General features: G+C 39.5%; 4 protein-coding genes and 1 long non-coding RNA gene across 9 annotated transcripts; 1 reads left to right on the top strand and 4 right to left on the bottom strand.

Annotated features, from left to right (window-relative positions):
- Positions 1-2,807: 2,807 nt before the first annotated feature.
- On the bottom strand, positions 2,808-12,887 carry LOC148357780 (uncharacterized). The gene is made up of 6 exons (XM_088345505.1): positions 12,552-12,887; positions 8,144-10,797; positions 7,018-7,190; positions 6,192-6,307; positions 5,134-5,242; positions 2,808-5,022 (listed from the first exon to the last, which is right to left on the bottom strand). The coding sequence occupies exons 2-6, from the start codon at positions 10,611-10,613 to the stop codon at positions 4,891-4,893; spliced, it is 3,000 nt and encodes a 999-aa protein (XP_088201631.1). The 5' UTR covers positions 10,614-10,797; positions 12,552-12,887; the 3' UTR covers positions 2,808-4,890.
- Positions 8,846-13,427, top strand: LOC148357779 (uncharacterized). Its single transcript, XR_015851509.1, has 3 exons — positions 8,846-9,798; positions 10,206-10,465; positions 12,596-13,427. It is a non-coding gene; the product is annotated as an uncharacterized LOC148357779 (long non-coding RNA).
- A 3,367-nt stretch (positions 13,428-16,794) lies between these two features.
- prx (periaxin) lies at positions 16,795-50,379 on the bottom strand. Its single transcript, XM_088345630.1, has 13 exons — positions 50,258-50,379; positions 43,254-43,309; positions 41,062-41,169; positions 40,187-40,312; positions 39,097-39,265; positions 37,537-37,730; positions 35,374-35,603; positions 33,097-34,271; positions 26,897-31,389; positions 25,732-26,857; positions 25,339-25,557; positions 22,711-24,987; positions 16,795-19,764 (listed from the first exon to the last, which is right to left on the bottom strand). The coding sequence occupies exons 1-13, from the start codon at positions 50,313-50,315 to the stop codon at positions 19,514-19,516; spliced, it is 10,482 nt and encodes a 3,493-aa protein (XP_088201756.1). The 5' UTR covers positions 50,316-50,379; the 3' UTR covers positions 16,795-19,513.
- On the bottom strand, positions 31,432-32,932 carry LOC148357778 (neuroblast differentiation-associated protein AHNAK-like). The gene is made up of 3 exons (XM_088346055.1): positions 32,581-32,932; positions 31,535-32,259; positions 31,432-31,449 (listed from the first exon to the last, which is right to left on the bottom strand). Exons 1-3 carry the CDS (start codon positions 32,930-32,932, stop codon positions 31,432-31,434), a joined length of 1,095 nt encoding a protein of 364 aa, XP_088202181.1.
- Positions 50,380-55,304: 4,925 nt separating the features above from the next.
- pld3 (phospholipase D family member 3) lies at positions 55,305-66,480 on the bottom strand. 5 transcript variants are annotated; one of them, XM_088346305.1, is made up of 12 exons: positions 66,398-66,480; positions 65,435-65,516; positions 65,034-65,084; positions 64,799-64,953; positions 63,307-63,490; positions 63,123-63,240; positions 61,842-61,969; positions 60,022-60,219; positions 59,812-59,951; positions 58,139-58,304; positions 57,960-58,059; positions 55,305-55,745 (listed from the first exon to the last, which is right to left on the bottom strand). In XM_088346305.1, the coding sequence occupies exons 2-12, from the start codon at positions 65,459-65,461 to the stop codon at positions 55,558-55,560; spliced, it is 1,455 nt and encodes a 484-aa protein (XP_088202431.1). In that variant the 5' UTR covers positions 65,462-65,516; positions 66,398-66,480; the 3' UTR covers positions 55,305-55,557. The 5 variants fall into 5 exon arrangements, with proteins under 5 accessions (XP_088202431.1, XP_088202430.1, XP_088202433.1 ...); XM_088346304.1 differs by having other exon boundaries at positions 66,307-66,474; XM_088346307.1 differs by lacking the exon at positions 65,034-65,084.
- Between the last annotated feature and the right edge of the window lie 4,725 nt (positions 66,481-71,205).

The raw sequence follows: 71,205 nt of genomic DNA, 5'->3' as shown, positions 1-71,205 counted from the left end.
TTAGTGAGAGAGCGTGTTCGTGTGTGTTCTTTATGCAATCTTGTTTTGCTTCCTCTGTAGCTTAAAGTGCTTCTCTTTATCCTGCTGATGCACTGACTCAGCAAATTATGTGTTTAACTCTTTGCTTTCAGCTTAAGCAAAGGCAAAAGTAAAAACACTTTGACTAGAATTGATAAGCATCTATTTGTTGGAAGAAAATTTTGGAAATTGGAAGTTGTTACTTATGGACTTTCATTTTTATAACACTATCAACAGTATATTAAATCAATATCTGTCTGTCAATCCATCTATCCGTCCATCCATCCAGAGTGAAAACTTAAAATGTAATCACATCTCCATAATCCCTACTACTTATCCACCCATCCATTATCTGCACCGCTTATCGTCAGTAGGGTCGCGGGGTACTGGAGTCCATCCCAGCCATATCCGCATTGGGCAGGGGACACCCTGAACTGGTTGCCAGCCAGTCACAGGGCACACAGAGACAGACGACTCACTTGCTCATTCACACCTAGGGACAATTAACCTGTCATGCAAGTTTTTTGGAATGTGGGTGGAAACCGGAGTCCCTAGAGGAAACCCACGCAAGCACGGAGAGAACATGCAAACTCTACAAAGGAAGGTTTGATCTCATGACCTCAGAACTGTGCCACACATGCGATAACCACTGTTCCGCCGTGCTGCCCCCTACTACGTAGTTTGTGCCAATTTTTAAGTTGAGTGTGATAGGAATGCTTGATAAATCAATGCATTGCTTTGTGTCAAAAATTATACCTCCAAAATTGTCACTGTTCAGGATGCCCCCGAAATGGCCAATCAATGAAATGTGTTTATCAACAGAAAACTTTCAACAATTTTGATATGTGAATGGTTGTTTGGTTGGTTGGTTGGACCCCTTAAACACTAGGGTCGTGGTGGCACCATTCCCTGTGGTGTGTCTTGGGCAAGTACATCCTGGTGGTGCCCAACTCTCTCCAGGCCAACAAATGTTTCCACCCAGTCTTAAACTGGAGAATATGCTAACCACTGCACTACAACAGCAGAACTCACGTTTCAGCTTGAAACCAACTTAAAGAGTTATATGGTTTGACATGGTATGTACAAATAAACAGATGCACAGATTGATGATTGTATAGATGGCGGTCATATTTTGTAAGGAACCTGCCATACATTTATGAGTATGTCAAAAATACACAAGTCTCTAGGTCCAGAGGCTCCAACGTGGTGCCCGCAGCCACAAGGTCAAGTCAAGTCATGTTTATTTGTATAGCCCTTAATCACAAGGAGTCTCAAAGGGCTGCACAGACCAAAGATTATTGCAAACTACAAAGGGTTATTACACAATCCCCTCATCTAAAACCTACACGAGGGCAAGGAAAAATTCAAAAACCTGAAGAAACTTAGGGAAAGGACCGCAAATGAGGTAATCCCTCTTCCAAGATAACTAGGCTGCAAAGGATATGCAATAACTAATAATACACAGATATTGTCAACATGAAATATAGGTCATTCATAAGCTATAGGATAGAAGCTGGTCTTAAGCCTAGATTTAAACAGTTCCACTGCGGTTGCAGATCGAATCTCAGGGGGAAGAGCATTCCACAACAACGGGGCCCGAATGGAGAATGCTCTCAAACCTGCGGTTCTCTTCTTGGCTCTTGGTAAATATTGTATGCATTTCCAATCATATCCCCCTAAGGACAGCTGAGAAGCCCGCAGACCTGTTCTGAAAAAAGCGCACCAGTGCTATGATGTTGTGATTTTTTTGAATAAAAAAATTTTTTTAGTGGTTGACCCAGTCTATTTAAAACTACTTTCAATAATTCACCTGGTAATAACATAGTAATAACATGATTTTGTTTTAGAAATACAAATCAAACTGGATGCCCATTGCGCTAATTTATGACAAAAGGTAGCTCTCAGCTTAAAAAAGGTTTGAGACCCCTGCTCTTGGTCATTTCTATCAAAAGTTATATATTTAAAAAAAAAATGCAAACCAAGTGCTTTCTCCGGACACTTGAGAGCAGTGTTGAGTTTCTTTAGCAAGTGAGTCTATTCAGGTGTTAAATTGCATCCAGTCAATTGTTAAAATACACCAGTTAACACATTCAATGCAATATACATGTAAATGTTCTGCATTTATATAGCGCTTTACGAACCAATGAAGACCTCCCAAAGCGCTTTACAATGCGCTTCACAATTTTCCTAACCGATAGGCAACTACCTACTATCGGGGGCATTAGAGATTCATTGTCTTTCCCTAGGAAACTTCGACATATAACTCAGAGGAGCCGGGAATTGAACCTGCGACCACTTGATCCCAAGACGAGCACTTTACCTCCTGAGCCAATGCCGCCCCAAATGCAAAATATGAACACCTTTTCTCCACCATTGTTTGTGAATGTGTTGTGTTTAGAAAAGATCCTTTCACATCTGTGATTATAATATGTGGGGAAGGTTACTTTGCAGGCTGAATGATAAAGAATAATACTGAAAAACAAAGAACAGAAACTCTGGATCAAGTGCCAGAGCCAAACTGTGTTTGACATCCAGGTTGGAAGGTACGTGATTTCGAACTACCCCTAAAAGTGTTTGCAGTTGATTTATTACACATAATTTGACTGTGTTTTTCTTGGCTGACCCTCTACACTGACTCTGGCAATCCTCAGGTCATTCCCTAGTAGTTTTGCGAGTCAATGCTAGAGCTCTGTTTGCCACTTTAAAACATATACTGTATTCCTCATTAAACAAGTCCAAATTATATTGGATTTTTAATGGCATCAGATCAATAGACTCAAAGCATGTGGTGAGGAAGCAGGTTTAATTTATTGATTATCTTGCCAAGACTTTCCTCATTGCATTGAAAAACACAACCGGACAACACAAACAAACGTGTGAAGTAAAAAGCTCGTTTTCATAGAAATACACTGATTGAAGGCATGGAAATGAAAGTAAATGTTACAAAGCCAGCGGAGATTAGACACTACATTGAAAATCAGGCTTACTTTCAAATGTGAGAGGAGCAAATAAACGTATGTCAGACTCATCTTTAGCGTCTTCTTCTGCACAAAGTGCGAAATGACCTTTCAAACTGGCATACCATTTTGATTGACTAACTTGTGTTCCAATGATTTCTTTTTTTTTCTTTTAAGAATAGCTCATGATATCCATCCATCCATCCATTATCCGCAACGCTTATCCTTAGTAGGGTCAGAGGGTTGCTGGAGTCCATCTCAACTATCTTCGGGCAATGGGCACCCTGAACCGGTTGCCAACCAGTCGCAGGGCACATAGAGATGGGCAACTCACTCACTCAATTCACACCTTGGGACAATTTGGACCGGCCAATTAACCTGACATGCATGTTTTTGGAATGTAGAAAAAAACAGCTTTGCCCAAGGAAACTCACACAGGCACGGGGAGAACATGCAAACCCCGCACAGGAAGGTTGGTAGCTGGAAGTGAACCCATGACCTCAGAACGGTGCCATGGACGCACTAACCACTCAGCTGTCGTGCCGCCGTAGATCATATTTGTAGTCTTAAAAATGTCACTATAGTTGGTTGGTTGATCCTTTAAGCACTAGAGTCGTAGGGGTACCATTTCCTGTGCTGTGTCTTGGGCAAGTACAGCCTGATGGCACGCATCCCTCTCCGGGCCAACATATTTTTCCATCCGGTTTTAAACCGCAGACCTTTCACATGTTAGGCAAATGTGCTAACCACTGCAGTACAGGAATATCTGTATAGTACTTGGAAAAAAAGAGCTTTCTGGCCCAGTCTTTTATGTGACAACAATCTGCTATTTTCGTCGAATGACTGAGGCTGGGCTTCAACAAACCACATAAAGACAAAATAATTGCCATAATATATAAGCTAAAGAAAGGAATAATAGAGTTTCTGGTAACTACATGTAACAACAAACGTTTTTGATCTGCTATCTGGGTTTTGTTTCGTCTTTAGATTCCTCTGTTTACAAAATGGACAAACCAAATGAAAGAAAAATAAATGGAGGAGAAGAACAAATTCATTAAAGACCATACTACTGCTGTACACATGACAGGAAGCTGCAATATTAAATCTCAGCTCTGGCCTTTGATAAATTGGTTTCAGTGTTTTTTCTGTAACACAGATTTGTGGCTGTGGCCCATAAATAGCATTAAATAAAAACGGACTGTACAAAGAAAGCCCTGAACATCAGAACGACCAAGATAGGGTCTTCGGCAAAATTAAGCAGTAGAATTTTTGGGCATTTGATGGCTGTGTCTTATAAGTAATAACAAGCTCCTTAATTCCATCCATCGACTTTTAAAAAAACAGTTAAAGTTTGAAAAAAATCCTCTTGTAAAGTCGCTGCAGAAATTTCTGCCCGTGTTTCACAGATAATGAAAATGTGCTAACAAAATCATTCATACCAATAGTTAACAGAAAAAAAGAAATATCAAACAAAGCTTTTAGTAATTTCTAGGAAGTAGTGGCTGTGTCCTATGTGTGACAAAAATATCCTGGGTAGATTTTAAAAACAAACTGGTGTTGGAGGATTGAACATATTGGGGAAAAAACAACAAGAACAATAAAAGAACAGGAATTTCTGTCTGTGTCCTACACGTGATAACAATCTGCCATAGTCCCCATTCAACTTGGCTATTGAGGAGTTTGGCTTGAAATTTGACTGCAAATTCTGAAATGTTGCTGAAAAGTTGGATAGAAATTCTTTGTGACACAGATCTCCTGTATTTTTCACACATCTTGTGGAGAACTTTGTGTTCCATGTATGTTAAACATGTACTTTGTTTTTACGTACCAGTAAATGTATTGAATTGAAAAATGAGGGTGAAAATGGGAACAAGATCTGACCATCAATAGGTTAAAAAAGACATCTAAAGTCCGGTCACTCTGAGCCACTTTTGCTGTAGTCGTATGACAACCGCCGTCTGGCTGCTGCGTTGTTGGCGTGCTGAATGGGTGAATGTAAACCTGGGCACGGGCGACGGTTTGACCACCAATTTGTGGTTTGGCTCTCCTGTAATCAGAGCATCAATGCTAATACAATTGATTTTTCATTATTAGGCTGTATAGGCTGATTATAATATCAATGTTGTGCATCTTGGATTAGATTAAAACGTTAACTTACTTTCTTGGGCTGCTGTACGTGTAACGAGCTCAGGAGAAGCCTCCGGGACACGCTTTGCTTGTATTTGTGGGCAGAAATTTTGCTGACGTCGTGAAAATTGCCCAACAGCCTGAAGAGTAAAAGGGAATATTATGACCCAATAAAAATCTGATTATTTTACGAAAATATATTATTTGATTATGATTAAGTAAAATAAAACGTACCCAATTAAAATTAAAAATAATACTGAAATTACTTTGACCTACTTTCACATTTTTTATTCTAATGTTGCAGTTCTTTTTGATTACCACACGAGGGTGTAATTTACACCAATGCAAGATATTCTAAATTCCACTAGATCACTGTTTTTCAACCAGTGCTGAGTTGTCTAGCGTGCCTAAGGAAATTTTCCGATATTATCTATCCATAAAAAAGGCATGCCATTTTTCAGTATATTTTCTTTTATTCCAGTGGTCAGACAAAAATCCTTTAACATTCATCTACCGGGCAGCAGTTTCCTATTCTTTTACCCTTTATTCTATAATTGGGGACATTTGTGAGATTATTAGAGTACTTTGGAGATGACAAAATCCTCTGAGACTTTTCAGAGGAACTAAAGAGTAATTAGAGCCTTCGATAACCCAAAACAAATCTCACAGATTTTTCAAACCAACTCAAAGGTATTGGGGTCTCCAACATGGTGCCCCTAAGAGCACTTAAATAGCGTGCGGACTGGTTCTGAAAATAGCTCTTCAGTGAGGGATCATGGTGATTTTTTTAGACATTTGATTTCTAACTGGCATAAAAACTCACTGCCATCATCAGTGTTTTTTAAAACAATGCTTTAGCGGTTGACCGTGCTTATTTTAACCCTACTTCTAAGAATTACAACCAGGTACTGACATAATAATGACATTCTAACAACAGTAATAACATAAGTTGCTATTTTAGAAATAATTTCTAACTGGAAGCCATTTGCGCTAATCGCTAACAAAAGAGTAGCTCTCAGCTTCAAAAAGGTTGTCAACCCCTGCACCATAGTGTAAATGGTATTGTGTCAACAAGTGCGTTTGGCTGACCGCTGCTCCTGATCGCTGCTTTCTTCAAGGAGTTTTGTCAATGTGTGAATGCCGTCTTCAGGATTACGAACCATCGAAGAGGGCAGCAAGGGGAAAGCCGTGGCAAAGAGGAGACCCTGGAAGATGTACAGGAGCAGATTGGGATTGTCAATTCAAGTCATGTTCTTTTGTATAGGCCTTAATCACAAGAAGTCCTACATGATTGTAATACCCTAAAAACACTGGGCCTGAAATAAATTATGAATGGGAATTGGCTCAGTAGTGTTGTGGCAGTTGCCTGCCAAAGATGTTTTGGAAATGTTTCTCATAGTTTTATGTATCATTGGAGTGGCAAGTATCATTGAAGCTATCATGAGTGTCCTGAAAATCTCATCAGGGTGATATAGAAATGTCACTGAATGGCATGATATGTGATGAAGTTGACTGGGAATGTCAATAGTGAAATCATTAGTTCAAGACTGGAAGGTGACTGGAAAAATGTTTGGTAATCCCACTGAAGTATTATGAGCATTACGTGAAATTCAATCTGCGTAAAAATACTGCCAAAGTGTCAATGTAACCATCTGGATTGTACTAGTAACAAGGTTGGTTGTGACTGATGAACTGTCCAGTCTGACAATGGTGAACATGATAACCTTCCCAAGTTGAACTAGTAAAAAGCTTGGTTCTGCCCAATGAATTGTCCAGGATGTTCCACGGAGGATGGTCCACTTGTTAACTACCTGGGATTGTACTAGTAACAAGCCTGGTTGTAACGGATGAATTGTCAAGTCTGAGAATGGTCGGATAATTGGTTCGCACTTTCATAACAAGAAGAGCTCCCTACCAGTTTGTGATCAACCATGTCTGTCCTTTCTTCTTCAGTCCACCACTGCCCTGCCATATCCTGGCATTCATCCCGGACGTCCTGAGGAAAGGCTGTCCATGCGTCCGGACTTCCCGTTGAGGTGTAATCACCTTTAGGCGACTCTCCTGCGATCGTACTCTTTCCGAATGATACTTAAAGCACACAAACATTCCAATGATAATAAAAGCTTTGAAACAAAGTTTATTCATTCAAGAACTCCATGTCTCTTTTTCGACACTCTCTCAGGGCTGACCAAAGGTTTACTAACGGGCACTTGGTAGCTCCCAAAAGCCCCATGTGGACTAGTTCTATAAATAGCTCACCGGTGATTGGTTATTGTGATTTTCCCTGAAATTTCAGAAGAAAAAAAAAAGAAAAAAATATTTACAAAGTTAGAAAATGGTACTATCAGTTTTGTAACACAGACCAAAGCATCAACATCATAGTTTTTTTTAAACTTCATGATCAATTCTTAATAACTCTTAATATAATCTATTTGCCTATCAATTACATATGCAATCTACCGGTATCCCTTTTAGAAAACAATGATTTCATGGTTGTTTGATCTTAATGAATTCAGCTCCACTTCTAAAAACAATCTAGTAATAATGTATTAGCAACAGAATAATAACATGGTAATGCTTTTCTTTTTTCAGAAAAGCATATCAAACTAGAGGATCTTTGCACTAATTAGTAACAGAGAAATAGTTCTCAGCTTCAAAAATGTTGGTGACCCGTGCAACAGTCTTAAAACGAAAGCATATCCCTTTGGTTAAACCTCCCCTAATCCTGAGCAATAATTCCAAAAATGTTGTAGGGTGGATGAAAGTAGAGGAAGTAAACAAAGAGTTCAGCCTCCTGTCATGACCTTGCTTGGAATCTTGTTGAATTTGTCAAGCATACAAGAAGCACTAATGCAAATATAGGGAATGTAAAGTAGGCACAAAAAAATGTGTAGATGACCGGAAAAAAATAACATTTTCATTTGACTTAAATTTCGTGTTGTTGTTTTCTCTTAATCTTATTTTGTTAAATCAAGTCTTGCTCTTGTCATTAATGAAATGTCTGTTGCGTTAACATGCAGGTGAAAGTTTAGTAAACTTACCCGCTGGACCCTCACATGGCAACGGGGCAGGTATGGCGACACCCTGGCTCCACTCTTCTCCTTCCTCCGCTTGCACGAACCCACCAAACTCATCTTCCTCGTCCTCCTTCTTTGCGTCCTGGAACTCCAGTTCTATCCTTTCTTTTTTAACTTCTGCTCCGGTGCAGCGCTGACAGGTTGCCTTGGTTCCCAAGGTGGGCAGGGCCAAGGTGGGATTATGTCGGAGGGGACCAGCAGGAGTTCCCATGCATCCACAGGCAAACTGTTTTGGCGTCCAATCAGGTTCTTCAGCCTCCAAACAGTCCAGTCTGATCTTAACTCTCAAAGAAGAGGAGGAGGGGTTCTTCTTTGTGTTTGACACATTGCCCTCCAAGTCCGGGGGCACCGAAACCTGGCAAAACTCTACTTCGGCTTGACCATTGCTGCCCTCTATGGGGAAGATGTCCTTGGTGCATATGCTCGAGGCTGTGTTGTCAATAAAAAGTCGTGTGTGATTTGTGTCTCCGGGATCTTTTATGGCCTTACGTTCTAAGGGATCGTGGGAAGATTCCAAGACCGGGCATGGCTTGCCAAAAGTAGATGTATTATTGCGAAATTCCTTCCTCTCCTTGTCCTCCTCCGCATTCTCTTCCCACTCCACCTTCATTTCCCCAGTCCAAGTGATTTCGTTTCTCGCAATTTTAGCCTCGGCAACATCCTGAAGGTGTCCGTGACTTGCTCCTCGGTTTTCCTGACAGAGTCCCTGTTCTGGACTTTTGAGGTGTTTTGCGTTGACTTTGTCAGGCACTTCCTGTTTCTCAGTAACTTCCCCATTAGCAAGTCTTACATTACAGCAGGCTACATGATTTACCTTCCTCTTACTTTCCTCATTGAAAGAAATCTGAAAGCCGAGACTTGCGCACAGTTCTTCGTTTTTGCAACAAGCTCCCTCATCGGGATTGGCCAGGCAAACCTGTTCCTGTCTGTTTATTCTTCCTTGGTTTTCTACGACATCATCATAAGGAAGTCTCTTATATTTGCTGGTCACAAGACTGGGCTGTATTAGACTTTCCCCGGTGTAAGCATTCCCAATGCAGCCGAGATTCCCACCTGGTCCACAGCTTTTCTGATCGGCTTCCTCCTCAGGAGTTGTGACCCACAGCAACCCTGCTTTGTGGGGTTCTCGCTGTTTTCCAGCAACATCTTTCTCGGAAAGTTTTTTGTCTGTGTCGGCTACAAGACTGGATGTTCTCTGGCTTTCATCCCTTAAAGGATTTTGACCGAATTCAGGATTCTCCTTGGATTGCCCTTCAGGACTGACATGGCAGTCCAGACACACTTCTGGCCTCTCCTGTTTCAATTTCACTTCCGCATCGGGAAATCTATTATCTTGGCTGGCCACATAACTGGGTGTTCTCTGGCTTTCCTTATTTGAAGAATTTTGAAAGAATACTGGATTCCCGTTGGATTCTTCTACAGGTCTGAGAAGGAAGTCCAGACACACTTCCTGTTGCAAATTGACTTCCTCATAATAAAGTGTTTTGCTGCCAACTCTGGAGATTTGACTGGACTTCCTTATAGTTTTTTCTCTTGACAAACTCTGAAGGTAATCAGAAGACCCATGTTTGTGTTCTGGATAGGCTTCCCCTTTAGGACTGACGAGGCGCTGTAGACAGGTATTGCTTTGTTTTTCCTGTTTTTCATCAGCTTCCTCTTGGTTGGCAGTTTGACTGAATTTTCTTGTGCTTTTCTCAATGGACAAATGCTGAAGAAATTCCGACCCTTGAGGTTCTTTGTCTTCCGGACAGGCTTCTGCTTTGGGACTGTTGAGGTTCTGCAGATTGGTGTTGCTTTGTGTTTCTTGTTTCTTGCTAACTTCTTCAATTGGAAGTCTTTTCTCTCGGCCAACCGAATGAGTGGACTTTCTCCATCTGCGGGCTGAACGTACTCTAACTCGGCTTCCTACAGTCTGTGTCTGAACGGCGGAAACTTCCCGCCTAGGACCAGTACTAGACTTTCCTCTGAGCCATCCTGTTGCTCCGCTGGCTGTGGAGTACAAACTACTACCTTTGTCGTTCTGCAGAAAGAGGCATTGCGTCTGCGTCTTGCCGTTGCCTTCGGTTGTCTTCAGAGTGGCTACTGTCACCAGGGCGCCCACCCCCGCATGAGGGAGGCCATACCCCGAAGCCCATACCCCGCTCAGGTGCACATCCGCCGGCCGAAGACAGGAACTCCTTTGACAGGTTGGGGGCGTTACTGGTGCTTGTCCGCAGTTCAATGGTGTGCTGCCTTTCTGCCGGTTCTTGGAGCACAGCGCCCATGCCCGCAAGCCCCGAATGAGTGGTAGGTCTGCCAGGCCCAGTTCCAGCTTGCTGGGGTGTGGCTGAGATTCCGGGGAGCAATTTAGGGGTGCTTCCTGGGAAGCCCCCTTTAGACATGGGTAGTTGTTATTGTTGTTGTGCTGCAACATGATGCCCCACTTGAGCCTCATCTAGAAAGGTGTTTGCGTCCCTAAACTAATGGCGATTCAGATAGTGTCGCAGCATTGCCTATGAATATTCAAAACAATGATGCCTCCATGTGGACGACTGACGACAGCCAGGATATAATGGGACATTTATGTTGATGATGGGTTCAAGTTCTACAGTCGTACTTGTTCACTTTTATAGAACAACCTAGAAAGAAAAAACACACTTTTTAGGATTTAAAGTTGAATTACAGTATGTTGAAGCAACAGTGAATATATTAAATGATGTTTAGGTTATAGGAAATGTAAAAATCAGCTGTATTTTCTTTTAAAGCAAAAGTTCAAGATTTTTCTGGCATTTTACTAAGTCACATTCTATCAGGTTAACAGTAAACAAAAGAAAAAAACGTTATTCCATTCAGGTTTTAAATTTTACATTGTTTGAAAAAAAATAACATTATAATACTTGAACATATCCGATTTTTCCGTCCAACCGTCCCTCACTTATATATTAAAGAATTGTATAAAGAGCAATTACAAACCCTGTTCTGTCAATAATAAATGTATTGATTTTTCATGTTAATAAAATCTGAAATTCGGTTTTTGTCAAATAATAGTGAGTTTTTCATCCTTTTGAAAAAACAAACTATTTTTTCACATGCAATCAACAATGATAAATATATTGAAGAACATTTTCCCAAAAACAGATTTTAGATAAAAATACATTTGATCAAAAAACAAAACAAAACATTGGGCAGAGTTTAAAGCCATAACTCCTATGATTTTACAGAGTAACTTAATTTTACTGATGCAATGATAAATGAAACAGTTTGCTATCACGATATCAAAATCGCCACATTATATCTTCCTAATACCTAGATATTTCAAATCATTTAACGTAGACATCGCACCCATTAAAATGCAAGTTTGTATTCCCTTTGTAGAGTCCTAGCCTCCTCTAGTGGCTAGTTCAATAGTGCAGTTTTTGCTAGCTTCAGACCCCCCAAAAATGTGAACGACATAAACCAGTATGCTGTTCTTGTTAAAGGGACTGTGTGTATTTTTTGTGCCCCATAGTGGAAAATGCATTAAAACAACTATACTGATGTACAAATAAACAAAAATACGCGAACTATTATATGAACGTGCATTTTTAAAAACACTCATAGGTCGTGATTTTTTGTTGACATAACATAAGGCTTACGTAAAAGAAGCTCACATAATTGTCTGTCATCTTGCTGGAATTGCCCTCTAAAACAGAGAGGGCTGATTTACAGTAATTTAGGCCACTTTGCTATTAATATGAAATATTTGAAAAACCTTTGGGGACTTTACCACAATATCTCGATATTTGCTGGTCACAAGACTGGGCGATGATTATAGTATCTTATGGGAAGGTTTTGATAGGTACCCTACTGTGAAATTTGGATATCCTTACTCATTTGGACCATCTAATAATAAAAATGTAAATTGTATAATGGGATGGACCAGGTGACTCATAGGTCAACATGAGTGCATATGCGCCAACTAATTTTGTACGGGATTTTTTAAACTCCTTTTTTGTTAGATCGAACTCATCTTGCCCATTTGGGCTGGAATTGGTAACAGAAGAACACGTCAGATTGGTTGCTATTACTGTCGTGGTTTTCTACATTCTTGCTGTGAGTAAATAGGTGCCACGTTGGGTTTATTATCGCTTTATAATGAGGATTTTCAATCATTAATAAACAATTGGCAAAGGTTGACAGGTTTTTGAGAACTAATTGTTACAGATATATGGTGTTTTTGTAATATAAGGGTGTAGTGATCGTAGTTCATCCACATGTGAGGCACAAAAAAGGCCTTGTGTGCATGAAGGTGACAAAGTGACGCAATGATCGGTCGTGGGCCGTCACGCTCATCCTTATACAGGGCACTGACGTCACTGAGACAGAAATATCAATGTATACGTATACTCCTTACCCATTTCGATGCATTAAATGTCCCTCAATCCTCTGCGTCCTCAGGCGGAGGATGCACGTCCTTCTTTAGCTGAACAGCATCTCTGTCGACCCTCCGTGACTCGACGAACCACGGAAAGTCCAAGCTGGTTTAAAATAGACGCAATAGCACCGGAAAAGTGTCCATCTTTTTCTCTTCCGTAGCTCCCTCAAGCACCGTCAGCTTCTGCCTCCCACTGGCACCAGCATCAGCATCACTGCAGCCATTGCGCGTCATCTGTGACACGCAGTGCACGCGAGCAGCTGCATCATCACCGCAGCTCGCTTCCACGCACTCGCAAACACAAGCCAGACTCGTTCTGCCCACTTGCCACTCGTGGCTGGGGCTGTGGGCGGAGCCTATCCCTCCATCACTCAAGAGGAGATAGCATACCTGTCAACCTGCCCTTACAAACTGTTGTATTTTCCCTTACAAAATGCAAAATAATCTTACACCATATTTTTTTTCAAACGTGTTTATTGATGTAGTTTAACATGTTATATTGTACATGTGTTTCGTTATATCATATATATTGTTAATTAACATTTTGTTGTGAGATACCGAGTTGCACGTCACACTGGGTATTTGTATATTGTATTCTTTTGGCTTTATTATTGTACTGTTCTCAGCTCAGGGATGCTGCTGGAAATGTGAATTTCCCTTAGGGGATGAATAAAGTATCTATCTATCTATCTATCTATCTATCTATCTATCTATCTATCTATCTATCTATCTATCTATCTATCTATCTATCTATCTATCTATCTATCTATCTATCTATCTATCTATCTATCTATCTATGAATGAGGTTTACTATAAAAAAAGTTCAAAAATGAAGTAGCTTGGACGTTCACTGTAGAAGGAAAAAATACATGCAAATATAATTAAGTAGAATTTTCTTATTCAAATGATTAATTCATTTTCAGCATTATATTATTGTCTGTAATATACTGATTAAAGGGATAACCACAAACCTGTCTTTTTTCATTTTCTCCTTTTATACATCCCTTTTTTCTTAACTTCTTTTATACAACATAATAATTCGTAATATAATGCATCAAAGCAAGTGAGCCGTTTGAGAGCCGGCTCTCTTTAATAGGTTGAGCCGAAAAAGCCGGCTCTCTAAAAAGAGACGGACTTCCTTTCACTACACAACTACCACAGAATGATGCATGATGAGAAATCCCCAGGCGGCAGACGCATGCGCACAGTAGCATCAAACCGCTTTTTTCGTTTGCAACAAAAAAAACGATACCGAAATAGAGGCTACCGCGGCGAACTCGTTTGACTTGATTGATTTGCCGTTTCGTGATAGTCGGTGTATACCAGATGGTACCCATAATTTAAAAATTTGCGTTTTTGTATAGCCCCTCTGTTTCACATACTGGGGTCTGCCTGTCAGGTAGTCCGTAATCCATGCTACAAGGTCTGAGTTTACTTCCATCTCTGTCAGTTTACCACTAAGTAGCGGCAGTAGCTCAGGAGGTAGAGCGATCGTTTTAGGATTAAGGGATCCCAGTTCGAATCCCGGCTTGTCCGTGTTACATGCCGAAGTGTCCTTGGGTAAGACACTGAAACCCCAATACCCCCAATAAGCAGGTTAGCAGCCTTACATGGCTGCACAGATCACGGCCGCTATTGGGAAATGTGAAGCACAATGTAAAGCGCTTTGGGAAGTCATTGACTTGAAAAGCGCTATATAAATGCAGATCATTTCATTTCATTTTTTCATTTCAAGTAGCAGAGGCTGTATGGTGTTGAAGGCACTGGAGAAGTCCAAAAATGTAATCCTCACAGCACCCTTGCCCCTGTCCAGGTGAGAGAGGGATCGGTGTAGCATGCAGACTATAGAATCCTCCACTCCCACCTTCTCCTGGTAGGCAAATTGCAGAGGTTCGATGGCGTGGCGGACCTGTGGCCTCAGGTGGTGCAGCAGCAACCGCTCTATGGTTTTCATCACATGTGATGTCAGGGCGACCGGCCTGAAGTCGTTGAGTTCCTCAGGTCTTGATTTCTTTGGGACTGGGATGATGCAGGATGTTTTCCACAGCTGGGGGACCCTCCCATGTTCCAGGCTTAGGTTGAAGATGCGCTGTAGAGGGTTTCCCAGCTACAACGCCCAGGCCTTCAGCAGTCGGGGGGATACTCCATCTGGACCGGCTGCCTTGCTGGTTCGCAACTGAGCCAACAACATTAAGGGTTGGACTGGTGCCAACTCTGTCAAGAATTGCGTCCTCATTGGTGCCCCGACGACCCATGCCGTTAAAGGATCCGTGAATCTTACTGTAAATGTTAACATGGTTGAAAACGAAACAGAATTTACACAGTATAGCTGCAGTGTGTCGTCATGGGGCTAGGAACCTTTGCGAGCTATCTGTTCACTGGCTTGCTTTACAGCGTGAGACACTTCCACCCAAATCAGATCACTGAATGGATTCAAGAAGAGTGGTTCACACAGCCTCATTCCAACACAGAATCTTTTTATTTTACAGAAATCTAGTGAATGAGGCCTAGACCACTTTTAAATCAATATTGTTGTGTGGTAAAGGTAAAAAAGACTCAATTATCCAGAAAACCAATATTGGTTTAAGCAAAAATTCATGAATTTTCACGGAAACGTGCATTTTTAAAAATACTTGTATGTCGAGAAAATTCAGTTTATTTACATAACGTGTGCTTTACCTAGAGGGAAATGACATACATAAATGGCCACTATCTTGCTGCTACAGGTAACCATAAAAAAACAAAAATCTCACGGAAGAATAAATGAGAAGTAAGTAATATGATGCGTTTTGGTTACTTCGAGTGTATGAATTCTGTAATCTTTTTTTGGGCTTTTTAGCACTTGTTTTCGGTTGCATGACTCAATACAGTGACATATAGTGGTCAAATGAAAGACCCTGTCCCTTCAATGTGCACATTTTGAGACAAGAGCCTAGAAGGAATTATAATTATTGTTTTTACTAAAGGTATTTTGCATTGTAAAACAGAGTCATGATGACAATATTTAAAAACACATATTGTATATTATAACAATAAGAAGACCTATATCTACATTATTTTTTAATTAAGCATAGTTGTTAGTCTGGCAACAAACTGTGCCCTATGGAAAAAGGGGCAAAATGTGATGCAAAATAATGTTTATCATCAATGAAATACGGGGTCTAAATCAGCTCTACCCACCAAAAAGAAAGGAGTATCAATCATCATATTTAATGCACCATCATGACAAACATATCCACCCATAATCATATATTTCCCTTGTAATTTGATTTTGTGGCCCCTGAGACACATCACTTATTAATGTTATAACCATGAAACTGGTCAACTGGAGGCCCTAACACAACATAGGGGATAAGAGTTCCTGTAGACTCCAGGGCAAATTAACTGTACGTTGCGTTATAAGGTAGAGCTAATACTGTCAGGACCAGAACAGGAAGAGGACCCAGATATGTAACGTTTACTCACAAGTTTATTGAGATATGGAGGAAAAAACAAACGCCAGCGATCGCTGGACGAGGGAAGCAAGCCGCTCACGGGATCGGAGCGTGTTCGGAATGCGGAAATGGATCTCTTGGAGCGGGAGATCGCAACGTGGACAAACGGGAAAAAACGCGTCAATAGCCAGAGCGGGAGATCAAAACGTTGTTGAGGTCAAAAACGGGTCGTAGCAGGAGAAAAATTGGGAAATCGGGAACGGATGAGTGGAAAACGAGGGACAAAACGGGACCGACGGGAGTCAGAGTCAAAAATGCTTGCCTTGTGAAAACAGAGGTCCGCTGACGGACTGACAACAGGCGAGTGAAAGAACTGAGCTTAAGTAGGACGGGGAACCACTCAGGTAACCAGCAGCAGCTGTCGCCAAACGAGCCGACACGGGTGAGTGCAATGAGTAATCATGACAAATACATTCAGGAGTCTATCTCAAATTCAAATCAAGTTTGAATTGTTCAATTAGTCAGGACGCTTTATTTGTATTTGCCTCACATCATGCAATTTTAATTGCTGTAATAATGTGTCCAAACCTTGGCTATTCTGTTCATGCGACCATTTATATTCAAACAGATATATTTCGGCTAATGTGATCGGCTAGATCATTTTAGGTGCGTTGAATTTGGCATAGCAACAAGAGCCAGAGGAATTCTGTTGAAATCCATCTACTTGCTTTAGTAACATTTTTTATCCGTTCTTCTGTAGCACTTTGTCATAAGTATTCCCATTGACATAGGATGTGTGATGTATCTTTTTATTTTTCAAATATCTTCACAAACAATTTTGCGACAGCACATTTTCTGTAACACTACACAAATAGAAACACTTTCAAACCAGAAAGTCAGCATTTCTTCACCAACACAAAGATTTCAGTGTGCATTGAGTGAAACTGTTCATCCAGCATTTGAAAAAAATATATAAAACAAATTTTTAATTATACCTGCAAAACAGGCACAGCAACCAAATTCAAAAATAAAAATACACATTCTCAAATGCCTCTCATAAGAAAATAGATGAGTATTTTGTGCTGTTAGATATTTTGAGTCATTTTATATTTTTTACAGGAACTATTTCCTTATAGCTTATATTTATGTTTCATGTTGATGATATCTGTGTGTTGTTTGTTGATGCCCTTGCAACATTCATAGCAGCCTGGTCATCCTGGAAGGGGGATTACCTCATGTGCGGCCCATTCTCAAGATTCATTTATTTTCCTCATGCTGAGAATTTTGAGTTTATCCTTGCCTTCATGTAGGTTTTAGATCAGGGGGATGGTGTAATAATAGTCTGAATTAATTGAAGTAATTGTCTGTAACTGTTTAAACGTATTGTGATTAGGGGTTTTCCAAAAGAACATGACTTGAACTTACTTAAAAACAGGCTTTTTTTCACTAAAAAAGCTCATAATTTATATTAAAAAAGAGGAATGAACCAGTTAGGCCAATACTATTTTGTCTTTTTGGACAACCAGTTATTGATTTGTATTCTCTGCTTATCAAACTAAAAGACTGAATTGATGCTGTAGTGAATATGTGAAATATTGTTTAAATGTACTCAAATATTCGTAACTCAGGATGCATGAAAAAAAAAATCCACAGTAGCAGCATTTTATTCTAAATGACTGACTAATGCCTGAAAATTACCGGTTTCAGGTAATGTATGCTCCGAATCCACACGCACACACAATACATAATAGCCACTCGTACAAAATGCCCCAATCTCAAAATCGACAAAAACATCCGTTACTACTCTTGGAGCTTATAACTTAAATACCAATGAATGAATGACTTCCAAAAGGAATAAACTTGTATTTACACTGTTCTGTTGCAGTACTGTCAAATGTAACGACGATCAAATAGCTTCAACAACAACAAAAAAAACCTCTTTGACAAAGCGTGTAAATTCTTGAAAACAACTCAAACTACACTAACACTGTTTGAGATGCAGTAACAAAAAAGGCACAAGATTAAAAACAAATATTACTCTGCTAGTAATTCTCCTCGATTGATAATTCATTAAATGAAATCAGGTGACCCCCATATTGACGAACATTGAACTCACTTGCATTAGACGAACATTTATGTTGAAAAAAAACCAAATCATCCTTTCCAGTTGCATTCTTTCAGTTTACAGTAAATCCCCACTACATGAAGGTTCATACTTGAGACCTTGATATATTACAGACTATAAGCTCTTGTTAGACATATTTGTTAATGTAATTGTACACATGCTAAGCCAATCAAAATGTTGTTAAATTCAATAGTAAGTTGTATCTTTTTGGGAAGGATGTGTCAAGGCATTTCTGTGTTCGTTTAAAGTTTACTTTCGATTACTCATTATTTATGTTAGCGTCTGTTAATATTAACCCAGTAGACCTTTGATGTACTAAATACTTAATGTATTCAAAAAGTTTTTGGTCGGCTAATCATAAAATACTTTACAGTTTTGTTATGGGTCAGTTTTATGTTTCAGTTTCAGACTGCGATATAAATAGGTAAAATTAAGCACAATTGACATCTTAATTGGTTAACAGTACAGTGCCAAAGAAGGATTTCATGCTTGTCCCTGTGTTTTTTTGTTAGTGTAGCATGAAAATGATGAAAGTAAGAAAATGCCTGTTTCAAATACAGTCCAAACACCAATCCAAACCCCAAAAAGATGAAAAATTGAGTGTTTTCTTTGAGTGTGTCTAAAAAATGCATACGCTATATAAAGAGCTTGACAGAGGCTGCAACGATGACACAAGCCAGGAGTTGGCGGCAGGGAGAAAAGTTCCAATTTCAGCACAGCACCTTTAAAGAGAGCCAATATGATTTTCTTAAAAGACGCTAATGACTATATGTTTCATGATAATGGGGGTTCACCGTATTATATTACAGTATATTTTATTAATATATGTTCTAGTAAGGACTGTGCTGAACTGAGATTGTAAAGATAATGTTTCAAACGTCCAGCTATGTGCAAGAGAAAACTGACAGTAGTGATGCATCATGAAAATAGAAAAATTGCAACCATTTTTAAACAATTAAAGCTACAAACAGCCCTCTGAAACATTCATACCTGACAACGTATAAATTTTCTCCATATTGTATACGTTTTTTTGATCACTTCAAACAATTTTTGTACGGGATTTTTTTTCTGTTTTTCTTTGTTGGACAAATCTCGTTTTACCCATTTCGCTCTAATATGGATCGTTTCAGTCACTAGTAGCAGACGACAAGGTCATTGTAGATAGCTAATATTGTCACAGAATGCTAGATAGTCTACCTCGCTGTGAGTTAATAACCTCCGTGTTGTGTTTGTAAGATTTATTATAGTTTAATATGGGCAATGCAATCATTAATAAGGGTAGCAATTGGCTGAGGTTTACTGGCATGTTGTTTCGAAGTTAGGGTATGTCTCGCAATAAATCTACCAAGTTAAAATCTGTTTTTGCAGGCATGTCCAATTTCTTATAGGTCCGATGGTGGGTGAGTCTTTACAATTGCCCCACTCCTTGATGTCCCGGCTGGCGTGGACTGTTGCGTTGTCCTGGTGGTCTTGGTCACCGTGGTAACTGATCCTCTTCCCCCCTGGTAGGAGACTTCCCTAGTGGAGACGTCAGACGTTTGCTGGCAAAAGGAGCCAGAGACTTTGGTCTCGCCACCAATCTCCCCTCGCCGCTGTGCCTGTGGGGACCCTTCTGGGGTGATTTGGAGGAAGCCTGCCAGGAGGCAAGGCCAAAAAGGAAAGAGGTGAGAAGGGAAAACAGCCAGAGGAATTTGTAGGACAGAAGGAAAGATTAGTCTTTGTTGTAGAGGGACAAAACACAATTGGAGAGTTAAAAACCCCCCAAAACAATCCATTCCAAATGTATGTACAGTAAAACCATGCTAGCTAGACCAGTGACATGCGGTCAGAGATAGGTGAGCCTGACTTTAAATGTTGAAGATCTTTCTCATTTAACTTCACAGTAGTGGGATTTTATTTTTCAAAATAGCTGAATTTTCACATTTTATTATGAATATTATGAATAAAATTAGTATGTAATGTATTACTGTGCTAAGCGCCTGCAGATGCAGAGTGAGGCAAGCAATTCCCTTGCCTACAATATAATTAGTGATAGTATTAGCAAGCTAACAGCAAGTCAAGCCATCCACTAATTTATTTCTCATCGAATGGACTTTTTTTCATAATGGAAGATTACTTATCTATTGGCGCATTCATTCAAAAGGGGCAGTATGTAACAAATTACTTTGCTATGCTCAGTAGCCTAGATGGTAAGGCGCCCGCTTTGAGACTGGGAGGTCGGTGGTTCGCGCCCCGGCCGAGTCATTCCTAAGACTTAAAAAGTGGTCGGCGGCGCCTTCTGTTGGCTGCGGCTGCATCGGCTCGCTACAACGGGTCAGGTGCGATCGACATTTCGTTCTGTGTACATTGTTACACAGAATGACAATACAAGGAAATTATAATTATTATTATATTATATTATGCGTCTGCAGATGTAGAGTGAGGCACGCAATTAGCTTGCCTTATGGCAGAGGGCAATAGTGAGACCAAGAATTCTGGTGTTGCGCACACCTCAGCCCTAAGTAATAGAATTAGTTATAGTATAAGCAGTAATTTATTTCTCGCTGTATGGACTTTTTTCATAATGGAGGATGTACTGTCTTTTGACCCAGAGGTGGGTAGAGTAGCCAAAAATTTTACTCAAGTAAAAGTACTGACACTTCAGAATAATATTATTCAAGTAAAAAGTAGTCATCCCAATAATTACTTGAGTAAAAGTGAAAAAGTACTTGGTGAAAAATTCATTTAAATACTGAGTGACTGTCTCATTTCAGATCGTAAAATCATCCAAATTCATCCAAATTCATCCAAATTCATCCAATCAACATTAAATGACATTTAATTAAGAAATAAGGTAAACTAATCAAGGTAAATTTAAGTACTTCAATAAACAATAAAATTATAACAGTATAAATCAAAGAGATACATTAAGCACAATTAGCACATTTAAAGCCCTAGTATTATTTTTAACAACCTCTGCAGGCAGTTCAACAATCTAGCCCAGGGGTCGGCAACCCAAAATGTTGAAAGTGCTATAATGGACCAAAAAAAAAAAACATTCAGGAGCCGCAAAAAAGAAATAAATAAAAGCCTTACATAAGCCCCTAAATGAACACATCACATGCTGTGTGTTTCAATATTAGCCTATTGTCAATATAACTAGTTGGATGAAGCACATCCAGTGAAGAATTACGTTACTACTACGTTGTCTGATACTTCCTCAAGTTTATTAATGAATTACCGAATCTTGGGATGTTTTGAAAAAATTGAAGAAATGCAATTAAGAAATCCAAATTTTGACTACAGTTTTATTTTGAGGATTGGATAAAAACAACAACAAAGTTGCCTAATGTGCCCCTTATCCAGCCAACAAAACGAGTGCAATAAAACTTGCATTTAACTAAAATAGCAACCCTTTGAAAAGGTTTAGTACATAGAATCACATTACAGTAATACAGCTTAAGTTTCATTTCTGTGGAGTGATTTCAAAACAGCCACCTGCTTGGCATGTGACACTGCCCCTTTAAAAGGGTCGGGGCTTGGGCTGCACAGTGTCTCTCACCGGAGAGATAAAAAGCAACCGAAGGACTCGAAAAAAATAAGCCCTTGCTTACGTTGCCAAGTAACGGCGTAAATGTAGCCTAATGTAGCGGAGTAAGAGTACCATTTCTTCTTCACAAACTTACTCAAGGAAAAGTAAAAGTATAGTGATTTAGAATACCCCCAGAAGTACAAAATGTCCCAAAACGTACTCAAGTAAATATAATGGAGTAAATGTAACTTGTTACTACCCCCCCAGAGCAACGCATTAACAACTCACACTTGTCAACCTCCACGGCTCCATGCCCGTACAAACTGTCATATTTTTCCTTATAAAATACAAAATAATATTACACCATATTTTTTTTTTCAGAATGATGCATGTTGGTAAATCTCCAGGTGGCAGTCGCATGCGCACAGTAGCATCAAACCGCTCGCTTTGTTTGCAACGAAAAAAAAACCGATACAGAGATAGAGGCTACCGCGGCGAACTCGTTAGACTTGATTGGTTTGCCGTTTCGTGATAGTCGGTGTATACCGGATGGTACCCATAATTGACAAATTTGAGTTTTTCTGTACAGATGTTCTTGTACGTCGTACACGTCTTAAAATGCATAATAAACGTACTTTGTACGGCAAAAACGTACAGGTTGACAGGTATGTCAACTCTAAGTTAAGATAAGACATTAAAATTATTTTTTCCTATGCTACCGTTTATACATTGCTTTCTTGGTCTGTCAATCAAATGATGAATAAGATTTAGGTTAATTTATATGTAAATCCGACCATACAAGAACCTCACTGCAAGTCACTTTGCCAGACCATAACCACTTTACCAGCGGAAAAGATACTTTTATAATTAGGTGTTGAGTAAAAACTAGCGACAACAATTTCATCCAACATTTTCACTCATGAAACTGAACAACACAACATACGTTGAACCAAACGATAAAAAAATCAAAACAACACTCATTAGAACATAAAAAAAGCTAAAAGTCCAAAGCATTTTAACACATCAAAAAGTATTTGAAATATTAATCTTTTTTTAGAAAAGTCCTACCTGTGGAGTGAGGTTTCAGGGTGAATTTGGGCACTTTGAACCAAGGTCCTGTCTCTATCCCTTGTGAGTCTTCTTTGGTGTCTCCCTCCCTCCAGGTTTGGACTTTGGTTGAACTGTACTCCATGGTAAAATTAGCTAGGGACCCTGGACTGTCCTGATGCAGGTTTTCCGTTCGGGAGTGGTGAGAACCAGCGTCTTTTGGGAGATCTTCAACAAATCCTTCAAATGAAACCTTACAGGGTTTTATCTGAACCCCTTTTGGAGTTCCCTCAAACAATGAAGGCTTGCCCAGTCTAGTTGCCATTTCCAAGTTTTCATCACCTGCAGGTTGTTTTCCATACGGATTTGTGAATTCCACCTTTGGAAGTTTGACTTTTCCACTAGCTGCCACTTCTTTGTCTTTAAGGGCCTTGTAAGAACCTGAAGGTTTTTCAGAGTGCAACCTTGCACCCACACCTTCTGTCTCAAATGAGGCGTCAGCAGACCTTAATGAGCTAGTGCACAGCGACATTCCAGGTGTGTTAAGAGATGTTTGAATGGACGTCTGAACCTTGGGAATTGTCACTTTGGCATCGCCTCTATTGAAAGCGATATTGTCTGTTTGAGGTGGATTCACTAAAACAAAAACGGCTTTCTTTACTTTGGGCCCCTCGCATTTGAACTCTTGCCCAGAAATCTCCATTCTCCCTTCCGGAGTGGACAGAGAAGGTAGCGGGACACCAAATTTGGGGACTTTTATCTTCTTGGCTAATTTGTCCGTGTCTTCGTCCTGCGTCGTGCCAATGTCAAAGTCAATGTCTGGAATACTCGGGATTCCATGAAATACAAACGGTGGGCCACTTTCTGCCGAAGTTTGTGTTTGGATGCTAATATTTCCCTCTTTGTGTCCATTGCGATTTGTGTGTGTCAGATCAGAGACTACAGGAGTAATCCCAGGATTTGTACCACTACCATTTTTTTTCTTGGGCATTCCGATATTAAATTTTGTTCCCTTAATTTTGGGCCCTTTTACTTTGCTCTTGGTTTCTACATCATATATTGCCTTTTTGGTATCGCCTTTCTGAAGACGCAAGTCTAGCTCCAAGTCATCTTTAGGACCTGTGATATCCAGTTCTACTTCTGGTGTTACAGTTTTTAAAAAATTGCCTTTTGACATGCTCCCAACATTTCCTTTCGGTAGTGATAAGTCTAAATCTGGAATTTTAAATTTCTTTCCTTCGCTATCATAATTGGACTCAAGTTTTAATTTTGGGAGTGGCACAGATATGTCTACTTTTGGCACAGACATTTTGGGGATTTTCAGATCTCCCTCATAAATTTGGGTGTCACCGTCTGATACTTCCACTCCTGCTTTGGGAAGAAGAACCTCCATTTCAGGTGATTTAGAGGCTGGGAGTGACAGTTCAACTGATGGCATCTTGGCCTTTGCCTTGCCTTCAAGGTCACCATGTGTTTTTTCAAAATTTTCATCTTTTGAAGCAAATCCTGGAACAGGGAACTTTGGGAGTTTTATAGTGACATCGGGTGTATGGAAGCGACCCTTCCCTTCTACATCAACACTAGAATCTTGTTTAGGAATTTTAACTACTCCCTTTTTTAAATCAACATCTAATTCAGGAACAGAGACAGAAACGCCTGCATCTGTTTTGAATTTTTCGGAGGAAGCTTTTTTATGTTTCACCTTTTTGCCCTTGACTTTGCTGTCAAAACCCAACTCAACAGATGGTGCCTTGAAGGATAAGTTACGGTCAGAGCTTTGTCCTGACACCTCCAAATGGCCACTATTGGTCTTTCCACCAAGCCCAGAAACATCGGATAAATTAAAACTTTCCCCAGAAGAAGGCCGACTTCCATCCGCTTTTAGAAGCGCCACTTTTACATCATCACGTTTTGGTTTATTAAGGCCAAAGTCTAGATCAACCTTTGGAGCCAAAATGTCAAGTGTTGGAAGTTTGACAGTTTTCCCAATACTGATCTCAGGGGGCTCTAAATCCAGTTCACCTTCAACAGTTGGAAGGGAAACATCTAGAGCTGGGGCTGTTCCCTTTACTTTAAAATCATGAACTTCGGTTTTCATCTCTGGACCTTTTGTTTTCATCTCTGCACCTTTTGTTTTCATTTTGGGAAGAGAAAGATCAACAGAGGGCAGAATAAACTTTCCTCCTTTGTCAGTTTGCATCTTTGCTTCTGTTTTTCCTTTAGGAAATGAAACATCAACATCCGGCATATCCATTTTCCGTACCACAAATTCTGGACCCTGTAGTTTGACAGCACCCTCTTGAAAACTGCCCTTTGTCAAAGAAACATCAATTGATGGTGTTTTGAATTCCCCTCCTTTGAATTCAGGGTCTTCAAATTTAAAGTCAGCATCAAATTTTCCTTTGGGATGGGAGACATCAACATCTACTGTTTCATTCTTTCCTTTGAATCGTGGACCTTTTATTTTAACCCCACCCTCTAGTAGATTGATTTTAGGTAAAGAAATATCACATTTTGGCATTTTGAATTTCTGTTCTTTGACATCAGGGTCTTCAGTTTCAAAATTTCTTTGAACTATTGGAAGAGGTACATCTGTTTCTGAAAATTTCATCTGTCCTTCCAGTTCAGAACTTTTTAGTTTGATGCCACCCCCAGGAAGATTGACTTTTGGCACAGAAACATCTATTGTTGGCATTTTGAGCTTCCCTTCTTTGACTTCAGGGCCTTCCAACTCAATATCACATTCTATTTTAACTTTGGGAGTTAAAACATCTGTCTTTGGTATTTCAAAGTCCTTTCCTTTGAACTCTGTACTTTTCAGTTTAATTCCACTTTCTGGAAAATTAACTTTCGGTAAAGAAACATCTACTGATGGCATTTTGAAATTTCCACTCTTGACTTCAAGAACTTCAAGCTCAACGTCACCATCAAATTTGGGAAGAGAGGCATCAACATTTGGAGTTTCCATCTTCTCTTTCAAATTTGAACTTTTTAGTTTAAGACCAGCCTCAGGTAAATTAACTTTAGGTAAAGAGATATCACATTTTGGCATTTTAAACTTTCCTCCCTTTATATCAGGGCTTTCATTGTAAACATTTCCTTCAACTTTTGGAAGAGAGTTGTCGACATCTGGAACTTGTATCTCTCCTCTGAGTTCTGCGTCTTTTAGCTTTACACCACTTGTTGGTAGGTTGAGTTTTGGTAAAGAAACATCGACTGTTGGCATTTTAAACTTTTCTCCTTTGACATCAGGGCTAGCCAAATCAACCACACCTTCAATTTTCCCTTTTGGAAGTGAGACATCAACGTCAGGCATTTCTATTTTCCTTCCTTTGATTTCCGGACCTTTTAGTTGAACACCACCTTCTGAAAGATTGACTTTTGGTAAGGAAACATCCAATGTTGGCATTTTAAACTTTCCTCCTTTGACTTCAGGGCCTTCAAACTCAACCTCTCCTGCAATTTTCCCTTTCGGAAGGGAGACATCAATGTCTGGCATTTCTATTTTCTTTCCTTTGAGGTCTGGTCCTTTTAGTTTAACACTGCCTTCTAGAATACTGACTTTTGGTAAAGAAACATCCAATGTTGGCATTTTGAACTTTCCTCCTTTAACATTAGAGCTTTCCAACTCAACATCACCTTCAATTTTTCCTTTGGGAAGTTGGACATTGATATCTGATATTTCCATCTTCTTTCCCTCAATATCTGGACCTTTGAGTTTGATTCTACTCTCTGGAAGGTTGACTTTTGGTAGAGAAACATCAATCAATGGCATTTTGAACTTTCCCCCTCTGACGTTAGGGCCTTCAATATCAAAATTTCCATCACCCTCTGGTAGAGAGAGATCTATATCTGGAATATTCATCTCTCCTTTGAGTTTTGGACTCTTGAGTTTGACACCACCCGTAGGTAAATTGACTTTTGGCAAAGAAACATCGACCGTAGGGATTTTGAACTTTTCTCCTTTGACTTCAGGGCCTTCAAACTCAACCTCTCCTTCAATTTCCCCTTTCGGAAGTGAGACATCAATGTCTGGCATTTCTGTTTTCTTTCCTTTGAGGTCTGGTCCTTTTAGTTTAACATTGCCTTCTGGAATACTGACTTTTGGTAAAGAAACATCCAATGTTGGCATTTTAAACCTTCCTCCTTTAACTTTAGAGCTTTCAAACTCAACATCACCTTCAATTTTTCCTTTGGGAAGTTGGACATTGATATCTGATATTTCCATCTTCTTTCCCTCAATATCTGGACCTTTGAGTTTGATTCCACTCTCTGGAAGGTTGACCTTTGGTAGAGAAACATCAATCGATGGCATTTTGAACTTTCCGCCTTTGACGTTAGGACCTTCAATATCAAAATTTCCATCACCCTCTGGTAGAGAGAGATCTATATCTGGAATATTCATCTCTCCTTTGAGTTCTGGACTCTTGAGTTTGACACCACCCGTAGGTAAATTGACTTTTGGCAAAGAAACATCGACCGTAGGGATTTTGAACTTTTCTCCTTTGACTTCAGGGCCTTCAAACTCAACCTCTCCTTCAATTTCCCCTTTCGGAAGTGAGACATCAATGTCTGGCATTTCTATTTTCTTTCCTTTGAGGTCTGGTCCTTTTAGTTTAACATTGCCTTCTGGAATACTGACTTCTGGTAAAGAAACATCCAATGTTGGCATTTTAAACCTTCCTCCTTTAACTTTAGAGCTTTCAAACTCAACATCACCTTCAATTTTTCCTTTGGGAAGTTGGACATTGATATCTGATATTTCCATCTCCTTTCCCTCAATATCTGGACCTTTGAGTTTGATCCCACTCTCTGGAAGGTTGACTTTTGGTAGAGAAACATCAATCGATGGCATTTTGAACTTTCCGCCTTTGACGTTAGGACCTTCAATATCAAAATTTCCATCACCCTCTGGTAGAGAGAGATCTATATCTGGAATATTCATCTCTCCTTTGAGTTCTGGACTCTTGAGCTTTACACCACCCGTAGGTAAATTGACTTTTGGTAAAGAAACATCGACCGTTGGGATTTTGAACTTTTCTCCTTTGACTTCAGGGCCTTCAAACTCAACATCTCCTGCAATTTTCCCTTTCGGAAGGGAGACATTAATGTCTGGCATTTCTATTTTCTTTCCTTTGAGGTCTGGTCCTTTTAGTTTAACACTGCCTTCTGGAATACTGACTTTTGGTAAAGAAACATCCAATGTTGGCATTTTAAACCTTCCTCCTTTAACTTTAGAGCTTTCAAACTCAACATCACCTTCAATTTTTCCTTTGGGAAGTTGGACATTGATATCTGATATTTCCATCTTCTTTCCCTCAATATCTGGACCTTTGAGTTTGATTCCACTCTCTGGAAGGTTGACTTTTGGTAGAGAAACATCAATCAATGGCATTTTGAACTTTCCCCCTCTGACGTTAGGGCCTTCAATATCAAAATTTCCATCACCCTTTGGTAGAGAGAGATCTATATCTGGAATATTCATCTCTCCTTTGAGTTCTGGACTCTTGAGCTTTACACCACCCGAAGGTAAATTGACTTTTGGTAAAGAAACATCGACCGTTGGGATTTTGAACTTTTCTCCTTTGACTTCAGGGCCTTTAAACTCAACTTCACCTGGAATTTTCCCTTTCGGAAGTGAGACATCAATGTCGGGCATTTCTATTTTCTTTCCTTTGAGGTCTGGTCCTTTTAGTTTAACATTGCCTTCTGGAATACTGACTTTTGGTAAAGAAACATCCAATGTTGGCATTTTAAACCTTCCTCCTTTAACTTTAGAGCTTTCAAACTCAACATCACCTTCAATTTTTCCTTTGGGAAGTTGGACATTGATATCTGATATTTCCATCTTCTTTCCCTCAATATCTGGACCTTTGAGTTTGATTCCACTCTCTGGAAGGTTGACCTTTGGTAGAGAAACATCAATCGATGGCATTTTGAACTTTCCGCCTTTGACGTTAGGACCTTCAATATCAAAATTTCCATCACCCTCTGGTAGAGAGAGATCTATATCTGGAATATTCATCTCTCCTTTGAGTTCTGGACTCTTGAGTTTGACACCACCTGTAGGTAAATTGACTTTTGGCAAAGAAACATCGACCGTTGGGATTTTGAACTTTTCTCCTTTGACTTCAGGGCCTTTAAACTCAACTTCACCTGGAATTTTCCCTTTCGGAAGTGAGACATCAATGTCGGGCATTTCTATTTTCTTTCCTTTGAGGTCTGGTCCTTTTAGTTTAACATTGCCTTCTGGAATACTGACTTTTGGTAAAGAAACATCCAATGTTGGCATTTTAAACCTTCCTCCTTTAACTTTAGAGCTTTCAAACTCAACATCACCTTCAATTTTTCCTTTGGGAAGTTGGACATTGATATCTGATATTTCCATCTTCTTTCCCTCAATATCTGGACCTTTGAGTTTGATTCCACTCTCTGGAAGGTTGACCTTTGGTAGAGAAACATCAATCGATGGCATTTTGAACTTTCCGCCTTTGACGTTAGGACCTTCAATATCAAAATTTCCATCACCCGCTGGTAGAGAGAGATCTATATCTGGAATATTCATCTCTCCTTTGAGTTCTGGACTCTTGAGTTTGACACCACCCGTAGGTAAATTGACTTTTGGCAAAGAAACATCGACCGTTGGGATTTTGAACTTTTCTCCTTTGACTTCAGGGCCTTTAAACTCAACTTCACCTGGAATTTTCCCTTTCGGAAGTGAGACATCAATGTCGGGCATTTCTATTTTCTTTCCTTTGAGGTCTGGTCCTTTTAGTTTAACATTGCCTTCTGGAATACTGACTTTTGGTAAAGAAACATCCAATGTTGGCATTTTAAACCTTCCTCCTTTAACTTTAGAGCTTTCAAACTCAACATCACCTTCAATTTTTCCTTTGGGAAGTTGGACATTGATATCTGATATTTCCATCTTCTTTCCCTCAATATCTGGACCTTTGAGTTTGATTCCACTCTCTGGAAGGTTGACCTTTGGTAGAGAAACATCAATCGATGGCATTTTGAACTTTCCGCCTTTGACGTTAGGACCTTCAATATCAAAATTTCCATCACCCTCTGGTAGAGAGAGATCTATATCTGGAATATTCATCTCTCCTTTGAGTTCTGGACTCTTGAGTTTGACACCACCCGTAGGTAAATTGACTTTTGGCAAAGAAACATCGACCGTTGGGATTTTGAACTTTTCTCCTTTGACTTCAGGGCCTTTAAACTCAACTTCACCTGGAATTTTCCCTTTCGTAAGTGAGACATCAATGTCGGGCATTTCTATTTTCTTTCCCTTGAGGTCTGGTCCTTTTAGTTTAACATTGCCTTCTGGAATACTGACTTTTGGTAAAGAAACATCCAATGTTGGCATTTTAAACCTTCCTCCTTTAACTTTAGAGCTTTTAAACTCAACATCACCTTCAATTTTTCCTTTGGGAAGTTGGACATTGATATCTGATATTTCCATCTTCGTTCCCTCAATATCTGGACCTTTGAGTTTGATTCCACTCTCTGGAAGGTTGACCTTTGGTAGAGAAACATCAATCGATGGCATTTTGAACTTTCCGCCTTTGACCTTAGGACCTTCAATATCAAAATTTCCATCACCCTCTGGTAGAGAGAGATCTATATCTGGAATATTCATCTCTCCTTTGAGTTCTGGACTCTTGAGCTTTACACCACCCGTAGGTAAATTGACTTTTGGTAAAGAAACATCGACCGTTGGGATTTTGAACTTTTCTCCTTTGACTTCAGGGCCTTTAAACTCAACTTCACCTGGAATTTTCCCTTTCGGAAGGGAGACATTAATGTCTGGCATTTCTATTTTCTTTCCTTTGAGGTCTGGTCCTTTTAGTTTAACACTGCCTTCTGGAATACTGACTTTTGGTAAAGCAACATCCAATGTTGGCATTTTGAACTTTCCTCCTCTAAAATCTGGGTTTTCAAACCCAACATCACCTTCAATTTTTCCTTTGGGAAGTTGGACATTGATATCTGATATTTCCATCTTCTTTCCCTCAATATCTGGACCTTTGATTTTGATGCCACTATCTGGAAGGTTGACTTTCGGTAGAGAAACATCAATCGATGGCATTTTTAACTTTCCGCCTTTGACTTTAGGGCCTTCAATATCAAAATTTCCATCACCCTTAGGTAGTGAGAGATCAATATCTGGAATTTTCATTTCTCCTTCGAGTCCTGGACTTTTTAGTTTAACACCACTCGCTACAAGATTGACCTTTGGTAAAGAAACATCTATTGATGGCATTTTGAAATTTCCCCCTTTGGATTCAGGACCTTCAAGTTCAATGTCAGCGTCAAATTTTCCTTTTGGAGGTGAGACATCAACATCCGGGGTTTCCATTTTTCCCTTGAAGTTGGGACTTTTCAGTTTCAGACCACCCTCTGGTAGATTTATATTAGGTAAAGAAATATCACATTTTGGAATTTTAAATTTTCCGCCTTTGACATCAGGCCCTTCAATGTCAAAATCTTCAATTTTTGGAAGAGGGACATCAACATCTGAAAATTTCATCTCTCCTTTGAGTTCTTGACTCTCGAGTTTGACACCCCCTGTTGGTAAATTGACTTTTGGTAAAGAAACATCTACTGTTGGGATTTTGAACTTTCCTCCTTTTACATCAGGGCCCGCCAAATCAAACCCACCTTCAATTTTCCCTTTCGGAAGTGAGACATCAACTTCTGTAACTTCTGATTTCGTTCCTTTGATTTCTGGACCTTTTAGATGAACACCACCCTCTGGAAAACGGACATTTGGTAAGGAAACATCCAATGTTGGCATATTGAACTTTTCTCCTTGAACATCAAGGCTTTCAAACGCAACATCACCTTCAATTTTCCCTTGCGGACCTTTTAGTTTAATGCCGCTCTCAGAGTTGACTTTTCGTAAAGAAACGTCAATTGATGGCATTTTTAACTTTCTTCCTTTGACACAAAGGCCTTCAATTTCAACATTTCCTTCAACTTTCGTTAAGGAAGGATCAGCATCAGGAATTTTAATCTCTCCTTTGAGTTCTGGGCTTTTCAATTTGACATCACTCGCTGCAAGGTTGACTCTTGGTAAAGAAACATCAATTGATGGTATTTGGAAATTTCTTCCTTTGAAATTAGGGCCTTCAAACTCAATGTCAGTATCAAATTTTCCTTTTGGAAGTGAGACATCTACATTTGCAGTTTCCATTTTTCCTTTATAGTCAGGCCCTTTTAGTTTAAGACCACCCTCTGGTAGATTTACATTAGGTAAAGAAATTTCACACTTTCCAGCTTTGATATCAGGCCCTTCAATGTCAACATTTCCTTCAACTTTTGGGAGAGAGACATCAATGTCAGGAAACCTCATAACTCCCTCGAGTTTTGGGCTCTTCAGCTTTACAACACGTGTTGGTAGGGTCACTCCTTTGACTTCAGGGCCCTCCAAACCAAGCTCACCTTCAGAGTTTTCAAAATTAACGCCACCATCAATTTTTCCTTTTGGAAGTTGGACATCAATGTCTGGTATTTCCATCTTCTTTTCCTTAGCATCCCGATCTTTCAGTTTGATGCCTTTATCTGGAAAATTGACTTTTGGTAAAGATACATCAATTGATGCCGTTTTTAATTTTCCTCCTTTGACTTTAGGGCCTACTATATTAAAATCCCCTTCAACTTTTGAACGAGATAAATCAATTTCTGTATTTTTATTCCCTCCTTTTATTAGTGGACCTTTTAACTTGACACCCCCAGCTGGTAGTCTGACCTTTGGTAAATAAACATCAACTTTTGGTATCTTGAACTTTCCCCCTTTGATATCAGGGCTTACAAGCTTGCCACCAGATACAGTTTTTCCTTTAGTAAGTGATATATCTATGTCTGGCATTTCCATCTTCCTACCTTTTCGGTCTGGACCTTTTAGTTTAGGACTACCCTCTGAAATGTGGACATTTGGTAAATTAACATCAACGCCTGGAATATCCTTTTTAACTTCGAGTTCAGGATTCTTAAGTTCGACACCAGCAGCCAGAAGATTGACGTTTGGCAAAGTGCAATCTAACGTTGGCATTTTGAACTTCCCTCCTTTGACATCGGGGCCTTCAAACTCAACTCCACCTTCAATTCCACCTTCAGGAATTAAAACATTTATGTCTTGTATTGCCGTCTTCTCTGCCCTGATTTGTGGTCCTTTCAGTTTAACACTACTCTCCGCAAAATTTACTTTTGGTGAAGCAACATCAAATGTTGGCATTATGAGCTTTCCACCCTTGAGATCAGGTTTTTCTAGCTCAAAGCCACCTTTGCTTTTTCCTTTGGGAAAAGAGGAATCAACATCTGGAGTTTCAATTTTTCCTTTGAACTTAGGCGTTTTTAGTTTTACACCTTCAAGTTTTACATTGGGAGGTGAGATATCACTTTCTGGCATTTCTATTTTCCCTCCATCAAGGTACGGACCTTTTGGCATGACACCACCCTCTGGTATACTGACTTTTGGTGTAGCAAGGTTAATGCTGGGCGTATGGGGGTTCACATCTTTGCCTTTGGGAAGCGTCAGGTCCATGTTGGGCAACTCAAAAACTCCTTCAATGTCTTGTCCTTTCAAATGTGCTTTTTCTGATACATTAAACTTAGGTAGGGTAAACTTTCCATCTCCACCAATGTAATGGCTCATGTCAACACTTCCCTCAGCAGAAGTAAGATTGAATCTGTCTATATGTTCCTTGCCATCAACATCCAGATTAGAAGATCTAATCGTTGGTAAGGAGATATCTACTGCGGGCATGGAAATTTCTGGTCTTTTGAAAGTGCCCTCCACTTCGTCAGGCAGTCTCCCTACATGGATTTCTAAATCCGGCACAGGGACACCCATTTCAGCCTTTTGAATTTTCTTTACACCCATGTCTGATGTTTTTTTTAATTTAGGTAAATCAATATCAACAGAAGGCATTTGAATAAATGGGGAGTTTCCCGAGAGGCCTTCTTTAGTAACATTTACTTCTGGGAGTGCAATACCACTTACTCCTTCTATTTGTACAGTAGCAACACTGATTTCTCCTTCAGCCTTCACCTTCATTTCATCATTATCGGTCTCATCCAAATGTCGTGACAATCTCATTTTGGGAAGTGTTAACTTCGGCATTTGCAGTTTTCCTTCAATTCTGCCTTTATCTACATCAGCTCTTCCCATTTCAACATTGGACTCACCTCCGCTTACTTCAATTTTCCGCTCTTTAATTTCTATTTTTGCTTTCGCAGATGGTAAAGATGCATCACTTTTGCTGGTGGGGAGGGCAAACTCCACATCTGGGGAGTTCAATGAGACACCCCCCAATTCCACATCTACATCTTTCACTTCAGGGACATGGAACTCCAAAGATGAAGACTGACTGTTGACATTCGGGCTCTTTAGTTCCAATGATCCAGACTTGGCATCCTTATTCTTAGTAAAATTTATTCCAAACTTGGGGGCTTTTCCTCTGCCTTTCACTTTGGGTCCGTGAATCTCAGTTGTGGACACTTTAATATTTGCTTCTAGTCTTCCACTTTGCTCTTTTTCTCTACTTTGACCTTTGGTCTTCATCCGGGGAAACCTAAGAATATATTTGCCACATAAGATAGAGGGAAAAAAACCTTTGGAAGAAGTGCTAAACAAATCTCTTTAACATTATTTTAGATTATGTTTTTTGAAATAATATGGATTATTTTGGCAATACTTCACATTAAAAGATGTTGGGACCATATCTTAAAATATCATCATGTTAAAATAATTCTGTTAGTTTTCGGCGGATGGTCCGAACGTGATGATAGGTTGTATCAGGATTTAGTTTGGGACCACCGCCATTGGCGATGATCATCTTTAGTGCAGGAAATTTCAATTTCAAACAAACTTAAATCAGAAGAAAAGGAATCCTGTCTTTATTAGTATCTAAGTTTGAGCGAGATTTTTTTCTTTTCATAGTTCTTTGATCATATAATATTAGACATAGTTTAGTTTATTGTCATTGATGTCAACATAGTGAAACATTGCATGCAACAAGATTAGACATGGCATTCTGGGGTAAACATGTAATAAAGACTTTAAAGTGAAAAATAAAATAAAATACTGTCAGAATAAATTGGCAAAAATATGTACAGTGTAGTGCTTGGAGACTGAACTATTATTATAAATTGGACCAGTGAACGAATAGTGAATGGTAACAAGAGTGTAATGAAAAGTAGTGCAATAACATTAGCGGCAACAAAATTCCCAATTAAGACGCAAGATATATATTTTCACTGTTTAGCGAGCTTGTTTTAGGTGGTGACCAAATTTACTAACAACAAAACCTATAGATCCGGTTAGGTTCAAGTAAATGCCTTAAATTGGACATAATCAAAGAAGTGATTTGAAAATTACATGACTTTCTTAAATACCGAAAATAACGACAAGTTCTCTTCTCCCAGATCTTGTGGGTGTTTCCTACTGAATGCACTGAAACCACACTATTCCTCATTTTCAATTATCGATCAAACATCGCTACGAGAACTTGGAAAATTGGATGCAGCAACATAAATCTACATGCCTACAATTTTGAAAGGCACAAATCTAGGCAACTGCTGTTTCCTTCAGGTTCTCCATAGCATGACAAATAGGCACTTTAAAGCATGTTACCAATATTCTAGGAACACAACAAATATAAAACCTTGACCAACCTGAGTTTCCCTTTTGCCTTCACTGCAGGACCCCCTTCTGCGTCCGGTTGGCTGTTCCGCCACTGTTTAAACTTTGGGAGGCAAAATTCCACGTCCACGTCACCCCTCTCCACTCGAGGCGGTGTTCCCTCGATCACAAGCTCCTCACGTCGTTTCTCTTTCAGCCTCTTCAGACCAAAGCGGCCACCTCTCTTTTTCTTGGCCTTGAATGGCTTCATCGCCTTTACGCTCTGAAACATACATGGTCAGTCAATGACCCACCTGTTAAAATATTCTCCTACGACTTACAAAAGCAAATATCTAACCCATTTGGCTTGTTTGCTGTAGAGCTGTGACCTATTTGAAGTACCACAACAATTTCAAAATGGCAAATCCCCTTAAACAACATGTGAGGCAAGCTCCAAAACAGACATTGAGTGTAGTAAAAATACTTCTCTGACCCTGATTTTATGATTAATTATGACCAAAAAATGTGGCTAACAGATATGTGTAGAAAATGAAAAACAGTTATAGTGCAAGAGAATTAGATATACGGTCATATCAATCCAAACCAGTGGTTGAGGCGGGTGACAAGGACAAGGGCATACTCGACATTTAAAACAAAGAGGAGAGATGGAGTGATCATTTCCTGAACACAGATTTAAAGGTTGCGTTTAAGACCCTTCTTCTGAGATAGTGTTTGATCTAATTACCAGTTTCTATCCTTTTTCATAGCAGTAGTTTTGCAAATATTTGTTATAATGAGCAGTTCACTTGTTAGTCGGGAACGGGCCATATTAAAGACAGAAGGAGTAAATATATTCACTGCTGTAAAATAAAGATGTTGCACTGCAAATATCACATATACCTTGCAATCCTCCTTGAAATACCACAACAACGACCACTTTCAAGGACCTTTCCACACTCTTGTGTTCTTCACGCATTTCCCGCAACATTTTCGTCTTTCATACAGCAAAAAAGACTAACACTGTGAACCATACCATTACTGCATCTACCTGCAACACAATACCTAGGCATTCTTTATAAAAACTACCATAACTTCGTCTAAAACGCTCGTAACCCCTTTGAGGAATTAACACATAAACCAAACGGTTACTGGCTTGCTAGGGCGCGGGTGTTACCCACACGACGTCACAGTTCAGGATGTGAAAGACAAGACATGCTGTTTTCAAAATTCGTTATTTTGTAAAATAATTGAAATATGCCGATGCAATATATACATAGATTTTATGCAAAAATCATGTAATATTTCGTAACATTTTGCAAGTTTCAGAGTTTGGGATTACTTTCTAAGCACTGTGAACTCTGTGTTATTCACCAGTATTGCACAGTTAGCATGTTTGTTATGATGACCAATTGTAAGGAGGAAAAGGGAAAAATAGGAAAAAACTTTGGATCTGTACAGAATGTTTTTTTAGAGTCCAAGAAGTCTTGCTCAAAGCAAAAGTCCCAACTTATGACCATCGTTGGTCTGTACTTTTCATTTTTTTTTAAAGTAGTATAAATTAATTCAAAGCACTCAATTTTAATTAAAAAATTGTAAAGGTGAGTGATACGTTTATTCTGTTTTTATTATTTCATATCCGCAAAGGAGATTTCCTATGATGGCAGTTCCTTATTTTTACAGTCAATGTATATTTTGGTTCGTTGTTTTGACTATTACATAATTGTCGCTCCCTGTCTTCCTTGCAAGTTCAAATCCATTGATGTCTTCTACTTCTCCAAAATATGTTTCCGTAGTGCAGTGGTTAGCACATTCACCGATCATGCAAAAGGTCCTCGGTCTGATACCAGGGTGGAAAATAAATCTTGGACTGGAGAAGGATGGGCGCCACCAGGCTGTACTCTACCAAAGCACACTACAGGAAACGGTAACCCTCCGACCCTAGTGGTTAAGGGATCCAACCAGCGGAAGATGAAACTTGCCATTAGCTATCACCTCACTGCTATTCAGCAAGTAATTCACTGGATGGACATAATTGTAATTTTTAATTTGTTTGCTTTACACTTTAAAAGGATGAGATACATTGACCTATTAGTAATGCCTTTATTTAGGGGAGAAATCCCATTTTGTTCAACAGTGTGACCAAGAATTGTCCAATAATAAGGTCAATTTGATCAAAATGGACAGTAACAGGAGAACGAACAATATATTTCTATTACCATTTTGGCTATCTTGGCTTTAGGACTTTTGGCATCCAGACTAGGCAGGCGGGTCCGTAAGCAGACCTGCTCATCCTGGACTGTCCTCTTGACCAGGAAGCTGACTTTGTAAGGCTCGGCGCACTGGAGGATCTTCAGAGCATCTTCATAACGAACGTTGTCGAAATAGACCTTGGCACTTAGTAGCTGGTCACCTGGTGGGAATAAAAGGAAGTCAGCAACAACTATTTTGAACTCTGTAAGACGAATGCAATCTTATTTAGAAGGTCACTTTAGATCAGGGATGGGGAACTTATGGCCCTCGAGCCAGACATGGCTCTTTTCATGATTACTTATGACTCGAAGATACAATTTTGTCGTAGCAATTCTGATTTGCTCTAAACCGAGTTTGGAACATGAAGCCAATATAATGCTTGCAAAGCAAATGGTTTAGTGTAGTGTCATGGTTGCCATGGCGCCCAATTGGCACACTTGTGTTTGTGTGTGTGTGTGTCACGGTTGCCATGGTGCCCAATTGGCCCCGCCCGTGTGGTGCCAGCTGCAGCACGTTTCCTTCGCTCTCGCACAGCCGGAAACTTTTTGTTTGCCATATTTTGTGACACTTAAACAAAATAACTGCTTGCACCTTGTACTGAAACCACACAGGGTCTGGTATTATTATTTCATCAATCAAATCATCTAATGTTACATAGTGAAATAAAATGTGCCTTTGTCTGGAGGGCAGTTTTGGCGGTTTTGTTGAATTTTGTCTTAAAATAGATGGTGTTGCTCTCTTTCAAAAATAAATCAAAATATTTTTCTATTATGGTTCTTTGGGTCAAACGTTTCCCGACCCCTACTTTAGATATTTTAATTAATATTTGTCTTTTTTAAATTACATTTTACCAAATGTACGAAACAGACAACATTTTCAGCAATCTACATTTAGATTAGAGATCCAGAACAATAGTACGTACATTCATTCCTTTTCTTAAAACTATTAGCTATTGCAAAAAATATAGCAACTTTTAGTTTTTTTTTTTCTTTTACTCTTCATTTTTTTCAGCAATTACTCAATTATCCCCCAGGAATTCTTACTACCTTATAGTATTCACAAAACGGATTTTCCGCAAATATACTTTTCATGCAAGAATAAATTAATAAAAGAAAGATTACTACTTCATATGGATTTCAGATTTGTTTTTAATAAAATTAAAACTTAAATAGAAAATAAAAAATAGATAATATATACACATACAGGGTGTCTCAAAAAAATGTACTCACTCTTAGAATAACGAGAAAACCTTTATGAACATAGAGTGAAGTGAAATAGCATCGAATACATGAGACAAATGTAATTGAAGAATCATGTTCGCAAATGTTCAAAATGATGACCATTATTGTCCAGACAATGCTGATAACGCGCAAACGTCGCGAAACACAGAAAAAGAGAGAGTATATTTTTTGAGACACCCTGTATTTCTTAAATAATACTACTTGTGTGTTTTTTTTCTGTTTTCAAAGATGCGACCTACAGATACAAATCAAAAAACTATAAGTGGTGGGTAGGCATGCGGGCACCTTGCTGCAGGCTTAGATGTTTGGCAGCTGGTGAGTCTTTGAGGACGTCTTTGATGAAGATGCCTCGCTCTCCACCGCCTGTCACACTGTAACCACTTGCCCCAGCTTCTGCCTCCGTCTCCACCACGATTTCCACCGGTGGATCAGAAGTTTTTACTATAGTCTCATCCTTAAACACAAATGCAAAATGTTTCAGTCGTGTGTGTGGTACTGTCCTTGCAGTCGAACAAACTATTAAAACACTGCCCTATTTTAATATTTACATCAACCAATACATTTTGTTCCACCGTTTATTTCTTTTACTTTGGCTCTTCTACCACGGTTAAGTATGTTTTGTGTTTAATGTTATTTTCATATTTTAAAATAATTTTTAGCCTGTTTTTCTTTTCAGCCTAGATGTCAAGCTTTGTCGTTAGCTACCTTCAGGCTTGGAAGGGTTGCTTTAAAAATGTTACCCGATACAGTTACTAGTTACCTGTTGAAAAATGTAATCAGTTACGTAATCCAAATACTATGATATTGCAGTTTTGTAATTTTATTACTTTTGGATTTCAATACTAAATACAAAATAATCATATAATAAACAAACTTACAAAATGTCTTCTACAATAAATGTGAACAATGTATCCTTGAAAAAGAATTGGAGGAAACCAAGGTCAGGTAGTTGCTCCCACTCGTACAAAAAGTGCTCAAATATTTTCCATTTATTATATTTCATTAAGCAAAAATTAGATTATTCCAGCTGAACTGTAACAAAACGGCTTTATTTACACATATATTTATCTCACATTCTGGCCCATGAATTTCTGTCTGGCTTTGGTAGTTCTTTAATCACCATCATGATAGTCTTCGTGCAGTGTCTGGAAAATAACTAAACTTTCTGAAAATTATGGAGTGCAGGAAGGATCAGGAATGGTGCACATCCATTTTGTAACTTGTGAATACACAAATGCAGACTCAAATACTTTCCGTTATCTGGTGCTTAAGAAAGTGCACCATGTCCATTCCAAGGTCACTTTAGATTAGGCCTGAGGAGAATCTTGAAAGTTTTGTCCGAGTCATTGTCTGCTCGATAACCCCAGGGACTTACTGTCTGCTCATTAGACGGTTCCGGGTCCATTTCTGTCTGGGCCAGTCGGCAGGTTGACGCTCGAAGTTGACTTCGCTTCTGACTGAGCACCTTTTTCAATTCTGCATGGAGCTTTTCCTTCTGCTCCTGTGCACGACAGAGGAAATATGTGTGCATTATTGATTCTGTAGGCATATTGTAAAGGGGAACCAGAGTTATTTATTTCAGTTTTGATTTGAGGATGGATGTCTCAAATATGTATGGCTTTTTGTAATACATGTGACTCTCAATAAACTAAAAAAATTCAGATACCTAACTTTTCAAATATTTTGGGAGGAAACATGCAAATATTTACAAAAAAATATATTGTAATTCTGCAGAAATAGCTGACATAATGAATTATTAGCTCTTTTGCCAATATAGTTTCAGCTCAAGCCTATTAATAATTTTCCAGGATTAATTATTTATAAATGCTGGGAGTAATTTAAAGAATTGTCTTGCTTGGACTGTGCCAAGCAGCTAGACACTGAAGTTCATCTCTGGTTTTACGGTAATTCATCAAAGATAAGCCACATTGTTTGTTGTTGATGCCCTGGTGAAAAGACCGCTGACATAATTGCTGATAGTGCACTAGCAAAAGCTGTTTATGTGGCTCAACCATTGTGGTCCACAATATTGTTTGAGCAGAAGCTGTGCTGATGGATGGTGTCATCAAATGTCTCTGGAGAAAATATTTAAATTTAAAAAAAAAACTAGGGACTTCTTGAAAGAACAAAAGATGACTGAGGGTAAACGCTACTTCAATCTGTCACAACAATTTTGTCTGTAGTTTATGGACAGTAAATAGTTCAGAATGTTGATAAATAAGCTACAGTTGTACTGTTTTTGCATCTCACCACTCTCTCGGGACTTTCGGGTTCTTCTGCAGAGGTGCTGTAGTGAGGGTTGCGTCGTGGGCCAGTGAGGGGTTTTCTGGAGGGGGGAGACCGCTTCTTACCTCTTACCTGTATAAAGAAACAACAATGGTGACTAGCATATTGTAAAATTATTGTTAATAAGAAGGGAACATTTTCATCTTTGAGTAGAATGTTAGTATTGACCCACACCACCTTATGAATATTTTGTTGAGTGTGACCCATATTAATGCAATGAGCTCTATAGAGATCATATTTAGTACTGTGATTATTGTTCTATTTTAGTTTCAGTCTTCCCTTGGGCTATGATGAAATGGCCTTCCTTCATGTTCCTGTTTTTTTGTCTCACACACAACAGTTTAAATGACAATGTTTTTTTTAAATTAGTACAGTAGTCTAATTGAGCTATCCCTTAAGGCACAGCCATTTTGACATAGCGCCCACTGCTGTCAACTGGATATAATACTGAAGTGCCTTCTGAATCCTCAAAACGGTCCTGACGTAGATGCACTTGGGTTGCTTAGCTCTTATTCCTGTGAACGCAATATTGATTAATTAGAATAATTTCACTAGACAATAGTGTGTTTTCCATGAAATGTCACACTTTTTTTTTTATTAATCACTTGAGTTGCAAAATGAAGAGAAAGTATAGTGGAGACATTAAAGGGTTAGAAATAATGATTTTTATTTTGTAAAACAAATGCCCTTCAAACTTTGCTTTCATGAAAGAATTGAGATTTCTAAGCGACTCAAAATGTTTGAATGGCAGTGTATCTTAACAATGAGACTAATCAGGGTAATAGGCAAGAGAAAAAAGGGTGTATCTATCTAGTCTAGAATTTTGTATAAATCCCGGTGTGTGTGTGAATGTGTAGCTTATAGGCGCCGAAACGTCGTGAAATTTTACTCGGTAGTATTTTAGATCTCAGACCCCAATAAATTTGAACAAAATCGCTAACTATCTGCTTTTGTGTACAAGCAGCTCTGGAGCCGCATGCAGTCATACTGCTCTTCGGCACCGCCTAGTGGATCCCTGGTGCTTTTTCAACAAACCACAGCCCCAACAACCTCGCCCAAGTAGAATGATCGCCACCTCCAAGCCTGGCAATGCTTGTAAAACATATTGCACTGAAAACATTGCATTGCAGTCTAAATTCATTTTGAAAAATGAGTTCTGGGGTGGGCAGCACGGAGGCGCAGTGGTTAGCGCATGTGCGGCACAGTTCATGTCTTGGGAACCTCCTGCGTGGGTTCAAATCCAGCCATATAAAAGGCTTTGGCCATATAAAAGGTGATCTAACCCTGATCACAGAATGGCTGAAGCATGTTAAAATATTTGAATTGCACAGTTCTAAGGTCTCGGGAACCTCCTGTGTGGGTTCAAATCCAGCTACCAGACTTACTGTGCGGAGTTTGTATGTTCTCCCCGTGCTTGCGTGGGTTTCCTCCGGGCACTTCGGTTTCCTCCCACATTCCAAAAACATGCATTTCAGGTTAATTGGCCAGTCCAAATTGTCCCTCGGTGTGAATGAGCGAGTGAGTTGTCTGTCCCCGTGTGCCCTGCGATTGGCTGGCAACCAGATCAGGGTGTCCCCTGCCCACTGCCCGTTGATTGCTGGGATGGGCTCCAGCACCCCCGCGACCCTACTGAGGATAAGCGGTGTAGCTAATGAGAAAATGAGTTCTGAGGTCTGTCTGTGTTATTACCGTCATTTATTCAAACCTTTTTTTTGTTTATTGAAAGAGAGTAACAAAAGGAACAAAAAACTTTGAATTTTAAGCTAATAAATATATTCCTATATTCAGATAAATAAAACAATATTATATTATGGTTTCCTCAGTTACCTTCAATTAAAAAGACAAATTTCCTTGAAATAAAAATACTCATTAAATGAACAATAAATAAAAGAAGCCGTTATCATCAGTAGCCTTTACTTTATGGCTTAGCAAATATGGGCTAAAATCATTTAAACAAAATAAAACAGCAATTTTCTATCTTTCACTAAACTACAATAAGTAAAGTGCAAGGAGAAGTAACGTAGAGTGAAAACAAGCTATTCTTAGCAATTCAATAATGAATCAAGTAAATCTCTGTGCCTGAAAAAAACCTTCTCGGGGTCGAAATATGGCCTGCGGGCCTTGACATACATGGTGTAGAGGGTCGTTTTGCTTACGGGGTGATCTCTGCTGGTGCTGTAAACATGGCTGTCCTCGGATTCTCTGTCAGAGTCTAGAAGGAACAGGAAAGGACAACATGTAAGCATATTTAACCACATTGATTGAATATCAAAACTTTTAGAGATCTAAACTATAAACTTGGATACACACTACATGGTGGCTCAACCTCCATTTCCTCAAATTTGGTTCAGACCGTTTTGTTTGGTTTTTGCTTTCATTTCTTTAGAAACACATTTCAAACGGTTTTTAGAATTAATTTGTGTGAGAGCAGTGTCATCCATGAACCTAGAATGCAAGTTTTCCTGAATGGGTGGAAGGAAATTTATTCATCCAGTGGATGACGATTTACCCGGCAACGAATTCAGTTATGGCTGTTAATTGCAAAAAGGACCGCTCAATCTTAAAGTGAGAAGCACAGAATGTGAATTATGTCATCTTGTGACCTGCTGGAAACCAGACACCCACATACACACCCCACACGGGCTTTCCATTCCACGCGTTTCAAATGTGTAGGCATACAGACACGCACCTGCACATTCAGTCAAAGTCTTGTCCTTAAAACTGATCAGGCAAAATAGCAGAAGGTCTGCGCTGATTGCAGCCTTTTATGCCTTCTATTTTGAAGGTTTGAGATTCCAAGTTCTACTAACTAAAGTGAAATATATAAACCACTTAAAAAAAAAACACTTGAAAAAATGGCTGTACACAGATAAGAATTAAATTTAAAAACAAGTTAAACTACAACCAAGTTAAAAACTAGAGAAATGCAAAACTATGTGTGGTTGAATCCCAACCATCTAGCCTGATTTATTATTTATGTTTATTATGTTTTGGATATTAGACACAGGATTCCAGTTGGTTCTTTTAATTATTATTGCACTGTCATTTGTTGTCTTACTACAATACACTGTTTACATTACTATTGCCATTGGCCGTTCATGTTGCTGTTATTTGATTTCCACAACATTTAGGGTGGATCTGCGTTTGTAAACTGGGAGACGTAATAAAAAGAAAGTGCTCAGGGAAGGGCCTCTAGAACAGGTTGGAATTTTTTATCTGCGGTTTGGGCTCTCCTGTGTTCTCCTTGGAAGTTTAAAAGCCATTGATGTAGTCTACTAATTTCGAGTGCCTACTAAACCATACACTTATTAAAATAGTCAGTGATTTGAATATCTTTCATTTTCAGATAAAGGCATCAGCAATACAAAAAAACTTCAGGACCATCTAGTCTACCAAGCTGAGGAATTGCACCGGAGCAGAGCAATGCAGAACCTCAGATAGGTGAGGCAAGATTAGGCTATAGCAGAGATATTAGAGTCAATGGATTTGAACATTTGAACATCAGGTGAACATTTTTATCTATTTTTACAATCTTCTTACTAAAGAAATATACCCTTTACATGCTTCTCTGCACGTCCAAGGTCTAACTATTTTTTAGCTTAGCAAAGCTGCCACAAATGTTCTTATGCGTTCCTGTTTAACTCATGAGACAAGAAGTGCACACAAAAACTATAATCATCATGATCGTCTGAGGAAATGTAGCTCTCGTTTTGGCCGTCCACAAATCAGATCAGCCCATCTCTGGGCAGGAAGTTGCTCTGTATAAACAGGAAAGTGAATCTATGACAAAAATACCCACATTTGTTAGTATGAATGGTTCAGGGCAACCATTTTAACAGGGGTATTGAATGAATTCCACGCTAGCGTCATCTCCACGATCCTTCTATGCCTTTTCATATTTTGGTCATGAGATTTTTCTCTCTTTTATTACACAACTGAAAGTCCAACATTGCTCTCACCTTATACACTCAGTATCATATCTGAGGCTAACTCGTAGCTTAAAACACAATGCAATAAATTGCAATATTACATGAAGGATTGGTAAAAAACCTTTAAGAATCAAGATTTATCCCGTATGTCCATGTTAAAACTAGCACAGCACACCATATTGTGTTTCCATGGCTCTTCCTTTACGGGCATGTGTGAGGAAGTTCATCCTCCATCAGATGTCAAACATTCTTTCCTTATTGAGGGAGGGCTCCTTCCAAAGTACACGATCCACTCCTGACTTGACTTCCTGCTTGAAAATGAACCCCTTCTCACTATCTCCAAAGCCACCACCCATAAACGGGCGCCAGGACACCATTGTGATCGATCATTTCACTTTTGGTCCTTTTTAATGTTCACAAAGTTTATCAGAAGATGATGAAGATGATTCCTCCTAGTACACTTCATCTTTCAAAACTTATTTTAAAAAGAGTCCAGTGCTTTGATCCTGTCATACTAGCTGGGGTCTTGGAGGCTTAAAATGTCCCATATGTCAGAAGCAGCATGCTAATACAACAAATCTTAGCCCCCATGTACTATGAGGAGAGACATACAATTCCGAACATGTTGTGTAGTAGTAAGTAACAATAAACACATACTTGGTCAATGAGTCTTAGTAATTATGTCCCTACTGTTTGTGACTTTAGCATCTCCAGCAACCATGTAGTTTGTCCAAGTGGTGTAGTCTTACCAATCCTGCTATGGCTAATCTTCCGGCAGTCCAAATCATACTAAATTGTTGACAATTATGTCTCTCCGGTAGAAAATGTAGGTCAATCAAGTGAAGACCTAATTGATTTGATAAAAACTTCTACCTGTTGGCAATAAAAAAAACCCACGTTGCAAAAATACCCCAATGGTTAATGTGCTTGGACAGGGATTGTGCAACAATGAATAGATTATTATATTATTTGTTTATTTTTCATTTTTTATTATTGATTTTTGTACTATTATTTTTGACTTCATGTTTTAAAGTGTATTATATTATCTTTTTGTAAATGGTTTAGCACCACAAGGACGGCATGTTACAAAGGCAATACATTCTGTTCTATTCTCCATTCTATTATATTGGCCCTGTTGAGGCCTCTAATAAAATAGACTTGGCACGATATTTATATCAATTCATGGTGTTTAATACGCGCTGCTGTTATATTTATGAATAAAATATGATGACATCTGCTTCACGTGCCTGGGGTGCAGAAAATGTCTGCCTGTTATTCAACCAAATTCAATCACTTAGCACAGAATACTGTGTCAAATTCAATGACGGTAAAGTCACGCTCTGGGAAAGTGAATCTTAATGAAAAAGTCAAAGCTTGCAAGAGAGTGCGTGTTGAGAGAATCATGAAACAAGCATTTGAAAATCTAGATACCCTGTAGCTCTTAATAAAAGACTTGACAAGTTTAAAGTTAAGTAGACACTGAAAATTAGGAGAGAATATATCAATGGAATTTAAACTTGCAAGGAGAACAGGAGAGAGTCCAAACTTCAGTTAAGAAATTCCAACCTGTTCTAACAGCCCTCCCCTAAATGCTTTTAAAAAAAAAATTGAATCTCGTAGGTTACAAAAGCAGATCCGTCCTAAAGAGTGTGGGAATCAAAGAGCACCAACACGAGTAGCCAATAATGACAATAATTTAAACAGAGTAATAGTCAAAACAACAGGCGTTATATACGACAGGGGGTTTCCAAAGTGAATAAACTTATCAAGAAATCTTATAAAAAATGGTTTACTGTCATAGTAATTTGAAACAATATTGACCAATAAAACAAAGTTTTAATTCAAACCTAACTAGCTTGGGCTTCATCATTGTGCCCTCCCTAATACCAGCATACCAAGCTTGGGCGGGTAAAGTATGGGGGTCCAGTTTGGTGTAAGAGGGGGCAAATGTATCCAGTGACCAACATGCCGCAGCTGTCACTGGTGTGTAATGATAAGACGGCGGTATAACCAAGTCAATGCTATGCCAGTACTCCAAAAAATCTGTGTCACTTTTCTATCTGATGATTTTCAGGACCGCGAAAAAACCTCTAAATCGTGACAATCTCCCTAACAGTGGCTTTTACTCAAATGAGGCATTTTGAAAAGATTTATGGGATTTCTTCCCATAAACTTGGTAAGTAGAGGTCTGGTTACAAAACAAGTCATGGTGACACACACTACTCAAGTGTTTGTTGAAACAGCATGCTATTGTTCTGCCATGGGAAGTTAATCCGCACTGTGCAGGCTCCAAAAACTTGCTGCGAAATTCTGAAGTTTATAACTTGTTATTTTCTCTAAAGCTCCTTATTAGACCTTTAAACAAAGCTGAAGGTTCATCCTACCTTCTTCTGAACCTTCGTAGGGTCTCCCTCCAGAGCTTTAATCTCAGCCTCTCTCTTCTTCCTTCCCCAAAAACTTTCAGCCTATCACTCTTGTTTGTTGTGTTCCTTACACTTGGCCCCCCTCTCTGTCGATAATGTTCTCCCTTCGTCACCAGCCTGCCCCGTGGCTCCCCTCACCGAAAACCCCGAGGAACGACCACAGCATCTCCAGAGGGAAAGGACCAACTATCTCATTGGACGTTGGGCAGGCAGATGCCCCCATATTAGGTCAGCAGAAGGCGGGGGCTGTTTTACTGATAAAATAGGGAGGGAGAACAAGATAACAAGATTTGGGACATGGTGGAGCATTGATGTGAGACTGAGTGTGTTTCGACTCATTCAATTAGCAGTGATGTCAGACGTTTTCTTTTTTTTTTTTCAGACCATGCTGTTGACAGAGTTGTAATCTTTCCGATATACAGAAAACGTCCGCGCATAATGTCAGTCCCGCCGGAGACTGTTTAAAGATTATTTTTAAAGCGAAGTTCTAAAAATAGAATGAACAGGATTTGGAGAAAGGGTGAAGCTTCCTTTCACTATGCTGGAGCAGCTGCAATGCAGTCTATGTGTGCACGCGCTTCTCTATTATTAGGGTGGTTCTGCGTGTGTATTATTAGTGTGGTAAACAGTGAGTCCTCCTAACTGCACAAACAGGGCCGGCATTAAATTCCTGACTTGTGATGAGGTGGATTGATGTCAAAACACGAAACCTGTTCAGAGAATTCTCTTTAGTGAAACTTCTCAATCAACGTGCATTCACAGCTTGGTTTGTGGACCTCATCTGGCATCTACAATGTGATTCAGTTTGGGAATGGAATTGGATTGGAATTTATTGGGATGTTGTTTTAGTTTAGTTGGCATGATACAGGATTGCGATGTTACCCTGCTTGTCAGGATGTTGGAATTTTGTCAGGTGGGGATAGTGATGTTAGTGTTTGGGTCATTTTCATTTTTAAAAAAGCGCCGGTGTGTGATGTTGGACCACTAGATGGCCTTGTATTGTCGAATTTGAACGAAAAATAGTTTAACAGAGCACAGCGTAGCACCAAGTGTCCAGACAAACATGGGGGCGACCTTAGATAGGGATTCCACATTAGAAAAGACATATACATTTCTTGACCTATGACTTTTTTTTTTTAGTAACAAATATTATGTTCTGATAGTTTAGGTACTTTTGGCTAGTTTTCAATGTTTTTTTTTTCACTGAATAAAGTTTTTTGCTCTAAATGTTACACAGTCTTTATACATGTATTTGAAGTCATTTTGCATGGCTGCCGATTGCATTTTATGAGAAAGTTCGCGAGATAACATCTGTGTCATTTGAGTTGATATACCCAAGATGGATTGGGGAATTTTAGTATAGTATCATTTAGGGTAGGTAACTATGTCAGAGAGTGAATTTATTTATTTATTTAGTTTTGATATTGGACACCTGCAAAGAAGATTTCATAGGACACCTGTTCGTTATTTTGACTGTTATTGTGAACTGTTGTTTGTTGTTTTGACCATTACAGTATTATCATGTTGCTGTAATTTGATTCACACACACGTTAGGGCTGATCTGGATTTGTAACCTAAGATATAGAGGGTGCCATAAGAACCGGTTGGAATTTCTTATTTGAAGGCTTCTTTCCCTGTCCTCTTTGTAAATTCAAAATTCCTTAATGTCTTCCTTCCTTATTTTGGGTGTCTACTAAAGTCTGAATATATCAGGTAGGGAACTTTCTATGAGACTTATAGTTTTATCCTTTTTAGTCCACAAAAATGTATTTAATCAACAGGATTATTTACCAACTTCCGCAGGCCTGCAGCTGTGTTGAATGAAGAGGACATGGAAAAAATGTAGGATTATGGCCTTCATTCGGTTCCTTAGCTTTGGATTAAATCATGATGCGGAGATTTTCTAAGAGTGGATTCTGGTTGGATCTTGTGTTCATAGTGTAATGTTCATGGGATGGCTCCAGTAAAGTGTTATGGTGTATTTTGAGAATTTATTAAGAGAAAAACAAATGTGGATAATTTGATTTCTGTTGGGATGGAATGGTGATTTTGTTGAAACACAGCTATTGTAATATCTATTTGATCCATAAAGGAAGGATTTTCAATTATTAATCAATAACTTTGACTCTTGGCTTGGATGTTGTTCAAGCAATAGGTAGTCCCATTGTTTAGCCAGCCTTTGTTTGACGATTACTCTTTTGGACGTAAACCAGCAAAGACTGTATTGTCTGCAGCCTGGTCGTCCTGGAAGTGGGATTACCTGATGTGGACCCTTTATCAAGGTTCCTTAATTCTCCTTATAATGAGTTTTTTTTTTAGTTTTTATTTGGCCGTGTGTAGGTTTTAGATCAGGGGATGTTATAATGGTAACCTGTGCAGCCCTTTGAGACTTTTTATGATTAAGGGCTATACAAATAAATGTGATTTGAGGGGATTATGATAACTAAGCTATTTAATTACGTATTACAAGTAAGAATCTAGACAAATTATCAAGCCAAAGTAAAGACTATTTCACATGTCTGTTGAAATTCTTCATAGTTTTCAAAACAGACTGTTTCAAGCCCTTATGGCATGGTTGGTCCAACAAGGTAAAACCTTTAGAAATTTGTTGTGCAATCCAGATTTCTCCAGTTTTGACAACAAATAGATAGCAATCACCATCAAACACCTGAATATTTAACTTTTCAGCGTCATTGATCGATCTGGCTTTACAAATTGGCTCATAGGTCATCTCCAAGGTGACAATATCTCTTTGATGGTACTCAAATAGCGTTGAGTCCATCACGACCAAAGGTTATTTATCCTGACCTGCAGTAGAGGGAGGTGTCCAGGTGACTCGGAATATTCCACGGAGACACTCACACATGGTCCGCAGAAGGATGCCACTGGAGCACACCAACACAGCAGCCAGCACTCGGGGGTCTCGAGGTGGAGGCGATCCCGCGGTGGCTTTGACGCTTTGGGGCCAACACAACAGTTACGCTCTCGGTGTGGCTCACGCCGGGCGATGGAAGATGGGAGGGAGTCCAATGCAAAACCCAACTTTGCATCCACGTCAACTGTGTTTGCGTGTGCATAGACAGCACAGAATAGGCGTGCATTAGCAGTCGAGGACAGTCAGCATTTTGCAGTGTCCGTGCAAAGCTCTCATTGTTGTTTTCGTTGGAGGCTTTAGCAAAGGCCGTTGTTGTTGGGCTTAGTCAGGGCTGCAAGTTGGATGAAAGACTGACCCCCAGCACTAAGCACAAAGCTCAGAGTGTTGATTACTGCGGCATCAGAGCACCTTTTTAATCAACACATTTTTCTACATTGGTGACCTGAGAAGACCCGCAGCTGAAATAGGTCCAGTTTGGTTTGGACAACAATTAGCAAGCTAGAAAGTCATTTGAGAACCAGGCCACCTAGTGGATAGGTTAATGTAATTCATATTACATGAGATTATAAATATAGTATAGTATGCGTTTCCTTCCTTTCAAGCCTTAATTAAGCCTTTTTTTGGTCCACCATGGCTCTTTCAATATTTAGGGTTGCCAACCCGAGTTATATTTTAAGACTGATGTGTTTACACTAGTTTACCAATCTGCAGAAGACGAGTAGAATACAAAATAGACCCTCTTCTGTATTTTACTCGGAGAAAAAATGTAATTAAAAAAACACAATATTGGTCCTAATAATAAGCAAAAATATGTCAACTATCATAAAAACATGCATTCTTTAAATACACGTAGCTTGAAGAATGTGTACATCACAGCCGTTTGCGTCTGTATCGCGGGTAAAATTTTGCGTTTTTTTTTTTTGCTCGTGGTTGCCCGCGATGGAAAATGCGCTAAATTGGCCAACCCGCTGTTCATCGGTGGTATGCCCGCAAAACAGACGCCGGCGATTGTTCCGCTTCCTCATCGCGTCATTTCCGCGTCATGCATCCCCTCGCTACTACAACCACTTTTACCTCGTTTTATCTCACTTTTAGGGAATTTAATCAAGTCAAGTCATTTTTATTTGTATAGCCCTAAATCACAAAGAGTCTCAAAGGGCTTCACAGATTATTACACTATATTACACAGACTATTTTTCAGCCGACGAGAAGAGTAGGTTATTCATATGCTATGGAGTAGAAGTGAGTTTTAAGTTTAGATTTAAACATTTCCACTGAGGTTGCAGATCGGATCTCAGGGGGAAGAGCATTCCACAGCACCGGTGCCCGGATGGAGAACGCTCTCGAACCAGCAGAACACTTCTTTGCTCTTGGGATCACCAGAAGACCGGCACTCTCAGATCGTAGGCTTCGGACCGGGACGTAGGGGCAAATCAGATCTGAAAGATAAGAGGGAGCAAGTCCATGTATGATTTTGTACAATACTAAGAGAACCATGAAATCACATCTATGGCTAACTGGGAGCCAATGCAGGTTAGCCAAAATCGGTGTTATGTTATCGTACTTTTTTGTCCTAGTTAAAAGCCTCGCTGCGGCATTTTGTACCAGCTGAAGTGACTTGATTCTAGACTTCGGGAGACCAGAGAGTAGTGCATTACAGTAATCGAGACGGGAGGTGACAAACGCATGAATTATAATTTCCGCATCAGACTGAGACAGTATTGAACGGATTTTAGCAATGTTACGAAGATGGAAGAAAGCGGTTCTAGTAATTTTCTTTACATGCATTTCAAAGGATAGATCAGGGTCAAATATGACACCTAAATTTTTAACTGAGTCACTCTGTGTGATGTGACATTTGTCAATGTTCACAGCAGTTTTTGAGAATATATCACGGCATTTAGATGGACCAATGACTAACATTTCGGTCTTTTCAGAGTTAAGACGCAAGAAATTGAGTGACATCCACTCTTTTATCTCAATGAGGCAGGCCTCCAAATTTCCACAGTTTAGTGTGGAAGATTCCTCCAACGGAAGATATAGTTGAGTGTCGTCTGCGTAGCAGTGGAAGCTGATATTGTACTCGCGAATAATATCACCTAATGGAAGCATGTAAATACTGAAAAGAAGGGGGCCAAGCACTGAACCCTGCGGAAGACCGCAGGTAACATTAAAGGGCTCAGATGTCATTTCACCATATTTAACACAGTGCGTCCTATCTGAGAGGTAGGATCTGAACCACGAGAGGACGGTTCCTGAGAGACCAATCCATTTTTCCAACCGTTCTAGTAGGAAATTGTGGTGCACTGTGTCAAAAGCAGCACTAAGATCCAGCAGCAGCAAAAGTGATGAAGCGCCAGAATCCATGGCCAGTAGGAGATCATTTGTTACCTTGATCAGAGCTGTCCAAGTAGAGTGGTTAGCCCTGAATCCTGATTGCATGGATTCAAAAAGGTTATTCTCGGATATGAAAACATTTAGCTGCTGTGCCACTACTTTTTCAAGTACTTTAGAGAGGAAAGGTAGGTTTGACACAGGTCTATAATTACTTAAGATTTCTGGATCAAGGTTGGGTCGTTTCAGTGTGGGTTTAATAACGGCGGACTTAAAAGCTGCTGGAACTACACCTGAGGAGAGTGATATGTTTATAATATTTAGAACTGAAGGTCCAAGGACGCCAAAAAGACTTTTAGTAACCAAAACCACTTCGTCTTGCATTTGTTGGGAATGTAATACAACTTAAACCATTCCGTCTTTGTATTTGTTGTGAATGTAATCGAACGATAATGCACGCCGTATACAAATCACTTTTGAGCAGGTAACATGTTTATTTTGCCTTTTTCTATTCAAATCGCTCGTATTGAAACTGTTATGCACTCTACCATAAAGCTTATTTCTGCATAATAAGCTTTACGGTAGAGTGCATAACAGTTCTCAAAAGTGATTTATTTACGGTGTACATTACCGTTCGATTACGTTCACAACAAAAACAAAGACGGAATGGTTTATGTTGTATTACATTCCCAACAAATGCAAGACGAAGTGGATTTGGTTATATGTTCGCCATTACATTCCCTAAAAGTGAGATAAAACGAGGTAAAAGTGGTTGTAGTAACGAGGGGATGCAAATCTCGGCGGGGATGCATTTCTCGGCATAACACTGGGCTGTAGAAATCATAACCGCTCAAGACACAGTCCCGTGAAGATCAAGATTTCAAGCTATGGCACCGAAGAAGCCATCTCTCATCTCATCTCATTAGCCGTACCGCTTATCCTCAGTAGGGTCGCGGGGGGCTGGAGCCCATCCCAGCAATCATCGGGCAGTGGGCAGGGGACACCCTGAACTGGTTGCCAGCCAATCGCAGGGCACACAGGGACAGACAACTCATTCGCTCATTCACACCTAGGGACAATTTGGACCGGCCAATTCACCTGAAATGCATGTCTTTGGAATGTGGGAGGAAACCGGAGTGCCCGGTGGAAACCCATTTTGTTATGAAATGAATAGAAATGTTAAGAAATAAAAATGGATTAAGACGAGGTCACTACGGTGACGGGGATCCATGTCCACCCCTTGACGTCTCGAGCACAACTGACGTGTGCTCGGCAAATTGCGCTGTATATACGCGGAGAAAGGCGTTTGACCGTCACACGCGTAACACGCTAATTTCACGTAATAACACCGCAATACAGGCGCAGAACATGCTATGACCGTGCTCCACCCACGATTACCCGCTGAAATTTCGCGCCCTACCCATGTGTAACCACGCCCTGGCCGCGGCCAGAGCACGTCGTTCCGCGTCATTACCTCGTGTGCCGCCCGCGGTTAACACGAGGTCTAAAGTTTTGAGCAGCGCAAAACTTTTTCGCGCGGCCGACCGCGTGTGAATTTCCGACCGCGTGTAAAGCACTGCTGTATCTCGTCTATATGGCGATCTCAAAGCGTCCAACATCGTCTGCTTCACGGTCAGAAATTTCTGGTCGTGATTCAGACGCAAACGTCTGTGTGACCGGGCCCTAAGGCTCACCTAGAGAGCTGACATTGTTGTCCGCCATCTTGCTGCTAATAGTACTCTCAAAAACTTTGTGAAAGGCTGGGGAAGAAAACAATAAAAAAAAAAAAAAAGTGGTTAGTGCGTCCGAGGCACAGTTCTGAGGTCATGAGATTGAATCCTCCTGTGCGGAGTTTGCATGTTCTCTCCGTGGTTGCATGGGTTTCCACCGGGCACTCTGGTTTCCTCCCACATTCCAAAAACATGCATTTTAGGTTAATGGACTGGTCCAAATTGGCCCAAGGTGTGAATGAGCGAGTGATTTGTCCGTCTCTGTGGGCCGTGCGACTGGCTGGCAACCGGTTCCCCTTCCCACTGCCCGAAGATAGCTGTAACAGGCTCTAGCAACCCCGCGACCCTGCTGAGGGATAAGCGATGCGGATAATGGATGGATGAAAAATGGTGCGGTTTGGACTTTGAGTCTCCGTAGTTTGCATTCTCCCTTGTGCTTTGTAGAATTTGTTTTCGGTTGCACTTTTTTACAATACGGTCATATAAAGCAGTCAAATTATTTCACTGTGTCCCTTTAAGTATCTGTGTCCCTTTGAAAACTTGCTTTATGTTGCTGTAGGGACAACTAAGTGGCCTTAAAAATACATTTCAGTTCGGGACTGTTCATAACACATTGCTATTGTTTTTCTTGTGGCAGAAAATTAAATAGTGAATCAATAACTGATTACACTCATTCTGTTCATTATGGCTGGCAGTTTTTCTTATTTGAACCTGGGCAAGTTGAAATACAGTATTACTTTACTGGGATAATGGTGGAGGCATTTTTTCAAGTTGAGTACTAAGAGCCCCTAGTGAAGTTCGTTCTGTTCGTGACATTTAAAAATACTGTATTAACTTCAGTTAGCCTCTTTGTACAAAACTGAAGTTGCAATGACAATATCCATCATACACAGACACAAAACCAATAGCGGATATATTCCATTGGTGGCAAGTGATCAGTAAGTTCCTTTAAATTATGATATCATGTATCAACAACACACAGCAGAATCTAGAAAAACAAACAAAACAGCTCAAGTTCCTCCATTAGATGAGTTATAACGTGACAATTTCCTATGTTGACATCATGATGATGTTTCAAGTTTTTAAAAGTAGATTTCCTTGATTTAAAAATGTTCCTCCGTATCTGCAGCATTGGATTTTTGACAAAGTACATTTCTATAACATGTGAACTAACAGACACTTTTGATATCTGTGTTCTGCGCGAGAGCGATACTGTAGTTGGAATTCCAATCTCTCTCGAAAATGTCCCTCAGTTGTGATTGAACGCTGGGCTTCAGTGATGAGGATCCTGTTTGGTTGACCACCAGGGCAGAGCCTGCCGTGTTCACGAAGTAGTCGCCGGACCAATTGGATGTACCTGAAGGAATTAAAGCTAATTTAATATGTTAACAAAGAAAAAAACTCACACATTAGGATAATTTGCCAAAAAGGGCTATCCCACTAAGGGGCAAATACTTGTGTTGCTTGCTTCTGTGGATTTTACATCAAGATCCCTTCAAGGTTAAAAGGCTCCTTGTATGTTTTATTTTTTTCCTTTTGTGGTTTTGTATTTAACAGTTCAATACAAAACAAGATGAATTTTTAAAACATAGGCTCACTGGATCAAATAAAGGAGTGAAGAAGGTACAGAGTGTTGAGGGGTTCATTTTTTTCATTGAAAATGTTTTTCTGGAGATCTGGGCTCTGTTTACATGATTTATTCGCATTTTCCCTTTTGTTGGTCTTAAAATTCTGGACAAGGATAAAGATCAACCCCGCCCAAAAAATCAATGTTTTTAGAGTTTATATTAATAATTGAAATAATTTTATTCAGATTCAGATCTACTTTATTGTCATTCTAGTACACGTGTATACAGAACGAAATGTCGATGCATCTGACCCCCACAGTTTCCTTGAATGTACAGATATAAATAATGTTGTATTGTATTTTGGCTACGTGTAGTATTTTACCATAGTGCCGATAGTGCAAGAAGAGTAGCTAACCAGATGTGCAATATGGGCAGTCAGGTTAACAAGTCAGGTACACAGTAACATTAACACTGTAACAATAACGCTGTAATTACAATAGTGCAGAGAGCAATGTGCAAGGAGTGGCAAGCTATAAAAAAAAACTGCCAGTAGTGCAAAAGTCAGATTAGCAGCCGTTTAGATTTAAGTTAACTATATGTTAGGTTGACCATTTAACAGTCTAATGGCCAGGGGGACTAGACTATTGCGGAGCCTGGTGGTCCTGCACCGCACACTGCAGTACCTCTTCCCAGAGGCTAGCAGAGTGAACAGTCCATGATGGGGGTGAGAGGGGTCCCCGGTAATGTTTTTTGCATGGGATAGGCAGTGCTTCTGGCCAATGTCCTGAATGGAGGGAAGTGTAGTCCCTATTATTTTCTCTGCTGTCCTCGTTACCCTCCTCACACTACCCCAGTCGGTAGCGCTGCAGCCTCCACACCACACAGAGATACAGCTGGTCAGGATACTCTCTATGGTGCCCCTGTAGAATGTAATGAGGGAGGGTGGGGGCAGGTGGGCTCTCCTCATCCTCCGCAGGAAGTACAGGCGCTGCTGTGCCCTCTTAACCAGTGATGCAGTGTTTACGGACCAGGTGAGTTTGTTTGTAATGTGCACCCCTAGGAACTTGATACTGCTGACAACCTCCACAGCCTTGTTGTTGATGCAAAGTGGGGCATGGTTGGGCTGGTTTTTCCTAAAGTCGACAATGATCTCTTTAGTTTTGTCGACATTCAGGACCAGGCTGTTGTCCCTGCACCAGCCCACCAACTGCTCCACCTCCTCTCTGTAGGCCAGGTCGTTGTCATCCCTGATGAGGCCCACCACTGTTGTGTCGTCAGCATACTTCACGATGTGGTTTGTGGCGGACCTAGGGACGCAGTCGTGTGTCATCAAGGTGAACAGCAAGGGGCTTAGGACGCAGCCTTGGGGGGAGCCCGTGCTGAGGTAGATGACATCTGAACTGTTCTGACCTATCCGCACTGATTGGGGTCTGTCACAGAGGAAGTCCAGCAGCCAGTTCCGCAGGGGGGTGTTGAAACCCAGGAGTCTCATCTTGTCTACCAGATGTTGTGGGATGATGGTGTTGAATGCTGAACTGAAGTCCAGGAACAGCATCCGCACATGGGTGTTCTTCTCCTCTAGATGTGTCAGGCTCAGGTGAAGCGCAGAGGAGATGGCATCCCTGGTGGAGCGGTTTGTCCTGTAGGCAAACTGAAAGGGGTCACTGGAGGTGATGTGCTCTTTAACCAGTCTCTCAAAGCACAAATGTTGCAAATGTATTCATTCCACAATTTATTTTAGTGCCTCAGAGCACTCAAAAATCATATCGCTGATTATTTGTGCTACTTGGAAAATTTGGTTCAAATTTTGGACCATAAAACATAGCCAATTTTACTCATTTCTTTTTTTTAATTATTCCTTTTTTGCAATTTTATTTTGGAATCCACTTCTGCTCCGTCCATCTCATTTAGCCTAACCTTGAGTCTCTTTAACCTCACTGCAATTTTTCAGACATCAATTCCTTGATAAGTCAAGTTAGCTAACATTAACATTCAAGTCTTACCAATATATGCAACCTGGTCTGTCACCATGTACTTGTTGTGGTTGACCCTGGCGTAGGGGATGTGTTTCTGCTCGGCGCTTGTAGGAATCACGAAGAGTCGCTGTTGTCGAGAGAGAAAATGTGGCCTTTTTGAGCTTGTGGCAAACACCGATTACTCATCGGAAATTGAGGCTACTCACTACTTGGATGTCTAGCTTGCTCTTTGGGTCATTAATTGACGCTAGCGACTTTAGAAAGGGGAACATTGCAGGAGGGGTACTGGACCAGCAGCTGATCAGCAGTCGCACTTGCACATGTTTTTCATAGGCCACCCGGCGCAGTTGGGTATCAATGTCTGCCCAATACCTGCAGTAATTTCACATTAAACAGGTTAGTTTGGTTTACTTGTACTTCATACCACCTAGCTCAGGAGTCAGGAACCTTTTTGGCTAAGTTTACACTGCAGATTTTAAGGCTCATACCCGTTTTTTGGATGGAATCCGATGTATTTATGAGATTGTTTACATTTGCAGCTAAATACTACTTGAATGCGATCTCCTGTGACTTCTATGAGTCCCCTTTGTGAACACGAAATGCACTCATTGTTTGCAGAGGTACTCATGGATGCTAACAGCATAGCATATTTAGCAATTTAAAAGTTATTGTGCTATCGGAGGCTGAACAGAGTTGTTCTCCCAAATAATAACTAAATCCCAAACATCACTTTCCCTCTGTTGAAAACTTTCCGTGTTTGTCATCCACCATGGTTGTTGATTTCTTCGCTTTCTCCTGCCTCATTAAATGCAGAATAGTGACAAACAAGTCGCGTTAATGCGTCTCTTTTGTTCACACAGTAGTCGCATTGCAAAAGATGTATCGGATTTAGGGCCAACATATGGAAGTGGTCTTGGTCTGGTGTAAAAAAAGCGGATATGTGCCGTTCAGACGGATTTTGGCAGATTGGATTCAGGTCGCGTTTGTGCAAAAAAATTAATTTTCCTGCACTGTGAACCTAGTCTTTGACTCAGAGAGCCATAAAATCAAATATTTGGATTTTTTCAGAGAGAGCCACACGATATATTTTATGACGAAATTCAACAAAGCAGGCTTACCTGACCTCCAGACCAAAGCTAATTCATTAGTGCATTTTATATCACTGTGTGATGTTTGATGATTTCATAAAATCTATGAAGTAATAATGCCATAGCCTTGCTCCCATATCAACATAAAACTCACGGAAAATTTGTTTCCCTCCTGCAGTTAATAAAGATGATTTGGGATTTTTTTGTCCATTGCGCAGATTTGTTTCATAACAATGTCACTTAATACCGAGAAGCATATGTATGTATTTATCTTCAGCTATGTGGGGTGGTCACAGTTCTAACATAGGGAATGGAGTGGTCATTATTCGTCCCCAACTCTGTTTTATTGATGCAAATCTTTGACGTCTTAAAAATGTGCAAATCTTGGTCTTAAAAGTCCCCATGAAAATCTTTGATCATTTATCATTTTTTTCCATAACTTGCAAAAATTAAAGGATACACTTGGTAAAATATCCAGGAAATGGTAAAAGATAGACATCTTACTCGCATGTGTATTATGATTCATATCCTTGGCTAAGAGACTGAAAAAAATCACAATGACATTTCTCCTCACCAGCCTAAAGGTAAAAAACAGCTCTTCTGCTGCTAGTGGTAGAAACACCACATTACACCCCCGGCCTTAATGCATTAAAAGAGTGCATTTCATCTCCAAGCCACATGTACTCACGAAAGGAGCCACACCTGGCTTGCGAGCCATGCATTTCCGACCCCTGGCCTAGCTTCTCTAAATTCTTCGCAACAACAACTGGCGCGACTGTAGCCCGTTTCACCTTTTAGGATGTGAGAATTCAATGGAGGGCATGTAGTTCATGACAGCAATATAGATGAATTTCTGGGCACTCTCCATCACATTCAGGATAGACTCCAGATCAGATGTCCTACCGGTAGCGCAAAAGGACTGGGGAGAACTCTAATGAAGCAGAAAATGTTAGTGTAACAAATACCAACAGGAAATTTAGATTGTAGGCAACATTACTCACCGTCAAGTAGACACGAGATGGGGTGTTGTTAAGTTGCAGCTGGAGTGGCGTTTCTTTGTTAAAGAGGGTGGAGAAGCTAGAGGGCCAAGGAGAAGGAATCGATTCGCTCTCCCCCAAGAACCAGTAGGCTTCAAAGATCTTTCCCAGGTCCGAGGCCAGGCAGCTGCAATTGTACACCACCACGCCCAACTCCTTCACCTGAAAATCACATTCAAACCTCAATTCATTGAGTCAGTGTTACTAATACTTGAATTTCATTATAAAATGGCGCTTTGAGTATATAACGAATTTCTTCTTTGGACATTATAAAAACTAAAAGATCTCAAAATCCAAAACTATTCAAAAAATGTAAATAAAGAAATAAACAAGTCCACCTCTCTTTTAATATTACAACTGAAATGGAATACAGTGGCCACCAACATACGAGATTAATTTGTTCCCAAATCGAGCTCGAAATTTTGAATTTTTTGTATCTCGGCGAATTTTCACCATAAGAAAGACCTGAAAACCAATTAATCGGGTCCCAGCCTCCCAAAAGCATCCATGTGAACCCTACATAGCTATAAAACACATCTTCCTGATCAATAAAAATACATTCAAATAGTAACTAAACAAAGTTACACAATAAGATAAATAAAAGTATATTAACCATATTAAATACGAGTTTATAATGTGGTCTTCATTTTATTTTGTCCTTTTAGCTGGACTCACAACACTTTCACTGTCTAAAGGTCTTGAAGAAAAACATATCCAAGGAGATTTGTTTCTGCCTTCCCTTTCAAAGACTAGGTTCACACTGCAGAGCTCAAAGCTCAATTCCGATTTTTTTTTTTTTTTTTGGTAAAATCCACTATTTTTGTGAGATCGTTCACATTTCCAACTAAATGCGACTTAAACTACTGTGTGCAGAAGAGGACACGTGACGTCATACAAATTAGGATCACGTTTGCTGATGTACTCATGGAAGTTGATGGTGGAGCATTGTCCCCCGAAAATATTAATTAAATCCAAAACCATTGAATGTTCTGTGTGGTGGGATTTGAATGTAAATATTGTTATTTACCACTAAAAGATACTATAGCTTTAAAAACAATCTCCTCTGCTTTTTCACAACAGTGACATTGAGCAACATGTTGTGAATCAGGTTGTATGCGATGTTAGATGTTCCGTGAGTAACAAAATAAACAGGTGTTCATCTTCCATGAATGTGTAAATTCATGACAATCCATGTTTTCGTCCACCGTGGTTGTTTATTTGTCCACTTTCTCTCTCCTCGTTGAACGCAGATTAGTGACGTCTGCCGCTGTTGATGGTGTGCAGGTCGCATGAATGTGTCCTTGAACGTTCACACAGAAGTCGCCTCCCCAAAAATCGAATATAGATCGGCTTTAGGACCACATATGAAAGTGGCCCCATCTGGTGTGAAAAAAATCGGATATGTGCCGTTCAGATGGACTTTCACTGATCGGATACAGGTTGGGTAAAAATAAATAAATAAATCTGATTCCCCGGTAGTGTGAACCTAGCCAAGATGTTACGGAACTGCATATGGAAATTGTCATTAAAAAGAGCTGTAGGATCACCAGTTGCTTCTTTTTCTCAAAGTTTTGAGCTGTCTTTAGTGGTAGCATCTAGAAATTCTTGTAAATCGGATTTTTCTTGTATTTTAGGCAAGGTTTTTGCTCGAAAGACATCTGAAATGTCTTGTATCTCGAATTGTACAGGGGCCACTGTATAACAATTCACACATAAGCCAGAGCATCTTTAAAGAAAAACACTGCCACCTTCTGTAAGCAACCGTAGAATTATAAACTGTGTACCTGCGTGAGAGATCTCCAGTCCATGTTTGCGCTTCCAATATAAATATGTTTCTTGTCCACCACCCAGAATTTGGTGTGCAGAACCCCTCTGGTCAGCTCTTTCATCTTCACCATCCTAATGACTGCCCCTAACGCAAGCAAACATAAATCTTACATTTTGTAAGAATGAAATGGGTCACTTTAGATACAGTTTGGGCCAACTTGGTGGCAAAATTGGGTTAAAAAATAATTGCCAGGCCCCTGGACCTCGAGACTGATCAAATTTTCCTCATTTGCATTTATAATTACACATTATTTTTATTTTTATATTTGTTTTGCAATAAATTTGATCTATTGAATTCTTGATGAAACACTCAGAATTAAAACGAAATAATAAATAAGCCCTGTTTTAAGCACTTAATTTGATATTTAGTTTTGTAGTATTTCTGTGGCATTTTGCAGTATTCTGTAGGGAGACTAGTATTTCTGTTGTACTTTCGTATAATTTTTGTAGTATTACTGTCGTAGTATCTCTGTAGTATGACTGTGGCAGTATTTTTGTATCAAGTATTACTGTAATAGTATTGTAGAATTCCTGTAGTATTTTCTTTTCCAGAATAAAAGCAAAATAATATCAGCTACCCGTTTTTAAGCACTCAATTTGATATTTAGTTTTTATATTTAGTTGCAGTATTACTGTAGCATTTTGTAGTATGCTTAATTGTTACGGTTGTAGTATATTTCTTTAAGTATTTTTGTTGTACTTCTGTCACATGTATAGTTTACCTACTCCTAGTTTAGATCACAATACAGTACAGTTGTAGGATGGATAATACATATACTACACAGCAAATCAATAATACTTGACTGGTTATTGTTATGATTTTTATATTCCAGGGATCCATCAATCTAATTATATACTGAAGTCACATGCGCCTAGTGGGAGGTGGATAGAGTCAAGAACACACTCCCATTCACCAAACATTCATTCCCCTTCACTCCTCCCAACCTGACACCGAACATTAAGCCCACAACACAAGGGGTTGGTTGCTGTGCCATGCAACCCTTCATCAACAGAGAGGCGCGACAGCAGTTCACCCCCTCCACATCATATGCGCCGATATCAGTTATTCTTTATTATCCTTTGCCATTCACATCTATTCCTGGCACACACTCTCGCATCCATTAGATTAACCTCACATAAAGAGCACGTTTCACCCCACACTTCTATCTATCCATTCCAGGGATGGCTAACTTAAAATTATTTTGATTTTATAATATATTGATTTAGGTAGCAGTCACCTGAAGCATTGAGACGCTTAAGGTCTTCTGTTGGCTGACTTCCTTGCGGCGCGCTGACAGCAATGCGGACTGATATGGACCCCGAAAGCTCGGCCAGGTTCTTCAGAATGTTTTCCCCCTGCACTCACGTGCACAAAGTATGAGAAAAAGAAAAAAAATTGCAGATAAAAATTAAAGTTCACACCTGATCTGCAGTGGGCTCATGGGTGCCTGTGTCTTTGTTGGTGAGCGTCCAGTAGAAGGAGGCAATGTCCAAGCTACTGCGGGCCTGGATAATCAGCTGCAACCAGGCCTGGTAGATGGAACCGTGAGACGGATCGCTGGAGTTGAACCACACACCCTCTGGGATGCTCTCGACCAGGGAGATCCTGAGGCATTAAAAAAACAAGAGAGATCATGTACTTTTTTCTACCTTAATCATTATGCTTTACTGGACTGTTCTTCATTAAAATAAAACATTTTAAAACATTAATTACAGGTTTTACAAATGTCAGATTCCCTTGTTTTTCTTGAAAGTAGTACTTAAGGGACACTGTATTATATTTGACCACTAGATGTCACTGTATTGTCTAGCAGAACCGAAAACAAATGCTGCAAAGTACTAACAAGAATAAAAACTATGGAGACCTCAAGTGATCAGACAGCACCCTTTGCAGGACAAAGACTAGGAACCCTCCCGTGGTGTCCTGCGAAGGGCTCTCTCCCGGGGGAGCCTTACGAATCCAACTCAGTCCACTCAGACTCGCTCTCTCTTTCTTTCTTTGTCCTCTCTACTTCTTAGTCTCTCCTTTTCTCTCTTCCCCCTTTACACTCTTGTCTCTCATTTTCTCTATCCCTCTTTCCTACTCTCTCCCCACCTCTTTCACTCTCTTTTACCCCTTTTGCATTTTACTCTGTCTGTCTTTCTCTCTTTCTATCTGTCCCTCTCTTCTACTCTCCTCTCTCTGTTCTACTTAGGGCGGGCGACTTCGAGAGCAACCCTGGCCCCCAGTCCAAATGCCAGTGGTGCTTTCGAACCATTCGCTGCGACCACACCCCAATCACCTGTACTACTTGCCCACGGGGCTTCCATAAATCATGCACCGGCCTGTCCGAACGTACTAAGGACTTTAGAGGCTTAGTCTGCTTGGTTTGCTTGGGTCGCACCCCGTCAGGCCTGGCGGCACAGGACAGTCGCAGCCCCCTCTCCTTCGGAGAACTACGGAGCCTCCCACGAGCGAGTCTGGCGCTACTATGGATTACCTTAGGCGCCTTGAGTGACTCAACGACGACGACGACAGCACCCTTTAACTTGACATTTACTTCCCTAACCGTTGGGTCCCCGTAGCAGCAAGATGGATGACAATTTTTCAGTAAGGCTCATGTCATGTAAAATAAATCCAAATTTCTCAACCTAAGAGTATTTAAAAATGCATGATTATAGGATAGTTCATGTAATTTTGCTTATCATTCAAATAGATTTTTTGGGGGAATGTGATGTTTTTTCCACTAAGGGTGCAAAATAATATACAATGTCCCTTTAAATTTTTTTTTTTTCATTTTGACAGTAAAATTATTTCTAAAAACCCTACTTTCCTAAGTTTGCTCTTGTTTCAAAATGAATTCAAATGAAGTTTCAATGCATTGTACCAAGAAATATTTGCTAAACTAATAACATTGTAGCCCAGTTTTCTTACTGGCAGGGGTCCTTGCAAGTCTCCAGGGCAAGCCGCATTTTACTGCCTATTGTGGGCATCACCGTGGAAGCGGCTGGTGCTAAAAGGTTGTAGAGCGCCGTGGCGGCGAGTAGCAAAGAGGCGATGGAAGCAGCCGAAAGCAGGCAGCAGGAGTACTGTCAGAAGCGAGGCCAAATATTTTATTGTTAGGTAACCTTGGAACAGGTAATACTGTATATGCCTTATTGTGGCATACCGTTTGAGCTTTGTCATTCGAGCCTGGCCGCCTGCTACCGACATCAGCCAACTGAAGAACAAAAGTGAAGCATTGATGATACAGAGTAGTTCAGTTCATCCAGAATGAACAGATTTAACGATGCCTTTTTAAAAAGGAATGCAAATATTTTCAGAAACCAACTCCAGGGAAAACAAGTGTGCATGCTTGGAGGGTTTCATTTCTAAGATTAAGTCAGAAAAGGTGATTAACACTAAACTCGCAGTTGGCTAACAAAAAGGCGATCACATTTTTGACGTAGTTCTTGGCTTTTAAAACTATTTACCTCGACCATGTAGGGGAAAAAACACATAAAAGTTTTGAAGATGAATGTCAGAGCTGACTTGCAAAAGTTGTAACAAGAAATTATTTATGTCTCATACCTTCTCATATGGGATGTTGATTTTCATTGTTCTTTTAGGAGAAAGCACAATGCCGATGCTTCAAATGAAGTCAGATCTTGTCCTTAAAAATTGGAAAAGAGATAAGCACAATTTTGATGATTCAAATGAAGTCAGATCTTGTCTCTAAAAATGGAGAGAAAAAAATCAGGCTGGTGTAAACAATCACAATCACGCGCTCACACTCACACATGCACAAAGAGAGAATTCCAGTTTTCCTTTCACTTTGAACGCTATTGTGTTCAATAGAACTACCAACAAAACGCAATTTTATGAAGAATTTATTGAGCGATTGCAAGAAACACAGACTTGAATGTGAACAAGACTTTCCCTATTTAGTTCGACTTGAGCTGATGACGTCATTTATTAGCATATTTGGTATTGGAGTAATCCAAAAGTACTTGAAAGTAATGCAGTTAAAGTAACCCTACCTAACCCTGTTTAGAATTATCACATGCTTTTTTTTTTCTTTTTTTGCTCATTTACTGCATGTCCATGGATTGCGTTCATACTTCAGCGAACCTATTTTTGTTTCACCGGGATTTAAATACTTTTGCGTTTTCTAATTTCAGATTTTTGCTTTTACGTCAAAACATTTTTGATTCCTAACAATTATAGGAAATGTTTTTTTCCTGTTTAAGTTATATAATATATTATTGTTCTTCCTCTTAAAAAAAGTGGGAAAAAACGGTGTGTGGTGCATTTTAAACTTTAGAGATACACCTTATGCGAAACACAAATTATTTGGTGAAAAAGAACTACAATATTTCAATTTATTCCAATGAAGGCTGCTTGTTTTGCTGAGCCGACGATAGTAACGTCGCATAAAAACTGTAAAAACTAGTTTGACGCACCTGTTCTCAAACTTTCCTTTTCCGCGAATTCCACAACGAGCCTCACTCATTTCACATCACATAAAATGTCAATAAAAGCCATTGCTATTACCAGAACGTATTAAAAAAACAAAGAATATGGGTCATAACAGTCAGCGAGTGATTCTCCTTCAGACTGTTCAGTTTCAGAGGCAGTCATGTGATAGGAATTAGCCAATAAGAGATAAGGACAGTCATGTGACGCACGATGGGGCGAGACGTATTTATGCAGTTTTTAAACATTCTGCTAGATGTCGCTGTTGTCAAGGCAGACAAACGGGGACTAAAACGAGCTCCTGTTCTAGTTGTCTTTATTGATCCCAATCCGAGACTACCTGTCTCCATTTTTAAGCACAAATGTCCAATTGCATGCAACTCAATACTTTTGAAGCATAGACCCACTAGAGCAGCGTTTTTCAACCAGTCTGCGACAGTCAATGTTGGGCAGGTTACTTAAAAAAAGTAACTAGTTATAGTGACTTACTACTTCTTCCAAAACTTATCTGAGTTAGTAACTCAATTACTGTATAGTAAAAGTAACCAGTTAGAGGAAGCTACGGAAAGTAACTATTTCTGTTACTTTAAAAATATGTTGTGTGTCAAAGAATTAGAAATTTTGTGAGCAAATAGGTAGCACTGCGGTGACGTCTTTGACCGGAGTTTACTTAAAGAGATGGGAATTCCAACTATTTTTAGAGAACCGTTCTTTTTTTTCCCCAGCTTGGTCCTTTTTAGTGAAGACCAAAAGGCTCTTCGGGTTGTTTTTGTGGCTTTATTCCCTACATTTTTAATCATTATGTAACATTAGGAATGGAATGACTCAAAAAGGGGGAAGATAATAAAAGAATAATGGGGAAAAATACATTAACAAAAGGAAAAGGAGATAAAAGAACAAATTCTAAACGTTACATTTTTTATATAAACACATTAATACTAAAAAACAAAAGACATCTAAATACAAAAGATTTTTAACCTTTTTTATGCTCAACAAATTCAGGGTCAAGAACACAGAATCCCCCAAAAGTGCAATATTGACCAATCGCAAGAGAAAAAGGGCGTCTAGCAGGGAACCAGTTGTTGATTGGTGGGGAGCAGGTTCCCTTCGTTCACTTCTAAGAGCCGGTTTATAGAGACGTTTCATTTGTTAACGACACAAGTCGGGCGCTGTCAAATATAGGGCTCTCATTTTTTGCCAATCAGCTCTCATCCGCCCTTTCTTTCGGCGCAGGAGTAAATGCTATATGCTAGCCTATATTTTGAATGGTGACGTGATCAGAAAAGACGCGATGTAAAAGACTTAGAGGAGACGAGAAAATCACACTCCTAAAACATCGTTTTCGGGACACTCCGCCAAAGTAACGCACCGCTTTTGACCATCTGTAATGATAACAGCGTTGTAACGGCTAAAAAGTAATTAGTTAGATTACCCCTCTGGTGAACAAATTATTGCAGTTACATAACAACATTATTTATAATGGCCATATTCCCATTACAGGCCATAGGACATTGCCCATTCTTATTTTTTGAAAAATAGCATGCAATTTTATAGTATCTTTGCTATCTTCCAGCCTTAACATTCATCCATATCAGTAGATGTCATCAGATTATACCTATTTTATTTTTATATATTAATTATCTCCTCATGAAGTATAGTACATTTAAAATATATTGACATGGCCGCTTTCTGGTGTCCTGTTTCATCTGGAGGGACGAAAGCATGACCAACTTGGGTGCCGAGGTGCCTAACTTGTTTGGGTGTTTGGGCAATTGGGTTGGCCATGGTCCAAAAATTTTTGTGTGTTTTTTTGTTTTGTTATTTATTTCCCTTTTATTTTCTTTGTTATTGTATGTGTGTGTCTTGCTGTCGGACACCCCTCTTGAGGGATATGACCAAGGTTGATAGATAGATAGATAAAATATATTCAACAACTTATATTTCTTGATTAAACCGATTACGCTTGTACTGCAAGAAAATAATGAAATGCAAACATTTTGCGCACAATTTTACTCAATAGTTCCCTAAAAAACGTTAAAAAATGAGAAGGTATTGAAAATAGTTTTTGTTTCAATAGATATTTATCTTTTACTCATTTTAATGGTGCCGTCAGAAATTTGAAACTTTGTTACCTTCTGACGCCATCTCCTGACCTTAAGTCACAATCGCAGCCTCAGTCCGCTACTACCTCAAGCACATTCATTTTTTAATGGGGGTTTGAGTTGGCTACTAGACTGGATTTGAAACAGGCCTTTTCTTACGTTTACCGTATTCATGCCAAACTGACAAAAAAATGTGGGGATGAGCATGGAGTCACTCCCCAGCCCCTCCGTCTTTCCTGCTTCCAAATGTGCTGTGTGTCCCGGAACAGCGTTGCTAAAAGTAAGGTAAAAGCAAATATGAGAGTGAAAACTAAAGTAAAGGGTCTTTGAACTCATTTAGGTATTTTTAAGACATACTTAATGGAATAAATATTGTACTTTCAACTTTTCAAACCCCGATGTGTAATATTTGACCTCGAGATGACACTGTTGTCTCATGCGAACCAAAAACAGTGCCACAGAGCACAGCATGAAAAAGAAATACATATTACTCAACTGATGCTTTTTAAAATAAAAATATGATTGGCATGATAGTTCATGTGTATTCAAATCAATGTTTTTTTTTACTGAATGAAAGTTTTTTGTACCACTAGGAAGCACTAAATATTACACACTGCCCCTTTAAGGACACTTCAAAGGATACACCCCACCTTTAAGAGTTTTGAATATTTATCGAAAAAAAAGAAAATATCAATATGGGAAAATTCTAAAAACAGGTTAGAAATAAAGTAAAATCCCTTAAAAACAGCAAATTTCACACCAAAACGAATAACCTCTATTACCTCCTTGGCCACGGTGACCACAACTGATTAGAAACACTTCATGCCTTAAAAAAGAAAATTAAACTAGTGTCGGCAGTTAACTCATAAAATTTTCAACATTTTGTGAATGAAAAAAAGTGTGCCTTGGCTCCAAAAAGGTTGAAAAATAGTACCAGAGAAAAAAGGGAATATGTATCAGCAATTAATCAAAAAAGGCCAACTAGCAAGAGAATGACATGTTTTTTTTTCTAATTTTTCTTGAAGTTCTGAAGTTTATTCCAGTGTTACTGTAGACAGTCATTCGGCAGTTAACTCATAAAATTTTCAACATTTTGTGAATGAAAAAAAGTGTGCCTTGGCTCCAAAAAGGTTGAAAAATAGTACCAGAGAAAAAAGGGAATATGTATAGTCAGTTAATCAAAAAAGGCCAACTAGCAAGAGAATGACATGTTCGGATGAGCGAAAAATTGAATATATGAGTTAATTCATGTTCCATGAAATATATCATTTCAATTTAAATGCATTTATTTTATGCAACCCTAGCTCTTACTGTAGTTCTTATTCCATGCGTCTTATAGTCCAGTGCGTCTTGTATATAAAACATTTATCAGAAAAGACCATTTTCCTGGGTGCGCCTCATCATTTTGTGTTCCCTATAGTGAGGGAAAAAACTGTATATATGTAGCAAGTTCCTCAAGCCAGTATTGAACCGCATGTGTGGAAAACTGCGTGACTTATTACCAGGCAGCATTTTTTCAGGCCTGCTCCTAATCATGTTGGCAAGAGAATTATTTGTTTAGAAAAAATCTAAAGCCGTCAAAATCGGCCAGCCTCGACCACTGTATTTTCAAAAGCAAACAGAGTTAAAAGTGTGGAATGTGGGTCTCAGCTAGGTGACTTGTTTTGTTCCGTGCCTTTACAATTGATAAGAAAATAAATTCCGAGATTATAACTTGAGAAACGTAAGGAAATCGCTACCTTCATTTAATGAAAAGTTAAAAAAAAGACTGTGAGGGAGTTGACTTGAGAAGTCCATGTGCGCTATTATCTATTGTTAGAGACAATATATGTCATTTGTGCTTCCCAGACTCATTTAACATTTATGGCCACTACGGGCTCAGTTATGGCGCAGTCATAAACGCCGACTTCCACAGTCAAGCGGCCCAACCCTTACCCGGAATAGTCTTGATAATGCCTTTTTCTATTTCGGTGCACTCAATATACTGTAGTGTTTGGACTGATATAGCTATTTTCGATAATACTATAAAACTTCAGAGGATTTTTTTTAGGTCCACGTCCAATACAGTATAAGAGATTTTTAAAATGAAGGTAATTAGGTAGTCTTGATGGTAACTTCCATGCGATCACGGTATAAAATGAGTCATTAGTGACGTCTATACAGCGTTATCACTTTGACAACTGGCGATCTATTTCCTTTTCCCTGTGCGCACTCTCCGTCAAAAGAGCAGGTGATGTATGAATAACTGTTAGACGTCATGGTAGGTGTGTTTGCATCACGGAACACAGTGGGTCACAAAACAGGAACAGGGACATAAAGCAGTGGTAGGGGTGTATATAGAGTATACCGAGACAATTACTGGACAGTATTTGCAATAAAATTATCAGGGAGTTACATTTTTTTTCTGTTTTTTCATATTCAACCACTATTCAATGTATACTGACAATTTATCTTCCCAATAAATTGTACTGTCCCGTCACCTGTCAACCATAAAGTGATGTCTTATGATACGTTTCAAACACGTTTTGACTGACGAATGAAAATGGTGCTTTTAATCGGGGAATGAATATTAGAATTAGTATTGTCTTTATTGTCAGTTATATCAATGTAGTCAACATTGTTTACATTGAGATGAGATGTAACACTCCAGGATAAACATGTAATAAAGACTAAAAAGAGGAAAACAAAAAGATAAAAAGATCAAATGAATGTCACTAGCCAATTCTTCTTTTTTGTCCTCTTCAACTTTTAATGGAGATTGGCACAAATAGACAAAAAGTATTT

The sequence above is a fragment of the Urocampus carinirostris genome, chromosome 10 (genome assembly GCF_059441175.1).
Source record: "Urocampus carinirostris isolate Australia breed hairy pipefish chromosome 10, RoL_Ucar_1.0, whole genome shotgun sequence".
Taxonomy (NCBI): domain Eukaryota; kingdom Metazoa; phylum Chordata; class Actinopteri; order Syngnathiformes; family Syngnathidae; genus Urocampus; species Urocampus carinirostris.
This window is presented reverse-complemented; position numbering and strand designations above follow the sequence as displayed.

What these genes read in the sequence shown, in the direction of transcription:
- LOC148357780 (XM_088345505.1), bottom strand. Translation starts at nt 10,613, where the DNA reads ATGAGGCTCAAGTGGGGCATCATGTTGCAGCACAACAACAATAACAAC. An exon ending in ACATGGTTGATCACAAACTG is followed by an intron (nt 6,308 to 7,017) that starts GTAGGGAGCTCT and finishes TACATCTTCCAG; the next exon opens with GGTCTCCTCTTTGCCACGGC. An exon ending in AGCAGCGATCAGGAGCAGCG is followed by an intron (nt 5,243 to 6,191) that starts GTCAGCCAAACG and finishes TTTACTCTTCAG; the next exon opens with GCTGTTGGGCAATTTTCACG.
- LOC148357778 (XM_088346055.1), bottom strand. Translation starts at nt 32,932, where the DNA reads ATGCCAACATTTGATGTTGCTTCACCAAAAGTAAATTTTGCGGAGAGT. An exon ending in AAAAGGTCCAGACCGAAAAG is followed by an intron (nt 32,260 to 32,580) that starts GTAGGAAGATGG and finishes TCAATTTTCCAG; the next exon opens with ATAAAGGCATCAAACTGAAA.
- prx (XM_088345630.1), bottom strand. Translation starts at nt 50,315, where the DNA reads ATGTGTGAGTGTCTCCGTGGAATATTCCGAGTCACCTGGACACCTCCC. An exon ending in CCGAAAGTCCCGAGAGAGTG is followed by an intron (nt 40,313 to 41,061) that starts GTGAGATGCAAA and finishes TGTCGTGCACAG; the next exon opens with GAGCAGAAGGAAAAGCTCCA. An exon ending in AAGGCAAAAGGGAAACTCAG is followed by an intron (nt 34,272 to 35,373) that starts GTTGGTCAAGGT and finishes ATATATTCTTAG; the next exon opens with GTTTCCCCGGATGAAGACCA.
- pld3 (XM_088346305.1), bottom strand. Translation starts at nt 65,461, where the DNA reads ATGAAAATCAACATCCCATATGAGAAG. An exon ending in GCAAGCTAGACATCCAAGTA is followed by an intron (nt 58,060 to 58,138) that starts GTGAGTAGCCTC and finishes TCTCGACAACAG; the next exon opens with CGACTCTTCGTGATTCCTAC. An exon ending in AGACCAGGTTGCATATATTG is followed by an intron (nt 55,746 to 57,959) that starts GTAAGACTTGAA and finishes TAATTCCTTCAG; the next exon opens with GTACATCCAATTGGTCCGGC.